Consider the following 60948-nt stretch of genomic DNA (forward strand, 5'->3'; position numbering starts at 1 on the left):
AGTTTTTTCAGAACAGGTGACTTAGGACCACAGTTTCTAAACAGTTTGGTGGTCATATGGGTGCACAACAGGCATACTTCTCAAGATGGCCAGAGTGGAAGAGACTAGACCCTGCTGGAGATGAGTGAGGCTTATACTCGTTATAATTATGTCCTGAAATTGGCAGGACAATGGCAATAATTTAATCTCAGTTAAGATATGAAAAATGTGGAAGGATGTCACACACACACACACACACACACACACTGGGCATGAACAGACAACTGAAGAAAAAACTAGCACAATTAAGAAAGTGAAGGAAGGAAGTCTTTCTAATCCTTGTATTATCCAGAGGCAGACAGAAATGGCAAGAACACTAATAGCACAGTGTGATAAATCTCTGTAGACAATTTGGCCCTAACAAAAGTTTATGAAATTTTTTGATTTAGTTGGAGCAAAGTTTTAAATGTGTTGTTGTGGTTCTGTATGACTGTCCTTGTTGCCAAGTCCAGAGATGGCAGTGAGTCAGGCCCCGCTTGAGTCTTTAGCTCTAGAGGATACACATTTTTTCAGCTTTGTTGAGCAAAATTGTTGTGGGAGTTTGCTAGCTGAGATACAGGACTCTTGAGGCAATTAGCAGGAAGGAAAGTTTTATTGTGTCAACACAGACTCAGTGGACTCATGTCCAAAGGCTGAGCCCTGAGAACAAAGGGGTCTCACCTTATATACCCAGGCAAGCAGGTTGCAGAAGCAAAAAGCAAGGTCTAATCCACATATGGTTATATTTAACTTTATTGGCTACTTTATTCTGGTGCTATGTGACTTTCCTCTCCCTGGTGCTTCGTAACCTTCCTCATGTCCAGATTTCTCAGGTTTTATCTCTCTGCTATGCAATCCTTACCTCCCTGCTACTTTATCAGGACTCAGGCCTAGTCTGTCTGTTTTCTTTTGATCCTCCTCTGTGCTACAGAATCTCTCCTCTCCTTGCCCCACCCCTGTCAGCATGATGTCCAGGCCTCCTTGGCCCAGCACTGTCCCCAACATCAGAAGTGCTGTGTCTGTAGTGGGCACTCTCCCCCATGTGCCAGCTAGACCTGAGCCCTCAAAGGTCCTGTCATCTCACGAGTTGTCTCACTTGGTCCTAAGGCAGTGGGAACTTGACCAACAGCTCAAGCCCGCTCTGGGCCTTCCGGGCAGTTCCATAGCTCTGCCTAGTTCCCTGGGTCTCTGCCTAGGTGAAACTGCCTGACCACAGGGTCCTCTACCGCAGGGCCACTGGACTGAGGGCATAGGGGCCACATGTGCCTGGCTCCCCATTAGTGAGGCTGCAAGTTAGTTTCTTTCCAGAAAAAGGGAGAAGAGGTTTCCACTGTGCTGGCTGTTGACTGCTGTGTGTAGAAACCATTACTGAGATGGTTGTATCAGTTTAATTACTCATTATTTCTATTCTGAAAGATTTTTAATGAAGGGAAAACCAACAACAATAACACTCATATCTGTGAGCAGCTAACTTGTACACATGATACCCTGGTTTTCATACAGAACTAGCCAATGTAAAAACAACTCACATGTAAATACTTGTTCATTTTACACCATTGTATTATATGTGTATATGGTGGTTCCTTTTTCAGAAACTTTTCTTACCTGATAGTTATATTGTTGTCTGGGTTGTTTTTAACTGAGGAACAGAAACTCATCTGCCAGAGAGGATGGAGCTGCCTTGTGGCAGTTTCCCACTTGGCGTCCTCCTCCAAGGCCCTGCCCGCTGGCCCCATCTTGGTGTCAGGTTGGTCCTCTGCACACCCTCACCTCCTGCCCACAGCCCAGGTCCAAGGGAGATGCATCTCTTCTTGCTTTAAGTCATTTTTTTTGGATTAAAGATGAAAGCCCCACCTCTAGCTTTATAACCAGCTGGAGCCCCTGCATCTTCCGTGTCCTACGCTGCTGCTAATGACAATCTGATGGCTTACTCTGCTATTGGAAAACTATTTTTATGTCATTAATGTATGCTTTCTTGTTTATAAATGCCCAATTTTAAAAAGGAAAAAAAGAAAAAGCTTGGCATATTTATCTAAAAAAGTTTACAAAATTTTTGTCACTAAATTAACAGTCTTGATCAGCTGGACTCAAAAGGGAAAGCTATCCTGATCCTGAAAAAAGCTACCCAGTTCTAGCTGCAAATGAATAGCAATCAGAAAGTCTGATGGAGCAGGACAGAAAAAAAGGAGTGAAAAAGACAATTACAAACTCCTGAGATCAGCACCTAAGAGATACTTTAAGTACAAGTTATTTGAACATGTATAGGAGATTACAACACTAGACCAAGGGCATACTATCTTAGAGGAGCATAAAGGTTTTAACCCCAGCAATATAGAAACTAAGGATCACCTTAGATTTCAATATTAGTGCTTACTGAAATAAGATGCATCTTGAGTAATTGACATAATGAGTCTATTATCTATTAGTGTTTTTGTGTGTGACCTCTATATTTGAAAATAACATTGCTTTCCCTCTTGTAGCCTTACACATTAAATTTTTTGTGTGCGTGTGGAACTGGGGTTAAAAGTCAGGGCTTCATGCTTGCAAGGCAGGCGCTCTACTGCTTGAGCCACACCTTCGGTCGGTCTTGTTCTGGCTATTTTGGGGATGGAGGTCTTGTGAACTATTTGCCTGGGCTGGCCTTGAACTCAGTCCTCCCAATCTCAGCCTCCCAAGTAGCTAGGATTATAGCCACCAGCACCTGGCTTAAACACTGCTATTGGTGGAGTTCATGTCTTTGGTCAGTCAGTTACAGATATCTTTGTTACCATGCAGAGTAATGTTTCCCTAGGAATCTCCTAAGGCAGTGTACTCACTGAGACCATTTTATGTTATGGACTCCACAAAAGGATCTATACTAGAGTACCAGGAGATCAGGCAAAGGTGAAAATTTAGAATGATACCATGCTATTCCAGGAAATACCTTTTGGCATGCTTTCTTAGAACATGTAAATGTTTTAGGAATTCTAAATAATAGTGAAAATGCCAATTGTAGGAGTTCATAGAACCTCTAAGTCATGTATTTGTTTAAAAATGATACATTGCTCATTATTTGTTTATTTACTTCTGCTTTTAATAGATAGTTACCTAGGGTTTTTTTCTTTCTTTTTTGGGAGTACTGGGGTTGATCTCAGGGCCTTATACTTGCTAGTCTAGTCCTTTGCTCTATAGTCTCCCTGCCTTCTCTTTTGCTTTAGTTTGTTTTTCAGATAGGATCTCATGCTTTTGCTCAGCCAACCTTGGACTGGAATTCTCCTACCTCTGCCTTCCAAGAATTTGGGATTATAGGTGTGTACCACTATGCCTAGCCTAGCTGAGAGGTTTTTTTAATGTGTCTGACACTATTAGAAACCAAACTAGGTATACTAATGAACAAAACGGACAAATTCTCATGTTTATTGAGCTTATAATCAATTGGGGGAAAGAGTAGATACCTATGTTAACAGAAGAACACACAGATAATTCCATAATGTCAAGTGCCAAGAAGGAAACAAATACATGCAATGATGTCTTGCTGGAGGCTGGGATGGAGAAAGATCCTGATTAAATAGGCCATTAGAGAAAACCCCTCTAAGGAGGAGATTTTTAAACTGAACTCTGAAGGATGAAAAGGAGCCAAACATATGTAAAAGAACTTAGAAGATAGCTAATATGGGTGAGTTAGAGTAGGAATTGAGGGGGAGAGTAGCATGAAATAGGGCCAAATGAGGTAGAAATTTGGAGGCCATAAAAATGAACTTGGATTTTATTAAAAGTGCAATGGGAATTTTTAAGTAGGGTGTAATGTGATATGAAGTGATTACTTTGTTGTGGAGAATAAACAAGTAGAGCCTGGTAAGACTATAAATGAGTAGGCCTACGTTTAGTTATCTGCATGAGAGTTAATGGAAGCTTGGATTGGGCTGGAAACATAAAATCTTCTGTCAACTTTTATTCCTGGCTGATCTATGAACCCAAGGTAGAATCAATATAGGAAGAATGAGTTAAGTTGTTGGCTAATGTATGTTGATAACTTTTTGGAGTGGGAAGTCAACAAAATGACAAGTGAACAAATAAAAGAGAGGAATGCAATAGTAAGGAAGTGGTTTTTATGTTTTGTTTTATTTTTAAAGGGAGCTTTTGTTGTGTGTTTCTTTTTGTGCTGGGATTTGAACCTAAGGCTTCACACATGATAAGCATACACTCCACTACTGAGCTATCCTGAGCCCTTTGTTAGACATGATGATGTACAATAAAGAATGTGATTCAAAGGGGAAAGCTAGATGTGGGCATTAGAGGTATAATTAAGTGACAAGTTACTATTGTGTAATGTTGGAGTCTCTGAGAGTCCTTGTCCTCTAATTAGCACCTCCTTCCTTGTCTGGATTCTGGATAACTTATGAGATAAAACAGAGTAAAGACAGAGTAAAGGATATTCATTTCATGACTGATATAGGTCAGTTTAGACTGCATGGGCTTAATAATTAAACCTCAGAATTAGGAGACTTCCTCATTATCCAGCCAAGTGTGTGCTCTCTGTGGGCAGAAAGACAGTGGAATCCATGGGGAGCAGTTATTCTCCCCAAATTTACCAGCCAGATAAATCACTGCACCTGTCCAGATACAGAATCAGTGTGAGTACAGGAATGGAGAGAGGCCTATGGCTGTATTCATTGAGGTCCTTTCATGGGAAGCATATACTAGGAGTGAGGAAGAAGTATATTTAGGGACCTATAGGATCCAGGTGAGAGAGAGAGATACATTTTACAGAAACAGCAGAGATCATATGGGCTGTCCCATTCTCTAATTACAAGCAAAGTGGTAGAGCACTTGCCTAGCATGTCTCAGGTCCTGGATTCAATCCCTGGCACTGCAAAGACAAACAATTATAAACAATATTATGAGTAGAGTCAACTACTTTGGACTCTGGAAAAGTCAGAGTTTATTCTTATTCTGTACTAGGAAGGTTAGAACTTTTGGAATACAAAGAAGTTACCTTCAATAAACATTGACCACTGTCTTCTGCTTCTGCTGACTTAGGAGGATTAATGACACATTCCACGTTCTCAGAGGTACAGGTTTTGAACTGCTGAGGAGCTCAAAGACTTGTCCCATACCTCTAGGTATGAGATCGTTCCCAGAATCTAATAAATCTGGCAGACTTTTAGAAGCTTTGTTGGCCTGGGGAAACTCAATTCAATTCCGTGAAATTCTGTTCGTTCATTTATTTATTTCTTTATTTGGGACAGGGTCTCACTATGTAGCCCAGGATGGGTAGGAGCTCATGATCCTCCTGCTTCTGCATTCTGAGTTCTGGGAGCACAGGCATGTGCCATCAAGCCCAGCACTGAACTGCTTTATTGAGTTGCCTTTTAGTCAGTCTACTTTCTATTCTCAACTTTGAAGATGCATAATTAGAAGAGATGTGAAGAAATAACCACAAGGAGACTTTCTTATCTATGGATTAATTATCTGAGTCTCTGAAGTTATAAGACTATGTAGTAAAAGCAAAATTGTCATAGTGCAAAATTACTAATGAATGTTTTCATATTGTTTATCATTTCCTTTTTTTGTTTGCCTTCCTCCATCTACTCTGTGAACTTCTTATGGGTTTTCTTTTTTTAATTGTGAAAGTGATAGTAAAGTTTATTAGGAAAAGGATACATTTCAGTAGACTGAAAGTGAGTCATCTCTAGGGTAAGAAGACAGTGTTAGCCTTTGGGATTTAGGTATTTATTAAGCTTTCCTGTGAGAAATTCCTATCCTTAGGTTTAGCCTACAGGGCTAAGGTCCTGGGTAAGCATTAGGGTAGATAAATAATTATTGGGTTCACTTCATCCCCAGGGTATGGCTTATGGTCTTTGTTAAGCAAAGATCTATTTTTCCAGGAACTGCTATTATAGACTCACCTTAGGATGAGTGGGAGATTCAAAAACATCTTGTGACATTCCATGACCTTGATGGGCTATTTCAATCTTTGAACAGTCATGTCTCAAGAACTAGAGACTCTGAAATCTTTAAGGGAGTGGGAAATCAAGTCAGTGTTTGGCTACTTCCTGCTGGTAAGGGGGATAGACTTATTAGGTCAGGATTCTCTCATCCTTGTTCTTTGTTGATGGGTACATCTGGGATCGTTTGGAGATCATAACCAGGGGTAGTTGTGTTCAAAGAGGAGGAGTCATGCTCAGAAGTTGGAAGAGTTAGCCTTTGGGTTGTATCATACACACTTTTAAAGCCTCTTGCAAAAACAGATGAAATTAGATCTGAGTCAACATGGATTAGATCTGAGTCATGGCACCAAAAAAGTGCTATACCAGTTTTGGGATATATCAGAAAGAGAATAAATCAACATACAAGAGAAATACCTTCACACTCATGTTTATTGCAGCTCTATGCACAATAGCCAAACTGAGGAATCAGCTGATGTGCCCAACAACTAATGAAGGGATAAAGAAAATGTGGTATATATACACAGTGGAGTATTATTTATCCACAAAGAGGAATGAAATAATGTTGTTTGCAGAAAAATGGATGGAACTGATGATCATCATTCTGAGAAAGATAAGCCAAGCTCAAAAAGCCAAATAGTGCCTGTGTAATCTAGACCTGAAATGCTAATAATAATAATAATAATATGGGTCATGTATGTAAAAGAGGGATGGGGGGACAATCAGTGGGAGGGAGAGGAGAGAAGGAGAGAGGGTTTTAGGGGTAAAGAGGATCAAAGTCTGTTACATATATATGTATGTATTACATATATATATGTCTCTCTAGATTATATATATATAAGGATAGCATAATGAAACCCACTAAATACTGTTTGAAAAAAGGGGAGAGGGAAGAGGGAGGCTAAGGAAGTAAAATAGAGGTGGTGAACTTCTTCAAAATACACTGCATGCATATATAGAAATACCACAATGAAACCCTCTTGTGCAATCAATAATTGCTAACAATTTTTTAGAAAGCTATTGAACCACCTGGAAGGATCTGTAGGACACACAGTCGCTCACTGTGGTCAAGGAACTGTGGACTTGTTGGTACAGTTGATATGATGGGTAAGTGTGATTCTGAAGGGAGTAGGGAGTGAGGAGGTAGACGTTTCTGTTGGGTGCCACTCCAGAAAGTGGCTTGGAATTTCTTTCTTCATGATTCTGTGCCTTTATGGTCAAGCTGCCTGAAGTACAAATGCTCTAATAAAGTGACTACCTTCTACTACTTAGATCTTAGCCATATTTTGAATTGCTTGATTTGAAAGTTTGATGGGACTTGAATCCATTCTCAGAACACAAAAACCATTCAATGTTAAATTTATTAATGAAAAAATATTTAAACTGCTGTGAATTTTTTGAGTGACTGTGAAATGGTTTTATCTTGTTTTTATACCAACTTGTATTAACTTAGATCATTATTAAAAATCTTAATAAAAATCTCTCTCACTTCTCTGAGTCTTTGACTTTCTTTTCTTTCTTTCTTCCTTCCTTCCTTTTTTCTTTCTTTCTTTCTTCTTTTCTTTCTCTTTCTTCCTTTCATTCTTTTCTTTCTCTCTCTCCCTTCCTCTCTCTTTCTTTCCCCTTCCTTCCTGCCTTCCTTCCCCTCTCTCTCTTTCTTTCTTTTGCTTTCTTTCTTTCACTTTATGTCTCTCTTTTCTTTTCTTTCTTGGCATTGGGGTTTGAACTTAGGGCTTCTCACTTGCTAGGCAGGCACTCTACCACTTGCACCACATACCCGGCCCTTTTTGCTTCAGTTATTTTTAAAAATAGGATCATGTATTTTTTCCCAGACTTGCCTGGACCATAATCCTTCTATTTATACCTCCCATGTAGTTGGGATGACAAGTGTGAGCCACCACGCCCAGCTTTATTGGTTGAACTGTGGAGTGGTTCTCACTAACTTCTAACCTGGTCTAGTCTTGAACTGCATCCTCCTGATCTCTACCTCCTGAATAGCTGGGAGTACAAGCATGAGACACTGTGAATGGCTTGAATTTTTTATTTATTTAAAAATTATACATAGGAAAAATAGCACATTATAGATCTAAGTTATTATGAACTAATAAAGAAATCTCAGTTGTGCTGTCTTCCCTAAGATAGCTTAAATATGCTCTATAAATACCTGACCATGTTGGTCAACTTTAGTTAGTTTTGAAGATTTGAAATTAGGTGCCCCTTGTTCTGAGGAGTTGTTGCCAGTAAAAACCTAGACACATTAACTAGTTACATCAGTAGGTCCACTTATGTTTATTTGAGAAAAGTTCCTCCTTTGCTAATGTTTACATGCTGCATTCTGGAGCATCCATCTGAGTGCTGGTGGTGGGGAACACAAGGACAAAAGGGTGATGCTTGCTGGAAAGTGATACGTGGAGAATCTATGAAGAGCAAAGGCCATATCTCCTGATTACATAATAGGGAACAGAGCCAAGGAGTAGTTTCAAATCCTTTAACTCAGACAATAGAAAATGTCCTGTAAGCAGTTAGTTTACTGTGTACCAAACACCCTGTCTTGTGTAACTCGTGTTTCATCTGAAGTGGAACTTACCATTAGCACCATTTTCCAGATGAGAGCACTGAGGCTTAGAGAGGTTAAATAACTTGACTAGGGCCTCACAGCTAACAACAGAGCTGAGTTTGAAATCTAGATCTCATTCTAGAGTTGTCATCTTAATCAGTATAGTTGGCTTCCAGTTACTGTGTAGTTATAGTTTTAATTGCCATGTGGATTATCTTTTACTATATAAAAAATTTGATATTAATGGACTGTCCTGTTCATTTGCAAGACTGAGTTAATTTGAGGTAATGGCAGAAGAAAAGAATGTGAGTAGAAGATGAGGAATGAGGAATGTCAGTGAGTGAAGGCACTGTTTATTTATCAAATGTTTTTTAAGCAATACTTTGTATCAGGCAGTGTTTGGAATTAACAAGATATGGTTTCTTTTAGGAAATCATTAGGAGACAGATAAAAACAAAAGAGCAATACCAGAACAGATCTGAGATGCAGTCATTACACAGAATGATCAACTGTGCTTTGGAATTTCAGGGAAGGCTGTGCAGAAAAAGATAACCATAGGAGGCTGATTTTCATGGACAACATTGATAGATATAATTGCCCTCTGACTTTTCGTTGGATTTTGCTACTAGGAAGCACTGGCAGGGGCTTGACCAGTGGCAGTGAAGTGGGTAAAGGTAACAATTTATTTCCTCAGATTTTTACTTTTCGGGTCACTGTGTGCTGCCTTTGTCATTCAGCTGAAAGTCATTGCTCTTGTTAGGTAGGCCTCTCCACATAGGTCTGTCATTATCTCTTTAGTAATTTCTTCCTTCCCTTGCCTCATCAGGTCTAGGGATCACAAAGTTATCTTGTTGTTACTAGTCTGTAGTATTTCATTATTCCTATGATTTCCCTCCACTACTCAACTTTAAAAATTATCCCTCTGTTGGGTTGGAGGCATGGCTCAAGTGGTAGAGCACCTGCCTAGCAAGTGCAAACCCCACTATCACAAAAAAAGTTTCAAAAAAAAATCTCTATATTAAAATTTCCACAAATTCCCCAATTTGAATGCTATTTTGTTGCTATGAGGACCTTAATGGAAATAATGATCATATTTCTTTAGAATAATTGCCTACGTAACAGTGTAGAATATGTCCTAGAAAGGAATACAAGAACAAGAGATCATGAGCTGGGTGCCACTGGCTCACGCCTATAATCCTAAGCCAGCCTGAGCAAATAGTTCCATGAGACCCTATCTCGAAAAACCCTTCACAAAAAATAGGACTGATGGAGTGGCTCCAGGTGAAGGCTATAAGTTCAGGCCCCAGTACCTCAAAAAAAGAGGTACTGAAACAAAACTAGAGACAATATAATAATTCTTTTGAGAGATGACTATATCCAAACTTGGAAGTCATTACAGGAAGGAAAGGAAAGATACACAAGATACTTGTTGATAGAATTATGAGTTGGTGCAACCCTCATAACCAATCAGATTCATCTTCACCAAACAGTAGGCATCTTAGTCCATTTCCCATTGCTATAATGGAAGAGATGAGAAGGGAAATTTATAAAGAAAAATGTTTATTTGGTTCACAGTTCTGTAGTCTGGAATTCAAGAGCACAGTGGCAGCTTCTGATAAGAGCTTTGTACTGTGTATCACAGCATGGTAGGTACAAGGGTACAATAGCAAGTAAATTCATGAGAAAGACACAAAACAAGGGGCAGCCTCACGTTATAACAACCTGTCATGGGTGACGGATCCAGTATTTGACTGCAGAATTAATCCATTCATGAAGTTCAAGACCCGAAGACCCAAACATCTTCTGTTAGGCCCCATCTTCCAACGTGGTCACACTGGAGACCAATTTGCCAATATTTGAATTATGGGGGACATACCCAAACCACAGCAGTAGGTAAGGGGAAATTCTGTCTTGTAGTTTCTCTCTCACCAATTTAAGAAAAAGTGAAGATTTACAGAAAAGGAGAAGAGAGGCAAGTAGGACAGGCGCACCCCAAGCTTTTATGTAATGTAACATGGAGGCAGGCTTGGAGGAATTAGAAGTGATTCGAGTTTTCAGAGGTTTCATGGTCCTATTCCATTGGGTCAGGATGGCATTTCTGGCTCCATCCCATGTTCCAGGGCCCACTAAGCGGTATTGGTAAGAGGTACATGGTCCAAAGAAAACTTCCCATGCTAGTCTGGGATCTGTGAGGAACAGAAGTGGGATGTTGGGCTTTGAGCCGATGCATGTAGCGAGCTCATCCATGTAGAGAATATAGTCCAATTTGTCTTGACTGGCATCCTTAATCACACCCCTATGAGGGAAAAAAGATGGATTATGTTTTACTAGTTGCTTCCTGCCCCACATTTTTCAAGTTATTAGATCTACCTCTCCTTCCACCATTTTTTTACTTTCTCTAGAATCAAACTATATTTTGGGAGTATTTTTTCTATGTTGGAAAGAAAAAGTAAAAGGCTTTTTGTCTACCAAGGGTATGTGTGAGGGTAAATTTGTTGAAGGAGGTGGCAAAGGGAGGCAATTTGGAGAGAAGCTTTTGATTCTTAAATTTAAAATGAGAATAAAGCCTGATCAGTCCAAAATGAAATAGTGGTTGATGAATGAACAGGATCAGAGAGATTCACATACATGGACATGTATGTACATTTATTTTCATTGATGTTAAAAGTGTGAGAGAGTCATACTTGGTATACCAGGGCTGAACTTGATGCAGATATGAGCATAGTGTATGAGAAGCCCTTATTCATACCTACTTTTGTTAGTAAACTTTCATGATGTTCTAATGCCATTAAATAAATAAAATAAATAAAATTTAAAAAATTCCAGGCTCCATTCTAGGTTCTGGGGATCCAACAGTGAACAAAACAAAATCTTTGCTATCAAAGCTTTCATTCTAATGGGGGACATCAACAAATTATATATAAAAAACCCCAGCCTAGCCAAATAGAGATGTAATATGTCAAGTAGGATTGGTATTAAGAAATAGATACAAAGGAGGGCAAAGTGAAGCCATGGGGTTGCCATTTTATATAGTGTTGTCAAGGAAGGCTTCTCTCTTATGAGGTGATATTTGAATAGTGTGAGCCATGCACGTGTCTGGGGAAAAGCATTTCAAGAAAAGAGAAGATTATATGCAAAGACTCTAAGGGAGGTAATGCTGGGCCTGTCTAAGGAACCGTGAAGAAGTTGGAGTGCCTGAAGCAGCATGGATGAGTGGGAAAAAATTGTCAATGTCAACTCTGGGTGCTCAGAGAGCCGGGCACCCAGAAGGGCTAGAGGCACTGTAAGGAGGCTTCTGGGAGAGAAAGGTTTTGAACAGGCAGCAGCGTGGTGTGGCTCACTCTTGTTGCCTTAGAATGGCCAGAGTGGAAGGTGGCAGCAAGTGTTCTGATAGCTTGGGCTGAGGTGGTAGCTTAGGGGTCTTGAGAATTGTCTGAATTCTAGATTCCACCTGGAAGGGAGGGGCTGATCTAGGTGTGAGTAGCAATTAACTGCAATGGGGAAGTCTCAGAGCAGCCCATTTTCAGTGTGGTGGGATTGGAAGAGGGCATTAAGAGTTTCTTTTTTAAGCCAGGCACAGGGTCTTGAGCTAGTAGTCCCAGCTATTTGGGAGGATGAGGCAGGAGGATTACTTGAACCCAGGAGTTCAAGGCCAGCTTGGGCAATATAACAAAACCCAGATTCAAAAAGAGAAAAAAAAATAGTTCATTTTCAAACATACCAAATTTGAGACAACTATTAAACATCTAAGAGGAGATATCTAGAGGGCATGGGAATCTGGAACTTTGAGGAAGATTGGGGTTAGAGCCCCAAGTGAAGGTATTTAAAGCCACAGGCCATGTAAGAGTGAGCGTAAATAGATCTGAGAACTAAGTTTGGGGCTCACCTAGATTTAGCAATGAGGAAGAGGTTATACCATGAAACCCAGAGAAAGAGAAGCCTGAGAAGTGGGAGGAAAACAAAGACAGAATGGACTCTGGGAGACAAGTGAAGATAGGTCCAGCTGCAGAGGATTAGCCTCTGTGTCCTGCATTGAAGACCTGGTGTCCCCTATAACATGTCTAAGGCCATATGTTTAATTAGTGGCAGAGTAAGCATTAAAAATATATTCTTCCGACTCATAAATACAATTATTTTTCAACCTTCATACTGCTTCTAACATTGAGAATCCTTATTTTTGTTAGTTTTTTTAAAAACAAAACTTATTATTTCCCCTCTAGAATACTGTATTTCATACCTTTTAATGAGCTGCTCCTTTTTAGTGGCCTCAGCCATCAATTTCTGGGATGGAGGTATCCTGCAGAGTCCTATGAGGAGAGTCAGTGATAACACTAAGTCACACATAGTTTTTTAAGTTCTCTTCCCTCTCATTTCTGGCCTCCCAGTGCTCCAACCTCAGAACATGTAAAAGCCAAAGCTGAAAATGGAATTGGAGTACATAGGTGATTTTCCAGAGGTAAAATCTCCCATCTAACTCACTAACCAGAGAACACTATTGCCAGATGTGAGACAACTGTCCCCATGGCCCAGCCCCCAGCCTGCACCACCTGCATCAGATATCAGCACCTGCTCCAGTTGCTGGCCTGCCTTGTCCCCTTCCATCTGCTGTCATGTTCTCTCTCTTATAATGTAACTCATATTGTACTGTGTACATATCTCCACATTGTATTTGTGTGTTTGTTAAAGCCATTAGTTGCTCAAATGAAAATGAAGCTCAGCTTTGCTGTGGAAGGGGTCTCATGTGTGGAAGGGGCTTGGTATTCCCGGTCTCACAGAGGCTCTGTCTGCTTGAGTTGTGGTGAGGACCCACTGGTTCTCAATATTCCATCTGGACAGACTTAGCACTTGGCCTTCTACTCCTGTTAGTCTAAATTCTTAACTTGCTCTTGCCCTAACAGCTTGGACTTCGGCCATTGTCTGCAGTAGCCCAGCTGCCCAGAGTCTAAAATCCTATTCTGTCCCTTGTTTTCCTGCCCTATCCCCTGCTTTTTTTTTTTCCCCCCTTTGGTGAGACTGGGGTTTGAACTCAGGGCTTTGTGCTTGCAAAGCAGGTGCTCTACCACTTGAGCCATGCCTCCACTCCATTTTTGCTCTTGTTATTTGGAGATAGAGTGTCTCAAACTACTTGCCTGGTCTGGCCTTGAACCATGATCATCCTGACCTTAGCCTCCCAAGTAGCTAGTATTATAGGCATGAACCAATAGTGTCTGGCTCTCCCTCTTTTATAATGTAAACCAACCCTCATTTCCCTTATGTGCTACTTGGGACCTTGTTAGTACAACCTGTCTTCCATCCCATTCTGGCTAGTCTTGCTCCTGCAGGTACCAAGTGCCAACTCCAGAGTGGGTGATTACTATCCACAAAAACAGTCTTGATGCAGCTCTGTGCTATACTTTCTACTGGGGTAGAAATCCTGTAATAAAGTAGTCATGCTGTTCTGTAAAAAAGTAGTAAGACTTGGTAGTTTCTGCAGTGCCTCTTGGAAGCTGTCTGGTAAAGCATGCAATTACCCATATGGTATGATCTAATAGAGTCCTATTTTGTCAGCTGTATCATTGTAATAAGCATTTTTGAGCTCACTATAAAAAAAAAACCAGATACATAAGAGTCTTCTGTGGTTTTAATATAATTGGATGATGCTGTGAAAGCATTTTAGCTGGTCTTCAAGAAATACAAATTTGTGATAATTTAATGAAGGGTTGAGAATTATGTTTCTGTATCATAGATAAAGTAAGGGCCTCCTAAACAGCTTATCTTCTCTCCCCCCATTCAAATAACATGTTTGCCAACATTGGAGAGCATGTATTTACTACATTTATAAAGTGGGGTAGAAGTCAGCGCTACTTAGTACTGTTATATGCTACTTCTAAATTATTGGTGACTATTTTCATTCATTAAAGACAATTGAGTGCTCCAAATGTAAATGCTGCTTATATTTAAACATACTATAACTGCATTTCTTTAAAATGCTTACTAATCTGAAACTTGCCCTACTTTAGGTGATTTGGTAAGAATAGCACTAGTAACAGCAGTAGCTCTTTATGGGTGTTTTTCTATGTGTCAAGTACTCTGTTAATTGTTTTCCAGGAATTACCCATTTTTTTTTAAAGATCATTGAGGGTGTTGTTGTACTCATTTTACAGATGAAGGGCTGAGATTTAAGGAGATCCTCACAAAGCTAATGAGTTTCCTCCTTGGGAGTGAACCCTACTAACTATGATTCCATCATTTCTAGCATCTGTGCTCTTGGACTGATAATGGACAGCAAGTAGAGTTCAGGGTCTCAGTAATTTTTATGAGTATTTCTTAAAGGTTACTCTCTCTTTATTCACAGCATGACTTATTCCAGTACCTTTCTTTGGAAGAAATACATAATTCTACTTCTAGTAATAAATGGGAAGACTTAAAAGTAAATAAACTGAACTAGAATAGAATAGGATCTTGAAACTTCCAACAAATTCAGTTAATTTGAAAAATTTGATTACATTTCATTGTTTAAATTTATCTCATCCACAGAGGAAAAATCTCTTATTCTACTCAATCAGATGGAATGATGTATGCATACCCATTATATTGTACATATAATATACATATGCATACACATGTATTTAACTCTAGCTCACATCTGTTTCATTTTAGCTAAATGTTAAATGGCAGGGCACTAATTTTTTTTTTTCTGGTGTTGGGAATGGAACCCAAGGCTTTGCATATGCTAGGCAGGTGCTTTACCACTGAGCCATACCCCAAGTGAGAGGGCACTAATTTTAAGATCCAGTCAATCTATATGGCTTTAAATAGAGTTAAGTACCTTTGAACACTCTTGTGGCCCATCGTGCTTGGAGCTCTGTGCTTGCTAAGATGGACCCTTTAAGGCCTATAAAGCCAATGAGGGCTAATGTTGCTCTCTCCAGGTTTGAGGGAAAGACATGCTTATATAGGAATATCTTCTTTGTACAAAAGCTTTTGAGAGGTTCTTCAAAAAAGGGAAAAGAAAATGTATATCCTGTAGTGAAGATCACAACATCAATGTTTGCTTCTATCGTTCCATCTTCAAAAACAGCAGAGGTCTCTGTAAAATCTTTTGTGCTGGTCTTCATGGTGACTGTCCCACAGAGAATACAGGTTGGCAGCTCATCATTCACAATAAACTTTGGTTTTTTCCTTTAACGCAGAGGAGAAAAATAGTCACTGCAGTCATATCTGTGAGAGACTTCAACAAATGATGTATTCGGTCAATTGAGGGAGATTGTCTGCCAAGCCAAGGAAATGAGTTGACCAGTGTCTAATTCAAGGCTGTCTCCCTGACTTGCTTATTTCTAACATGTTTTGTTTCCTTACTCTGCATAGAAAGCACATGAAATTCTTTCTCTTGGAATTCATTTTTGGAGCAATGCTTTTCTTTCCCTCCTTCCCTCCTATATTTTTTCCTTCCTTCCTTCCTTCCTCTTTCCCTCCCCTCTTCCTTTTTCTTTCCCCCTCCCTTCCTCCCTTTCTTTTCTTTCTTTAAATATCAGGATAGAATACAGTATACAACAAACCACTTGATGATCAATTCATAGTTTCATGTCACCTAGGCCTCAAGGAAGGGCATTAAACAAAGAAGAAATTAGCAAGAAACTATGAATAAAAATAAAAAGCTTTAAGCTGGGCACTGGTGGCTCACACTTATAATTGTAGCTATTGAGGAGATCAGGGGGCTCCCGATTCAAAGCCAGCCCAGAGAAATAGTTCATGAGACCCTATCTTGAAAATACACAAAAATGGACTGGCAGAGTGACTCAAGTGTAGAGTGCCTGCTTAGCAAGCATGAGGCCAAAGCCTGAATCTATTTATACTGGTAAATATTTTCATTGTGATCATCATTCTACCTAATCATATCAGACATACTATCTATAAAATTAATGTATCAAAGCATTCTTTGTCATTAGTTTTTCTTATAATTTGAAATGTATCTTGCTGAAGAATATTTGAGTCAAGTATAATAAATCACATTTAATGACACTGCCTGCAATTCAAAGTTTTTCTTTTCTTTGCCAATATGCAAGTTTATACAGAGGTATATTAAAATATATCATCTCAGGAATTCTTGTTACACATTCATACTTCTAACCACTCAGTCAGATCAGACCATTATTATTGTAGGTTAGTGAGAGCTGACCATCTGCATTTATTGGGGCTATAAACATGTTTCTAGACAGTAGCAGTTTCAAGAATCCTCAAAGCCAATGTAAATTTTCTGATTTTCAAACTGGAAATGAAAGTTATCAGCCTCCATTTTCTCCTAGCTTCATGAATTACTGTTTTTGTTAGTATACATGAACTGCTGTGGAACCTGATGGAGTTGTATTAGGGAAATATGTTTATAATAGGATAAACAAAAACAATGCCATAGTTACTGAACATTTTGATTCTCGATAATATAGGAGAAATATTGATTTAAAAAATATCCCATCAGAAATGCAAATTAAAACTGCAATGAAATACCATCTTGCCCCAGTTAGAATGGCTATAAAAAATAAAAAATGCTGGAAAGGATATGGAGAAAAGGAACTCATAATATTATTGATAGTAATATAAATTAGTATAGTATTTTTCCTAAAAAAAACTATGCATAGATCTACCATTTGATCCATCTATCCCACTTCTTGGTATACATCTAAAGGAAATCAGCACACCAAAGAGCTATCTGCATGCTTGTGTTAATTGAGGGACTATTCACAACAGCTAAGATCTAGAATCAGCCTAGGTGCTTATCAACAGATGAATGGATAAAGAAAATGTGATGTATATACATAATGGAATATTATTCAGCCACAAAGAAGAATGAAATCTTGTCATTTGCAGCAAAAAAAGATAGATCTGGAGGACATGTTAAGTGCAATAAGACAGACACAGAAAGACAAGTACTGCATGTTCTCTTTTGTAAGTGGAGGCTAAAAGTAGAATAGTGATTGTTAGAGATTAGGAAGGATGTGGGGGAGAGGAAGAGTGAGAAAAAGGTTGGATTTGACCAGTGCATGTTATATGCATGCATGGAACCCCGTTAATATACAAATTAACAGATGCTTATAAAAAATGAATTGGGCTGATAAGTGAAGTTCAGTGGTAGAGCACTTGCCTACAAGACCCTGGGCTCCATCCCCAGTATCACAAAGAAATAAAATTTCCCATGAAATAAAAAAAAATAAGTACCCTTTTGTAATACTTAATCCATAATCCTCATGGTTAAATCTTTTATTCATATGCCTTTCTTGAATCCAGTTTAGGAAGCATGCAGGCAGAAGTTGTGTTTGAAAACTATGCCATCTTCGTATACTCATCATATTTGAAGGGTAGCCACCATCTGAAGCACGGCTGACAACCCAGCTACCAGTTCTAGTACTGAGAAATACCTAAAAAGTAAGCCAAGAAAGATAAATACATGTCCAGCAATTTTTAGTATTTTTCTTCCATATGTTTCAAATTATCTTGTAACATTCTGGTCTTTGAACAATAGAGAATTATGAATTTGTATATAGGTCTACATATAACTCTATGTTCCCATTGCTGTCATTGTTCTAGGGAAACACTTTGCCTGATTTATGTATGTTAGGTATTTTCATTATATTTATAGTATTGTAAAATAGAATTATAACATTTGTAGGTTTATGATATTAATTTGGCAATATTTACATATAAATAATACGTAATTTAAAGTGAAGGTTTGGAAAAGAAATTTTTTTTCAGAGAAGTTTTTTCTTTTATTTTTTTTCCTACATTGTATATTTTCAAGAACATGCAGCACAAATAAAATTATTTACATGCAATAAAAAGGATAGATGGCTTTATACATTCATTTCCAAGCAAATGCACACTGTTTACCAAACATTGCTCTTGATACTAAAGGTATAAACAAGACTTGGTTCAATTTCACTTCATTTGTCTTCAGTTCAAACAGAATTTGTTATGGCATATCTTATAATTCTGTGAAAGTTGTTAGTTATTTACAAAAAAATAGTTTGAAAGAATTTATCTAGGCAGGGTTACCAGAATGGGGAAAAATGAAAGCCAAATATTTCAATTCTGTCTCTCTTGCTCTACTGTGGATGGTACCCAGGACCTTGTCATGCCAGGCAAGTGCTCTACTGGGCAGGTCACTTACAGCATTTTTGCTTTTGTGTTCTGTTTGAGACAAAGCCTCATGACTACCTTTGCCTCAGCAAACTTTGAACTGACATGCTGGGATTATAGAGTGGCATTCCAATGCCGGCTTCAGTTCAATCTGAAATGCAGACTGTGGCATTGGTTAAGAAAAATCTTTTCTAATCCTGATTTCTGGAGTATTTTCATCCTTTGTTCTTCATCTGTTGATGGCCACATGTCTTTCTTCTGTAGCGTGATCATAACCAACTATACACTCTTTACTTTTTAATGCTGAAGCATTCCTGCTTGCACATGATTTCTTATTTTTTTAATTCATTTATTCACATGTGTGCACATTGTTTGGGTCATTTCTCCCCCCGTCCCCCTCCCTGGAAAAAAATTTTAACCGAATTAAATGCAAATCTGTTCTTTATAGATTTAATCATTTTCCTGTGATTTATGCTCAAGTGGAATAGATTTCTAATTTGTGGGTGTATGTTTGGTTTTCTGAAATCATTATGGGCACATTATAGGTTGCTTTATTTTAAAATAAGATACAAATCCAGTTTCTAATAGAAAACTTGGAGACATTTGGAAAACAACTTCTCCTTTCTATTCTTAAACAGGATTTTTCCAGAATTGCAGTATAAAAGAAAAATGGCTGGGTGTGGTGGAATACACCGTCATTGTAGCACTTGGGAGGCTGAGGCAAGAAGGCCTTCTGTTTGAGGCCAGCCTAGGCTACGCTGCAAACCTGAGAGAGAAAGACAGAGAGACAGAGAGACAGACAGAATTACCCAATGTGGTACACTGTAATCATTTGATTTTGTTTTCGAAAGAGCTCCTCTGAAAAATGCCTCAAGTTTGGCAGTTTTCCTAGCCTCTTTTTGATAGTTCAGTTCCATAACGTGTGGCTTCTTAAATAGTTCAGTGACCAAGAGCGGCTTTGAGGTTTTTCAGGATTTTTTTTTTCATTTACCCCATGTCAACGTAATTTAGCAATTGACCAATGTGATTTATAGTCTTGAATAGTTCTCTCTAGCCACTGTGCATAAGGATGGGAGTGGAGACAACAGGAATGGGAAATGGTGTACCTGAGATGCTATTCGACTGAGCTCCACTGCAATGTCTCCTCCACTGTTCCCAAGACCAATCAGTAAGACGCGTTTGCCCTGAAAGGCATCTGGGGTCCTGTAGTCTTGACTGTGTAGGATCTGGCCTTTAAACTTATGGATTCCTGAGGAAGAAAAGATCAAACAATCTGAAACATCTAAATTTATAATTTCCCAATATGCAACAATAGGGTCTGTGGAAAAAGGGAAGTCCCAGAAATATGGCAGTTCTTGGCTTCCACCACTCATTGCAGGTAATAGAAGAAACATATGGTGCTGCCCTTTCCTGGGAGGCAGTAAGCCCAGATACAGATGTAGTAGAACCTGCCATCTTAAAAATATAAACCATTTATTCCATGTGATTGTTCTCTTTAGAGCAAATCAAACATTGCAGATAATAAGAAATATTATATGCACTGTCCTGAACATCTTATGCAAGAAGTAGATTATTTCTAGTTCTGTGTTATGATGCTCCATCTATATTAACTATGATTTCTCTCATGTCTCCTGCACTCTTATAACCAAATATGTGTTTGGCATCTTCTCTTGGATAATGAATAATTATTTCAAACTAAAAAAAAAGGTTGGCACATGTTTTACTCAATGTATATATTTTATAGCTAGATGCTATAAGAATGTGATTTGAAATACTGTACCCAGAAAAGCCATACTTTAAAAATGAAAGAGATAAAGACAAAAATTGAGAAAATTATCATTAACAGATATTTCCCACAAGAAATGCTAAAGGGAGTTCTTCCACTGAAAGAAATGCTAATGAGTAAGAAGAAAATATCAGGTGGTATAAAATTCACTGGTAAGAGTAATTATGCAAGCAAATTTGGAATGCTGTAATATTGTTAACATGGTCCACAAACCATTCCTCTCTCCCTCTCCCCTCCTTCTAAGAACATTTTCAATGGTTTCATTGTTCTATTTTCATGCATGTATACAGAGTACATTGATCATGATCATATTTGTCCTCTTTTACCCTCTCTGTTAACCCTCCCCACCACTTTTATTTAACATAGTTCTGAAATCCTAGTCATAGCAATCAGATGATGTAAAGAATAGGACATCCAATTTGGAAAGAAGTCAAATTGTCACTGTTTGTAGATGAAATAATCTTATATATAGAAAATTCCAAAGATTCCACCAAAAACCATAGGAACCAATTAATGAATTCAGCAAAGTTGCAGGATATAAAATCAACATACAAAAATCAGTAGCCTTGCTATATGCCAAGAAAAAATTATCTGAAATATAAACCAAGAAAGCAATCTCATATACAATAGCTACATTAAATTATCTAGGAATATGTTTAAACAAATAGATCTCTACCATGAAATCGATAAAAACACTGATGAGAGAAATTGAAGAAGACATAAAAATGGAAAGATATCCTGTGTTTATGGATTGATAGAATCAATATTTTTGAACTATTCATATTACTCAAAGCAACCTACAGATTTAGTGTACTCCCTATCAAAATACCAATGCCATTCTTCACAGAACTAGAAAAAAACCCTAAAATTTATATGGAACCTCAAAATAGCCAAAGTAATCTTGAGAAAAAAAAGACAGGCATAATTGCAGTACTTGACTTCAAAATACACTAGAAAGGTGGCCAGTCATCAAAACAGCATAGTGTTGGCATGAAAAACAGACACAGACCAAAGGAACACAATAGAGTCTGGAAGTAGACTCACACATCTGTAGCCTTTGACCTTCAACAAAAGTGCTGCGAACACACACTGGGGAAAGGACAGCCTCTTCAAAGATTGGTGTGGGGAAAATTGAATATTCATATGCAGAAGAATGAAACTATATCCATATTTCTCACCATACACAAAACAAATCAGAATAAAAACTTAAATAGAAGAACTGAAACTATGAAGTGCTTGAAGATTTCAAAAGCACAGGCAACAAAAGGAAATGGAATTACATTAAAGTTCTGCACAGCGAACAAGAGTGAAAGGCAGCCTACAAAGAAGGAGAAAATATTTACAAACTATACATCTGACAAGCAGCTATTACCAGAATATATAAGGTACTGAACTTAATAGAAAAACAACAACAACAAAACCCAACTGATCTAATTCTTTTTAAAAAAGGGCAATACACTTAAATAGACATCTCTCAGATGAAGACATTCAAATGGCTTACAGGAATATGAAAAAAATGCTTTAAAATTACTAATCACCAGGGAAATTCATATCAAATCACAGTCTGATATCATTTCACTGCAGTTAGAATGGCTATTATAAAAAAACAACAAAAGATAACTAGTGCTGATGAGGGTTTAAAGAAAACAACCTTTACACACTACTGGTAGGAATGTAAATTTGTAAAGCTATTATTTACAACAGCATGAAGATTCTTCAGAAAACTAAAATAGATCTACCATATGATCTAGCAATTATATTACTGGATGTGTATCAAAGGAAATGAAATCAGTATGTTGAGGAGACATATGCACTCTCATGTTTACAGCACTGCTCACAATATCGAAGAAATAGAGACAACCTAAGTGTTCATCGATTGATGCATGATAAAGTAAATTTGGTATACGGATATACACAGTGGAATACCACTCAACCATAAAAGAGGATGAAATCTTGTCATTTGAGAAAACATGGATGGAACTGGAAGTCCTTATGTTACATGAAATAAGCTAGGCACAAAAAGAAATGCTACTTTATGTTATTCATATGTGGAATCTAAAAAAAGTTATCACATAGAATTTGAAAGCAGAATAGTGGTTACCAGAGGAGGGGGAGGAAGAAGGAGGGATGGGGAAAGGTTGTACAATATGCACTAGGTAATAGACAAGAAAAATGAGAATGATGTGCTCTATAGTTCAAAAAAGTTATAAGAAAGGATTTGTTAATATTTTAGCATGGAGAAATGGTAAATATTTGAGGCGATAGATATGTTTACCCTGATTGAGCATTACACAATGCATCAAGACATCACATAGTACCCTGTAAATATGGACAATTTTAGGTCAATTAAAAATAAATAAATGTTAAGCTGGTGGTGAAACATGTCTGTAATTCTGGCACGTGGGAGGCTGAGGAAGGATGATCACAGTTTTATCCCAGCCTGTGCTGTATAGGGAGACCTTGTTTCAAAACTAACTAACTAACTAACTAAATTTTAAAAGAATGTGATTATGGACATAATATGTTTACAAATGGAATTTTAATTCAGTTAATTTTTCATAAAAACTTGATGGCAAGTTCTTTTGTAAATAATTGTGATTTATACTTATACTTACACTTTGTGCTTATTTTACTTTATACTTCATTATATGTTTATTTTTATTTTATTTTCAGGTTGTTTATACTTATTTGTACTCATTCTTAACATTCTTTCAATAGAAGCATGGCTATGGCTATTATAATATACACACATATATATGTATATATATGAATAAAGGTGTTTTCCTTTTAATTTATTTTTGGTAATTATCTTCTTGCAGATACAATAGACATAAATCCTGAATTCACATAAACTAAGATTGATCATAACAGTGGAAGTAGGGTTACTTATAGTGAAGGCAGCAATGGAAATTCTGAGCAGTGACAGGAAACATTGGTGATGAGGCCAGTGACCACCAGAGGCCAGTGACCATCAGCCCAACTGACAGGTGTGATGAAGCATGGCCAAAGCATCAGAAAGGGAAGCTCAGCAGTTTAGAGGACTAGATAGCCTCCCACCCCAATGCTTAAATTACTCTTAAAATTTTAATGTATAAAGACTGAACTTTCTTCTAGATTATATCATGCTCCTACCATTTAGCCATGGATTCATTTATTTACTATATAACAATCATCAATGAGCTACAATATATAATGAAATATATACAAAATGTTTTAATAGTAGTTTAATGTTGCCTGTTCAAGCCCCTAAACCTTGAAACTAAGCAGTAATTACTGCATTACAAGTGAGGTGCTAAACTAACTATGCAGAATTTGCAAAGAATGTGTATGGAGAGCAGTGATCCTTGGCTTCAGATTCACTTTGAAGCTCTACAATGCTTGGAACTGAAGTGGCTGGGAGTTGGAAATTGGACAGTCTGATGAAAGGAGTTGTTAATGTGTCATGATATTGTCTGGCCCATGGACATGGAGCCAGGTGTGAGTAACTTCAAGGAGACCACTCTGAGACCTTGACCCTTGGAGCCTATGGGAGACTGGTGTTTGACTCATGCTACAAAGTGTGTGTGTAGAACTTCCTGTAAGGGATGTGGCTGCACTGCAGCAACAGTTTCCTGCACTGCTGACAGTGTGAGGCACTGATTTCATGTAGATCAGATGATGGTCATGTGGCAGACAGCTGGTCTGATGCCTGCTGAAAAGGACTATGCACCACAGGACATCTGAATAGGCAATGAGACTCTAACAGGTAGCCTATTTAGCACTTGTAACATATTTTCCCATAGACACATGGTTATAAGAGTTGGTTATATATTCCTTCAGTCCCCAGCATAGCAGCAAGCATGAAGCCCAACCATCATTTACAGCATTCCTTCTTGGGAAATTATGAATTGAATTCTCACTTGATTTCTGAATATTGTTTTGAATTGTGTAGTCTGGTTGTCTTTTTTATTTAGGAGGATTTTATTTTACTTCATCTATAGTATTTTATTTCATTTATCTAAAGAAAAGACTTGAACCAAATATGGTAGTGTTTTAACACTTTTTACTTCTTAGTGGTGCACATGTGTCTTATTCTCTCTTTTTTCTTTCATTTATTAGCATCTTATAGTTTTACCCAGGGTACATTGTGACATTTACAAAAGTGCTTACAATATATCTTAGCTAGTTTCACCCCCCCCTTCTTTCTCCTTTATTCCTCTTCCCCCACTTAGAACAGTTTCAACAGTTCTCATTGTTCTATTTTCATACATGAGTATACAGTACCTCCACCATGTTCACCTTCCTTCACCCTTTCCTCATGCCCTCCCTCTTCCTACTGGTACTAGCCCTCAGACAGGCTTGTCAAGATTTATATTTCATTTTTTTCCTACCAAGGTCTGCAAGTTTTATTCTTCACATTCTTCTTATAAGTTCTTAAAATTTCTCAAAACATTTTCAAAACTTTACTTACTAGTTGCCTTCCAGGTAACTAAGAAGTGATAGAAAAATAGCTTCACTAAATTTTAGCAATCTTTATTTAATTAATTTTATTTTTCAGACCTGAATTTGAATAAATTTCAGCTTCCCAAATCATCCGTTTTGACCTCAGAAGTGGAGATTTGCAGTCATGAGTATATTAAAAAAAGATGCTGGTGTCGGAAGCATTTCTAGAAGGGAATTTCTAAAACTCCTTTCTGTGGATAGCTATGATCTAAGAGTTGTAATGGATTATTACTATGGTGTCTCTTCTGAAGAGTGAATTTATTCATTTGCATGTATAATTTCTGGCTTGTTTCCTTTTAAAATAATCTATCAAATTTCCTTATACCCTCACTTTCTTTAAGTTCTTGAATTACAGGCCCAGTCATGATTTGAATGACCTTACAGGCCTATCTTGATTTGTATTACTTGTAAATCAGTCCTAAAAATCAACATCTACTTTTAATGACAGATCTGATAGTTTTAAGCCTTATTTAATCACTGCATTTGAAGTGAATATGAACGATAAAGCTTAAATCATAGCATTTATATTAATAATTTAATAATAAGACCTGACAGCTGCATAGTCCTTTGTGTCTTTCAAAGTAATTAGTGAGTATTATTTTCAAGAGTAACTATAAAGTTGTCTATAATCATGGGGAAGTATTTCTAATTACAAATCAGTAGTTTTTCTTCTTAAAAAAAGAAAACCCAAGAGAATAGTTATGGTCTCAGGTAGAAATGACTCACCAGGAAAGGACTCCAAAGGTAAATGAGGGTTCAGGAAACGTCCAGTGCAAACCATGACCGCATCAAAGACAGCTCTATCCTGCTTGCCCTCAGTCTCTGTGACAACGTCCCACTGACCAGTTTCAGAGAAGTCTGGACGTTTTGTTACGCTGCACACAGTGGTCTATGAGCAAAAGACAGACACTTCCTACCAAAATATTTGAATCTCATACAATGACTGATAAGGTACCCCTGTCTGTTATTTTAAGCAGACCAAGTCTTATAATAGGTCCATATATATTGGTGGATCTTAAAAAACACATTGTATAGTATTTTTCATAAGATATGAATGTATTTGGGTAATAAAAATATGTGTGAGGGAAATGAATGTGAAGGGGAGTAAACAGCAGAAATAGTTTTGGAAATGTAAAGGAACACATGGCAAAAGTAACTTTGTCTTAGATAAAGGAGATGGGAAGGCATCTTTAAAAGTAAACCTCTAAGGAGAGTGAGGAGCCGGCTTCTCACCTAGATAATAACGTACAGCAGTTTTTGTCCTAGATAAGAGAGACAAAGTAGCATTCTTAAAGACAAACATCTAAAAAGATGAAATATAGACCCCTTAGGGAAAGTGATACAGCAAACTTTCCCAAGATAGTGAAATGGAGGTGGGGGTTCTCACTAAAATAATAAGCGGTAGTCATAAAATGTATATGTCAGGTCTCAAGGACAGGATGGACTAACAAGACCTTCTTGGAATGTCCAGTTGGCAGAGGATGGAGGACAGCCAGATGGTTGGGTTCAGCAAGAAGTTAGTTATATGGCTAATTATAGAAGCAGCTTCAAAGTAAAGAAGGGGGTGTCTAAGTCAGACACAGCCCTTTATTACCCCTTAGACTCCAGCTATTCTACAACTTGGCTCTTTTACTAAGTCCCACCTGTCAGGGTGCTTTGCTATCCTTTCAATAAACCTGTGCTTGCTTTAACTCATAACTCCTGGTCCAGCGTCTTCAATCACTGACTGTGCCAGGACACTAACTTGGGAGCAACAACCCAGTATCATATGTATGCACATAAATGTGTCTAGAAGAAAACGTACCAAATCTTAATGGCACTTATCTGCAGGGATTGGATTGTGGTGAAATTTGTATTTTTAAAAATATTTATTTTTGTACTGTTAGGAAATTTTATACAAAATGTAGACATTATAATTTGAAGAAAGTAATAAAGATTTGTTTAATTTCCCTAAAAATTTGGTTTGTCTTGTTCTCTGAGAAGTTAAGTAACTTATGCAAACTCTCAAAGGTGGAAATATATAGACCAGGATTCAAGACATTTGATCCTTTCATTGGAAGGATAAAACAGTCAATTTTTAATTCCTGATGAGAAGGAAATGAATTATAATTCTTGATGCATTGGAAAAAATTAGGAAAATTGAATTTTTCCTTATTAAAACTTCTATAGTTAAGACTTCTGGTCATTTCTTCCCAATGGGTTTCATGAACAGAATTGCTTTTCCTTTCCTTTCAAAAAAATTCTAAATTTCATCCTAAATGAGACTTTGACATCTAGAGGAAGAATCAGGAAATTCAGTATTTTATTTGAGTAAAATATAAGCAGAAGGAGGAGTGAGGAGACTAATATCTGTCTTTTCATTTATAGATAAAAATCAAGGAAAAAATTACTTATATTTCTATTAGATTGCTGAATAGGCCAGTTCCCATTCATTCACTTTGCATAACCCAAAGTGTCTCACCTTAAACTGAATATATTTCAAGAGGCCAAAGTGCTCGACAAACTCTTGGAGATAGTTCCAAAATTTCTCTTGGCTCATAAAATTGGGATAATCTTCATTGTAAGGGAAGTCACTGTAACATGACATTTCCTTACAGACATTTGTCAGTAATGACCGGTAGACTCTGGTCATCCCATCTTTGGTTTCCTGTGGTGAAAGCATAGTTAGCATGATAGAATGGAGGAAAAAGGAGGAAGAAAACAGAGATCTTGGTGGCTTATGCCAGCCCAGCTGAAAGAGGCTCATAGCAGTTAGTGTTCTACTTGCAATTTTAATGAGTTACAAGAAACTCAGCATTGGGTCCCCATGCTATAATGATAAGACATCAGTAATGGGATTGGAATCATTAAATGCAATATTTTTCCTAAACCATATGCAGCTGAGGAAATTTAAAAGGGCTCCCCAAGACGAACATCATCCTTAAATTATTCCTTGAATGTAGGGTTCATGGTCTGTCCTGGCTTTCTCTTCCTTCTTCAATTACAGCTGCTCTCTCCTGTCATGCTCTGGATGTCTTCCTCTTTGTTTTTCCTCAGGAAACCCCTTGCTGTTTTTTCCTCATTATTGTCTATGTATATTTTCAGTCACCATGTCTTTATTGGCTCCTTCCCATTGGAACTTAAAACACTGAAGACTCTTAATTTTAAGAACAAAACAGCCCACCCCCTTAACCTATATTCCCTTGTATCTCTGTCACTTTCCATTCTATCTCAGTTTTTAGGAAAGAATCTTCATATATTGGTAGCCTCTGTTTTCTTCTGTACTACTCAACTTGTTGCCTGGTCTTGATCTCCATCACTTAAAAACAAAAAGATCCACATTAAAAGCACCAATGAACTTGTGGCTAAGCTAATTTCCATTTCTCCTGCAAGTCTCTTCCTTATTTGTCACTCTCCTTTTTTTTTTAAAAAAAATTTTATTTTATTCATATGTGCATACAATGTTTGGGTCATTTCTCCTCTCTTCCCTTCACCCCTTCCCTTACCCCCTCAGCCCCCCACTCCCTCCCTTACCCCCCCTTACTCCTCGCTACCTAGCAGAAACTATTCTGCCCTTATCTCTAATTTTGTTGGAGAGGAAAGACCAAGGGTTTTTGCTAGTTGAGATAAGGATTTGTCACTCTCCTTAAGAAGACTTCCCTCACCTATGGATCTGCATAAGGTTGTTACGGCCCCACAGCATCATGGACTTCTACCACAGAGATGATCATACTCCATTGCAATTATCTTTTTACTGTTTCTATTCCCCATTAGACTGTAAGAGGGCAGAGCCCTTATCTGTCACATGTTTTAGTGTGTCCTGGTAGAAGGAAGTGATAAGTACATGTTGAATGAATAAAAATTACCATCCTATTTTTTTTTGAAAAAATAGCATCTATATGACTGCAAGAAATTAAATCAAAATTTTAAAAGTTCTGACCTGTGGATATTGTTACTATATTTAATTTATATTTTTCCTTTTATTTAACTCAATATTATTTCTAAAATTAATCTGTATTACTTTAGAATAGAAGAAAGAAATCAAACCAACTATAGGGTCAAATAGCAGAAGCTACACAAACCGGACCCAGTACTTTCTTTCCACATTGACATTTGGTGGCCTGCTGAGGCTCACAATATACCAGAAAAAGGTTTTATCCCCCTACTATACTCCTAGGGCTGTGACTATCCCTGGCTGCATATATTTGCTTATTCTGTTTTCTTGGTCATTGTTCAAAGATTCAGTAAATTCCATCTCTTCCATGAAGGCTTGCCTGGTTCATAACAGTTGAATGGATGTTGCTCTTCTTTTCCCCCAAGTATGTTTGATATTTGGCCCTGTCTGGATTCCAACTTCTGATTCCTTCTTACATCCCACCACTGGGGAAGATTCCTCAATCCCCACAGAATACCTTGCTATTTTGTAATCAGGACCAATCCTGGCCAGAGGCAAGTGTCAGTTAACTACTTCCAGACTCACTTTCTGATGCTTACGTACCCAAACAGCTGCCTGGGCCCTGAGCATAGCTTCTAAGCTGCATATTCTACTACTTTAAAGGACTGGTCTGCTCCTGGGTTCTTTCTATTCTGATAATGTGAAAGTTACTCCCTCCTGTACCCCACCAGATCTTCTAAGACTGGAGTTCTGCCTCCCTCTTGCCAGTTCTGTTCCCTAGGGGTTGTATCTCTACTGCTGATGCCAACTTCCATCCTCCCTAGAGTGAAACCTACTCCTTATTTACCAGTGCTGCTCAGTTTATCTGATGTGATACTTTGCTACTTTGTTTTAGAATTTCCATGGTCCATAAATCATCATAAACCTCCAAACTATGTTATCTATCAAATTTGACTCTTTCCTCCTTTCTCCTGTATATTCCTGACCATGCCCTGTCTATTCTTAAGGCTTCTCATGTATTATACTACATCCTGCATAGTATTTCTCATGGCACCATGAACACATTTGGGATGTTGGAGTGAATTACTCCCTTCCCTGACCACCAAGGCAAGTTAAAGCCACCATGTGTAAGCAGAAACAAAGCAAATGCCAGATTATGATTGATGGAAATAGGAGAATGTGAACCACGCACAGAAAACTTCCATAGTCCCCCGAAGTCATTACTTCTTTCAAAGCAGGTGGGCTCAAGGTCCTCATCCAAGCAGCATTTGATGGAGGACAGGCCACTCACACCAGCTCCAATCACTGCAACCCTCTTGGCCATGGTGGGCTGTTAGAAGAAGGTCAAACAGAGCTTCTTTGTATGATGATGTTGGAAGGGAGACCCTGATACAGGATGCGGTTTTTATTGCATAAAAATATACTCTTGTCATCTTTGAGTGGAAGCAGAACCATATTTTGGTTGAAAAATTCAGACTCTGAAATCACACTGCTTTGTTTTACATACTGGCTTCACTATGTGTTAGTTGTATGTTGTTGGACTATCTTCTTTGTGCCTTGTTTTTCTCATGGGTAAGATGGGAATGTTGATGATGATGATGACATTGATAATAATAATAATTACTTTAAAGATTTGTTGTAAAGATTAAATGACTGATAAATGTTGGAAGGGTTATAGAATTGCTCTTGTTAATAGTAAGTGCTCCATGATAAAAGCAAGAGCACACAAGGGAGGGGTGAGGATAGGTAAGACACCTAAAAAATTAGCTAGCATTTGTTGCCCTTAACGCAGAGAAACTAAAGCAGATACCTTAAAAGCAACAGAGGCCAATAGGAAAAGGGGACCAGGAACTAGAGAAAAGGTGAGATCAAAAAGACTTAACCTAGAAGGTAACACACATGCACAGGAAATTAATGTGAGTCAACTCCCTGTATAGCTATCCTTATCTCAACTAGCAAAAACCCTCGTTCCTTCCTATTATTACTTATACTCTCTCTACAACAAAATTAGAAATAAGGGCAAAATAGTTTCTGCTGGGTATTGAGGGGGTGGGGGGGAGAGGGAGGGGGTGGAGTGGGTGGTAAGGGAGGGGGTGGGGGCAGGGGGGAGAAATGACCCAAGCCTTGTATGCACATATGAATAATAAAATCAATAAAATAAAATAGTGGGAAAAATAGTAAGTGCTCAATTAATTCAGCTATTATTATTGTCATCGTTGTTGTTTTCATTATTATCTAATGTAGCCAGTACCTTAACCCCCTGGGGATCCTAGATTCTCTCAGTATTAAAGAACTTTTCCTGTCATCTTGCCTCTCTGAATTCTAGGACTTGCAGGCGTTAGGAATGCTACTTTTAATCAAAGCATCAAGCCCTGAAGAACATTACAGCCATGTCCCGCCACACAACAAGGATATTATGTGCATTAAGGGGGTGGAGGTTCTTAACCTTGTAGAGACACAAGATTCACTGACCATAATAGAGAGTCCCCAAGGAAAGTCATATGGAACATTCTGGAATTCAAGATGAGGGCGAGTGGAAATGAGAATGCTCATGCTAGTCAGGAGACACAGGAGCAAGTATATCATGGGGATTAAGAGCCAGCTTTTTGTTTCATAGGCAAATGTGCTGTTATTTATTTTATTCAGCCTCAATAGTGACAATATAAGATGTTTCTACTATTCAGTCATGGAAAGCAACGCTATGATGACCATCCTAGCATCCAAATCTTGGCACAGATATATGGTTATTTCCTGAGACTATATTTCAAGAACTACAACTGTAGGGTGGAAAAGTACATAAAATAATGAGCTGTAAACATGTTACTAAATTATCAGGTTGCTCTCCTGCAGTGCTTGTATATCTTTCTCTGAATCTGACCTCATTCTCTGAACTTCATATTTGATAGGTAGAAGATATTATCTCAGATTTGGGATTACAAATGAGATTAAACAGGTTTTCATATGCTTTTTTACCAATGGTATTTCTCTTTTGCAGATTGCACAGTTAGGTCATTTTTCCCAATTAGGGAGTTTCTCCTTTCTTTATTCCTAATTTATAGGTATATTTTACAAAATAAGCACACAAGCATTGTCTTTGATACATTGCAAAATATTTCTTTAGGTTGTAATTTGCAGGATGTTGTATTTTTAGTGGTTTCTAACTTCGTGGTGGGGGAGCTTACTAAAGTAATTTATTTTCATGTATTCCTCTGAGACCTAGTTCTTCATTTTATAAAATGGGCTTCCAAAACTTCAGAATAGCTTTTGTCTTGATCAGCAGGCATAATCACTTTATTCCAGTAAATCAGGTTCACAACATTGGTGAGTCTGTCCACATGTCAAGTGGACTTAGTTGCACATCCTACTTTTCCCAGAAACCCCTTGCGCATTCCAGAAAACACAAACAGTATTTGAAACCTAAGGGTATTTGTTTTATAAACCATATCTAATTCATTTGATTTTGCCATTGACCATTCAATGCTATTTGAGGCAAGATCTAGCTATAAAACCCCTATGTCATTTTCACTGTCAAATGGCACTTATAATGATATTTGCTGTGGGGAACCAAGAGAGCAAAAATGTAATGAGCCCCCAGGGCTAGCAAATGGAAAACACAGCATCATCATTCCACATCACTGGAGGATGCACTGCTAATGAGAGGCAGAATTTGCCTTGAATGTGGATCTCTGGCTCTGAAGCCCAGATGTGAACATGTTGTAGTTTGAGGGCCTAGAGTGTCATGTGACTTCTGTCATGAAGTCTCTTCCTTCATCTTGGCTCAGGTTTGCTGCCGCACATTTGGAGTGGGCTTGGGGGAGTTTATACCCATGGCTTTGCATTTTGCCTCTCAATCTAATCAGAATGCCCAGGCACAGAAGCAAAATGGATTTACTGACTCTAGGGAGCAGGGGAGACTTCTGAGCTTTCAGACCTCTCATACTCAACTCGTCTGGGGGCAATTACGTGGGTTTACAGTACAAATCAGAGGGATTTCCTAGGGTTGCCTGCTCCAAATTTTCCTGCTATCCTGCTAATTTTCTATTACATTTTTTTTTTACTTCTTCCTTTTAAATTCTTAGTTGATTTAGTCTCTTTGTTAGGGTTAACAGTGAGGACAGCCATGTTAGGACCAGACCCCCTTCCCCCTTGCAGGTTGCTGACTAGAAACTCCCCAACCAACCCCAAAGACTGACAAAGGGACAGTTGTTAATCTTTATCACCCTGGATGGATGCCAAAGACAGTTGAGCAGACAGTAACCTAACTACAACTTATCTTTTTTGATTGCCCAGCAACGGCATCCCTTAGTTACCTCCCTGGTACTTTTCCACTAGCCTCCTATATCTAGCCCAAGCCTGTGTGTGGCAGTGGGCTCTAGCTCTCTTGCTAGGGTCCCCTTCCACAGGGCTTCTGCCTGAACAGTAAACCCTGTGCTGGTGTTTGAGCTGTCTCTGCTTCTTCCATACCTCTTCTTTTCTAACACTCTTTATTTTGGGAGCTAAGTAGGCTACAAGGAGAATGGGCTTTGGAGGCAGCAGAACTGGCTTTGAACTTTCTCTCTGCTACAGACTAATCACATGACTGAGAAAACTACTGAAACACTCAGATACAGTATTTGTAAAATAAGAAAAATGCCTACATTAAAGGATTATGTGTATATTAAACAAGGTGATATTACACAGAAATGCCTAGCACAAAATATTTATGCATGATTCATTCTCTACCTCCTTCCTCATCTCTTTTCTCCCTAGAAAAGCAGCTCATACAGATAAAATTTACCAAAAAATTTGGAAACACTTTGCAAATATACCTGTGGATTCCTTTGAGTTGAGGAGCAGGCGGTCTAGATGGCTTCTAACCAGAAATAATGGCCTCCACCAATACGAACACTTGAATTTCTAGGCCAGTAGATAAAGGTCTGAGGTTGGCAGATCTCTGCTGTCCTCTGTATTTGCAGTGACACAAAAGAAATGGTTGTTAATTGAATTGGTAAAGTGAAAAATATGCTGAACTGAATACACTGGCAGCAAAGGAATTCAACATCTATGCCCTGGGTACTCCATAGTATAGGTACTGAGCCATGTGTGGTGCCCCAAAGATGACATTTGTGATGAAGAAAGAATAGTGAACTCGAAGAAATAAAAAGACACAGTGATGCCCTCAGGTTACAAGGAGAGAGGGTGACATATAAACAATACACATGAAAGGTCTTATGAAGGCAGCAAACCTGGTACAAATGATTGCAGACTTTTTTGGCCCTGTCTAGAATGGACTGTTTGATGAAAGAGGAGTTGGTAAAAACATCTGTCTTATAAAGACTGATTAGAGACTAAACTCTCAATAGAAACAAATTTGAGAATTTGTACCTTTAAACATTCATGTTTTCAAACTATGAATTTCTGAATGGGGCAGTCATTTTAAAACATGCTTTAGATCAGTAAGGATGGTCATGAGCAAACTGGAAATTGAGAGTCCTGTTTCTTTCTCTAACCAGCTGACCTTGGGCAAAATTCTTCATCTCTCTTTGCCATTGTTTCCACATTTGTAAGACAGAATCAAAACAGTTTTCTCTTTCCTTCCAGCTTGAAAGGATTATTTTTGTCTCTGAAACTCATTAACTGATGCCTCCCAAGCCCAAACCAAACCAAACAAAACCCCTGTGAATTTAAAGGTGAGAGGTAGTACTGCAGGTTTGAAGGGTTGGGAGAATCTAAGGTGTGTGCTATCTCCGTGTCAATTACAAGGGTACAAAGGTTTCTTATATGTAGTCTGTTGGCCCAAAGGAGCCTTAATCTATTGAGTTGGACCTTTGTACAGCAACAAAACTGCATCCCATTCCTGACCATTTATGAAACATGGAGTGACATGAGTCTTAGCATAGAGCAGAGAGAAATTATCTCTCAAAGCTGAGAAGCCAAAGATAGTATTTTCCTGTTTTAAAAAAAGTTTGAAAGCCAAATTCCTTATTCTTGAAAATCATATAATGGATCCTGATTTCTTATAGTCTGGATTTTAATCAGTTAACATTTCTTATCATCCATCACCCTATATTATGCTCTTACTTTGTTGTAGTATTTCCTGTCATAGCACCTGTGGAGTGTTTTGGGTTTCTCAAAGCCTGGTGCTTCTGTCAACTCATTCATAAGAGGAAATTCTAAGTGGACCTAGAATCACTGAGAGACCCAAGAATGTTATTCTCATGGACATCTTCCTTTTGGGTGGTTCCCCCCACAAGGTAACTTTGTTTCTTTACAATTTGTCTTTGCTTCTCCAGTCTCTTCTTAATTCTGTTGCTTTAACCCTACTCAAGAGGCTCCAGAAGAGAATCACCTACCTTCTTAAGAAATGCACTCTCCAAGGAGAACATTCATCCTTTGCAAAAGCAGTTTTTGGAAACATTTCCATTTGAAAGTTAAAAAAAAATAATTCAGGACACTTACCTTGTTAGCACACAGTAGATAGTGGACTTAAATTATTTCTCAAAGCTGAAAAGCCATTTGTCTTTTCAAAAAAAGGCTGGGAACCCAAATTCTTTGTTCTAAAAGAAAAACAAAGAGAATACTGACTTTGACCAAGGTGATCCCAGTTTAAAACAAAAGCTGGTTGTTTCTTCTGTTATGCTGGTGACAGGATACCTCCTTGGTCTCAGGGGAGAGTTAATGACAAGCTAGGACACAGCTTTTGGATTAGAAAGAAATGAAAGACTCTTGCCCTTCTCCTCTCCCTCCCCCCCGGAAAGGTCAGAGTTCAGGCAAAGCCCTGAAACTTATTCAAAGCAGTGCTGTTGTCATTGTTGCCTTTAGAGGGCACCAAATCACAGCCTTCTCAGTGACAGGCCATCTGCTTCCAGAAACAAACTTCTAAACTCTCACTCCTACATTACTTTCTTGAACTGTCATAGGAACTTGTCAGAAAAGGAGACAGCCATTTGTGTCATCAACTCCAGATTGATGTTTCTAACTCCAGAAGCACGAAGGATTCTAACTCCAGAATTCTTTAAATTTCAGAATTTACAAGGAATTCAAGCAGTTAGCAAGGGAGCTGGAAAATTGTGTTTGAGAAAGCGTAAAATGACTTTTAGAAATTCACCTAGGCACAAGAAGAGTATTTGGAAGTAGTAGTAATAAAATAATATTAAGTAACTATAATTTTTATTTTCTCTTTTCAGTGCTTAGAAGCTACCATTGCAGGACATCTGAGGCTTTGTCTTTAGGGATATTTTTTTTTAACAGTTTCTGAAGCAGGAGTCAGAAATACAGACACCTACAGGAATCAGAAGGTAATACAGATGAAGAAAGAGGGTCAGATAAGATCAGATCAGCAAGCCCAGCCCCTACCTATTCAGTTTAGGTTAATGTCACCATTTGAGAACAAGTGTCCAATATTGCAAGGCTTTACGTTCTTTACTTTTTATTTTATTTTGAGACAGAGTATCACTATATGCTGACTGTCAACTTGTGATCATTCTGCTTCAACTTCCCTAATGTTGGGATTACAGGCCTGAACCTCCATGCTAGCTTGAAGATATGACAGATTTTGAGGCAAGCTAGCTGTAAAACCCCTATGTGATTTCCATAGTAACATTCTACTTAATCATAGTGGTATTTGCCATGGGAAAACGAGAGCAAATATGTATTGAGCCCCCCAGGGCCAGCAAATGAAAAACACAGAATCATCATTCCACGTCACTTGAGGATGCACTGCTAATGAGAGGCAGAATTTGCCTTGAATGTGGGTCTCTGGTTCTGAAGCCCAGATGTGCACATTGTGATCTGAAGCCCTAAAGTGTCCTGTGGCTTCTGTCATGAAGTCTCTTCCTTCATCTTGGCTCAAGTCGGCTGCTGCACATTTAGGGTGGGCTTGGGGGAGTTTATACCCATGGTTTTGCATCTTGCCTCCTAATTTAATCAGAATGCCCAGGCATAGAAGCAAAATGGACTTACTGACTCTAGGGAGCAGGGGAGACGTCTGAACTCTCAGATCCCTCAGAGCATCCTTGCTTCTGGGGCAGATTAATGAACTTGCAGTACAAATCAGAGGGATTTCCTTGGCTGCCTGCTCCAGATTTTCCTGCTAACCCACCCTTTGTAATGTAGCAGTTCCATAACATAGATCAGCCCCATGACATCTTAGGAATGTGAAGCCCTGGTGACCTGGGAGAAGCAGAGGAACCAGCTCGGCCAGAGGACCAGGAGGTACAGGAGGCCTGTGTGTGCCAAGAATGGAACCATAGGATTCCACTATGAACTGTTCTTTAGGTTAGGGTGGAAGCCTTACATAAATATATATTCTCCCACTCTAGCACTCCGGAGGCACCTGGTTTCCAGACCCCGCTGTGCGTCTCTCCACTCAGCCTTTCTCTATCAATAGTTTCCTTCCTGCCTGTAATTCTGATGCTCCAACCTCTCATTCTTGAGAGTGTTCTGAGAGCAAGAACCTTTTAGCACGTCTGTGGATTCCCCTGTGACATCTCACGCTTGCGACAGTAAGATTGAGATCTCCATACTTGGCTCATTTTCTATTGTAAAATTTTATCTCTTCCTTTTAAACTCCTAGTTGATTTGGGAGTCTTCTTATTTTGTATGCTTGGTAGGCTACACAGATAATGGGCCTTGGTGGCAGCAGAACTGGGTTGAACTTTGTCTCTGCTACTGACTAATTACATGACTGAGAAAACTATTAAACACTCAGATGCAGTATTTGTACAATAAAAAATTCTACATTAAAGGATTGTGTGGATTATGTGTGGATTAAACAAGATGATATTGCTTACACAAAAATGCCTAGCACAAAATATTTATGCATTGTTCATTCTCTACCTTCCTCCTCATCTCCCTTCTTCCCTCTCTTCTCCCTAGAAAAAAGCTCATGCAGATAAAATTTACCAAAAATTTGGAAACGCTTCATAAATATACTTGTGGATTCCTTTGAGTTGAGGAGCAGGAGGTGTAGATGGCTTCTAACCAGAAATAATGGCCTCCACAAATAAGAAAACTTGAATTTCTAGGCTACTAGGTGAAGATCTGAAGGTGGCAGATCTCTGCTGTGCTCTCTATTTGCAATGACACAAAAGAGATGGTTGTCAATTGAGTTTGTAAAGTGGAAAAGATGCGGAACTGAATTCATTGGCAGTAAAGGAATTCAGTCCACATCTGTGACCCGAGGACCTGCAAGTGCAGGTGGAGAACCAAGTGTGGTCCCAATGATTCAGACTTAGTGACCAAATCAGAGTGCTTGCAACTAAGTGAGGCAGGTGCCCTTTGGGGCAAACTCTCATATTATCACATGCAAAATGTCCTTTCCCTTGTCTGCAGCTAAATCTTTTCTGGGAAAAGACACTAAGCATGTACAGAAGTTTTCCATCTTTATAATGTATGTTAAACGTGCTCAGAAGTGTTCCTGGACACCTTTTCTTTCATGACCTATGACCTTAATTGAGCATGCTCTGTTATGTACATCTTGAACTGAGCATGCTCAGGAAAGTGCTCACACCAAAATGCTTTCTCATACAAATACTGTAAGCCCACCTTATTTGTGGATTTATTACACACTGTTTTAATCAAGCATGGTCAAAAAAGTCAAAAGAAATTTCAAAGGCAAAAATATAAATTTCTAGGTAGGTATTACCTAGCTCAGTTGATGTGGCAAAGCTCTCAGTCAGTCCTGTGTTCTTGTCAGTTGTATTTAAATCATTGTATGATCTGCTGAGTGTTGCCCTGCCCTACATTTTATGAAAATCTGCCTCCCAAAAGGCAAATGGTACCCCCAAAGCTAGGTAAAAGTGCATCTGCTTAATTTAAGCGATAAAGTGAAAATTTTAGATTTGTTGAAAGGCATGTCTTTAGAAGAAGTTGGAAAGGACTTATGGGAAAAATGAATAATGCATCCACATTTCAGCATTGAACTCTGTGTTCCTGTGCATTCTCCATTTTCCTTAGTGGTGGTCTCCTTGTAATCATAGACTCATAGATATCAGGGCTCTACTGTATGTGCCAGCTCCCTAAATAAAACTCCCACACTTCCTTTGTTGGATGAGGGCATTGCTTTGGAAATAATGCCCATGTTCTCTTTACCTTCTGCAGATAATCTTTCTCTGTTCCTTTCTTGCTTGGACATCCTTATTTTTGCATTATACTCATCAAGATGTGAACCCATTTCATTTTGTTAAAAGAGTAATAAAGTCTGGAGAAATAATGCACAGTGACAGCACTCAAGGAGATGCTACTATAAGAGACATACAAACAATACCATGTGGTATGTCCTGTAACAGCAGCATGCACTGAATACAAATGCTAGCAGACTCTCTTTATCCCTGTCTAGTGTGGATTGTGGGATAAAATGGGACTGGTCAAAAATATGTTGTCTTTTAATTTTGTCTTTTGCAATCTTGGGGATTGCACCCAGGGCCTTGTACATGCTAGGCAACTGTTCTATCACTGAGCTACATCCATAACCCTTTTTCAGATTTTATTTTGAGACAGGATTTCACTAAGTTTCCCAGGCTAGCCTAGAACTTTTGATCTTCTTGCCTTAGCCTCCCAAATAGCTGGGATTATAGATGTGTACTACCATGCCTGCTCACCTTGTTTTTAAAGATTGAATAGAAATTAATAGGGAAAAACAGGGAATTTTCATCTTTTAAAATTAATCCGTATTTACAGATGATGAATTTGTGAATGAGGGAAATCATTTTAAAATATGCTTTCAGCTGTTGAAAAATGGGGGGGGGTGAGAAGTAAAGGGGTAAGGGAGAGTAGTGAAAAGGGTTGAATGGACCAAAGTAAGTATACCCACAGTGGACATACATTGAGACACCCCTTAGAACATCAACTTAAATATTATTAGTGAAAAACAGGACTGTAAAATAGGTACAGTGTGTGTGGGGGGGAGGGTAAGTGAAGGAGATTAAAGTGACAGTATATGGTAGATGGACTTCATATACCTATATGAGACAGAACTAAGAAGCCTCTTGCAATTGCTTTAAGTGGGGGGGGAAGGGGTTGAAGGGGAGAGATGATGAGGACAATGTATTTAATGTACAATATAAGTCTAATCAGAATTGTCACTATGAGTGCCCCCCTCTATAACAAATATATTCTAATAAACATTTATAAAAAATATGCTTTCAGTTAGTAAGGGAAGATCATGAGAGCACTGGAAATTGAGACCTCTGGGTTGTACTTCTCCTTATGTCTCCATCTGAGACAATTAGAGGGACCACCCATCCCTGGGTCACTGAGGCACGAGTTAAGCATTGTTAGAACATTGTTCAGTACTGTTAAATTACTGAAATGATAAGTCATTATTGTGATGCTTATTTTCCCTTTAAATAAGCTAAGATGTTGTGGACCAGGATGATTTGATCCCAATTGACAGCTGTTAGACCCTTTCCTGATTCTCTGGCTGCCTTGAGTGAAGGAGTATCAGTCAAGCAGCCAACAGGCTCATCTTCCTGCCAGCCCAGCAGTTTTGAACACTCCATGGATTCCTTGAGGAAGCTACAGTGAAGTCATGCCTGTTTCACATAGTTTTATGCCAGACTTTTTGCCATCACAAGCCTTGGTGAATCCTAGAAAACCCTACAGCCATTTTTACCCAGGCCAGAGGGGAGCACTTCCTCTGGTGCCTCAGCAGAAGGTCTATGATTGCTGTAAACATGGTTCTCCATTTGCATGAGAGAATGTGCTGTGATTGGTGTAAACTCAGTCTTTAATTTGCATGAGCAATGATTGGTGCAAACAGTATTTCATTTGTATGAAGGTCTGTTAGGATCAGTGGAAATACCCTGCCAGACCCCCTTTCTGGCTTTGTAAGCAAGCTTTCCAGTTAGAGTTTTTGAGTCAGTTGGGAGATATCCTACTGTGCTGCAACACCCTGGTGGTATAACATTAGGCCCAATTAAAGGCTTCTCCTAAAGGTTCTTTTCATGCCTGCTTTTGACCTTTATCATTAATTGAGTGGGCTGAGCTGGGAACACAAAGAAAACATACAGAAGTGACATCAGAGCAGTAGTAGTAGTGAGGCAGAGGCAGCAGCAGCCACTGCCCTGGTGGCAGCAGCAGCAACAGTGGCAGTAGTGACAAGGGGCAGCTGAAGTATTTTAGAGAACAGCTAGGACAGAAATGACCAGGAATAGAGGTGGCAGAGACAATGATGGATGACAGAGATAGAGAGAAGGTAAGATGGAGTAGAGAGCCAAGGCTGCAGAAAGAAGGCTGTGAAGAGCCAGAGAAGAGTAACAGCAGGTCCCAGATAATGGTAGAGTTCTAGGAAACTGCCAGCCTTAAGGGCTAAGGACTCAGACACTCTAGGCCCAAGTGCTGTAACATTAGCAGCTGCCATGAACTGGGGGTACCAATACTCTATGCCTGGAGCTGTGACATTAGTTGCCTAAGATCTGTAACATTTGTCACCATAGGGCGAGGGTCTCAGTACCTGAGGCCTGTCTGAGAGCTATAATAGTAGAAGGCATCACCTGCTACTGCTTGGTGCTGTCTGCTGCTGCCACTTACTGCTGCCAGGAGCCAAGGATTACAATAGCTGCTGAATGCTGGGGCCAGTAGTGGTTAAAGCCCAGACAAAGCCCAGTGCCCAGGCACTCTTACCTGAGTGCCTATAGCTACAGGTCTCTGGCTTCTGAAGCCTGGAACAGTAGGCCCTAGCTCTGGGTTTGGAACTGTAAGCCTCTGGATCTGACATTTCAGCTGTCAGGGCTTAGGGACTCAAGAGTCTGAGACTGCCAGTTCTGAAAGAGTTCTCACTTACTTATGATTCCTATCAGGGTACAGCAAAAGAATCACACCCAGCTGACTGGTAACATAACTATTACTTGATTTTCCCATGCCATTTGTTTCCACATTGGTAAGGCACAGAGTTAAAACAGTTTTCTTTCCAGCCTGAAAGGATTGCTGTTGTGTCTGAAAACCAAGTAATTGGTACCCTCAAAACCCAAACTGTAGCAGAAAACATGTGAATTCAAAGGTGGTAGATAATAGTGCAGGTTTGAATGGTTGAGAGAATGGATAAGGTGTTTGTCAATTATCAAATATGCTACAAAATGATAAACACTTTGTTTTTCAAAGGTTTCTTTTCTCTAGTCTGTGCACTGGACCTTTGTACAACAGTAAAACCATACCCCATTCATGACCAACTAGCAATCATGTTTGAGTCATGGAACAACATTGGTGTTAGTATAGAGAAGATAGTTGGACTTAAAATTATTTCTCAAGGCTAAAAAGCCAAAGTCAGATTTGTCTTTTTAGAAAAGTTTGAGCCAGGCAATAGTGGCTCATACCTGTCATCCTATCTACCTGGGAGGCTGAGATCAGGAGGATCTCAGTTTGAGGCCAGCCTCAGCCAGTAGTTCACAAGTCCCCATCTCTACCAATGGCTGAGTGCAGTGGCACACACCTGTCATCCCAAACTACACAGGAGGCTAAGATCAGGGGATTACAGTTCCAGGATAGCCCAGGCAAAAAGTTTGCAAGACCCCATCTTGATGGGAAAAAGCTGGTTGTGGTGGCATGTACCTGTCATCCCAGACACAGTAGAAAGTCTAAGATAGGAGGACTGCAGTCTTGGACAGCCTGAGCAAAAAGCAAGATCACAGCATAACCAGAGCAAAAAGGGCTGGAGGTGTAGCTCAAGCAGTACAGTGCCTGCCTAGAAAGTGCAAAGCCATGAGTTCAAACCCTAATTCTACCAAAAAAAAAAAAAAGTTCAAACCCCAAGTTCCCTATTCTTGCAAATCATATAATGGATCCTGATTTCTTGTACTCTGGATTTTAATCAGTTAACACTTCTTCTCATCACTGGATTGTAGTATTTCCTGTCATACCACCTGTGGAGTGTTTTGTGTTTCTCAAGGCCTGGAGCTCCTATCAACTCATTCATAAGAGGAATCACTGAGCGACCTGAGTCTGTTCTCCTCATGGACACCTTTCTTTTGGATGGTTGCCCCCCACAAAGTAACTTTCTTTATAACTTCTCTTTGCTTCCTGACTCTCTCCTTAATTCCATTGTTTTAACCCTACTCCAGAGGCTCCAGAAGAGAATCACCTTGTTATTATTATTATTGTTATTGGTAGTACCGGGGCTTGAACTCAGGGCCTTGTGCTTTCTTGGCAGGGGCTCTACTATTCAGCCATGCCCCCAGCTTTTTTTTTTTACTTTAGCTATTTTTTGGGTAGGGTTGTGCATATTTTCCAGGAATGAGTCTCGGACCTTGGTCCTCCTACCTGTGTTTCCTGCACAGCTGGGATTATAGCTGTGAGCCACATGCTTGGTTTATTGGTTACAATGGAAACTTGCTGACTCTTTTTTTTTTGGTCTGGGATGGCTTCAAACTATGATTCTCCCAATTTCTGCCTCCCCAATAGCTGGATTATAGGTATATGCCACCACACCAAGAATCACATTCTTTTTTAATTTTATTTCTTCTTTTTCTTTTTTTTCTTGTCTTTTCTTTTTTGGTGCTGGGATCGAACCCAGGGCCTCACGCATGCTAGGCAAGCGCTATACCACCAAGCTACATACCAGCCCTCTCTTCTTTTTCTTTTTTATTCATTTATTTTTACTGTTGTGCTAGGTGGGGGTACATTGTAGCATTTGCAAAAGTTCTTACAATATATCAAATATATAAGTTGAATTCATCCCCTCCATCATTCTCTTTTATCTTCCCTCCCCCCTTTTCTGGAATAGTTTCAGCAGTTCTCATTTTCCATTTGCATACATGTGTACATAGTATTTGCACCATATTCACCCTCCTACACCCTTTCCTCACATCCTCCCCCTCACACTGGTACCAACCAACCCCCCCCCCAGGCAGGACCTGTTCTGTCCTCCTGTTCTCCCATTTTGTAAAAGAAAAACAATGACATATTTATTAGTTTAAGATAGCTACACAGGGAGTTTTCTTGTGACATTTCCATGTATATGTGCATTATAAGGAGTGCCCACTCCAGGGACAGTATTCATCCTCTGCAAGAACAGTTTGTAGAAATATTTTCTCCTGAAGGTAAAAAAAATCATGACACTTACCTTGTCAGTCCACAGCATGAACTTGGACTTAAATTATTCGCAAAGCCGAAAAGCCAAAGATGGCATTTGAATTAAAAAAAATTTTCAAACCCAGATTACTTGTTCTAAAAGGAAAATAAACAGAGTGCAGACGCTGATCTCCGCGCTCTCGGTTTAAAACAACTATCAGTTGTTTCTTCTGTTATTTCTTCTGTTATGCTAGTGACAGCAGGCAGTATTCTCACTAAGAAAAAAGTTGTGTATCAACGTGAACTTGTCACTTCCGTGGTTTCGGGGGAGGGCTTTGATGACGAGCTAGAACACAGCTTTTGGATTGGAAAGAAATGAAAGTCTCCTGCCCTTCACCCCACCCCCCCTAAACGTCAGCATTCAGGCAAAGCCCTGGAACTTACTCAAAGCACATGGTAAGCAGTGCTGTTGTCATTGTTGCCTTTAGAGGGCACCAAATCACAGCCTTCTCAGTGACAGGCCATCTGCTTCCAGAAACAAACTTCTAAACCCTCACTCCTACATTACTTTCTTGAACTATCATAGGAGCTTGTCAGAAAAGGAGACAGTCATTTGTATCATCAACTCCAGATTGATGTTTCTAACTCCAGAAGCGTGATTTTAAATTTCAGGATTTACAAGGAATTCAAGTAGCTAGCAAGGGAGCTGGAAAACTGTGTTTGAGAAAGCATAAAATCATTTTTTAGATATTCACCTAGGGCACAAGATCAGCATTTGGAAGTAGTAATAATAAAACAATATTAAGTATCTATCATTTTTATTTTCTCTGCTCAGTGCTTAGAAGCTACCATAGCAGGACACTTTAAGCTTTGTCTTTAGGCACATTTTTTAGCATGATTCATTGAACAGCTCTAACATTAAGAGTTAGAAATACAGATACCTAGGGAATAGGTATCCAGTATTACAAGGTTTTAGACTCCTTCCTTCCTTTCTTCCTTCCTTCCTTTCTTCCTTTCTTCCTTCCCTCCTTCCCTCCCTCCCTCTCTCCCTCTTCCCTTCCGCCCTTCCTCCCTCCTTCCTTCCTTCTCAGTACAGGCCAGACAATGTGTATCAACATGAACTTGTCACTTCCCCGTGGTTTCGGGGGAGGGCTTGATGACCAGCTAGAGCACAGCTTTTGGACTGGGAAGAAACGAAAGTCTCCTGCCCTTCCCCCCACCCCCCTAAACATCAGCATTCAGGCAAAGCCCTGAATAGTTTTCATTAATGAATTCCAATGTGTCTCTCACCTACATTCTTAATACTATCATAATAATAGAGGTTACATCTATTAACCTCTCTCTCTTTCTTTCTTTCTTTTTCTCTCTGTGTCTTTCTCACTGTCTCTGTCTCTCTTTCATTTATTTATTTATTTATTTTTTTGAGATAGTTTCTCATTATGTAGCCCAGGCTGATCTCAAACTTATGATCCTCCTGCCTCAGCCTCCAGAGTGCTGGGATTGCATGAATCTACCACCACACCCTGCCCTATTGACCTCTTGATACATTTTCTCTTCTTCTTCTCCCCCTTTGCCCCAGAGCTCCTTTTGCTAAACCATCTGATAATAACCTGGATGCCATCCGAATATTTCCCCAAGTTCCTCAGGAGAAAGGGCACGCACTCACTCAAACACATTACCATTGTCACATATAGGGAAGTCTATATAAATTATAATATAATCCAATACATTGTCTAATTCCAGATTTCTCCAGTATTTGCCAAAATGTCCTAGTGGTGTGTTGTTGCTGAGTTGTATGGAGAGAACTTGTGCATGTCTCCCAACTCTGAGTTCAATATCCCAAGATACTGATTATGATGGGAAAATTTGCACAAAGGAAATTGGCAAGCAGTGCAATTCCCCCACTCTGGACCACTTGTTAAACATTTACCAAGATACTGCATTTTTTTTTTTGCAAAAAATAGTTTTATTAAAGTATAAACGGTAAACAAAAAAAACTGAACACACTTAGTGTATACAATTTGATGTGTCTGGACATAGGACAAAACCATTGCCACAGTGAAGGTAATAAGCATTCACCACTTGCAACAGTTTTCTCATCCTGCATTGGTTTTGTGTGTGTGTGTTTGTGTGTGTGGGGGGGTGGTGGTAAGAACATGCAACATGAGATTTACTATCTTAAAGTTTTTAAGTGCACAGTGCAGTTTTAGTAACATAGACACTGTGTTTTGCAGAAGATCTCTAGAGCTTTTTCATCTTGCATAATTGAAACTCTCTGTCTGTTGTATGACAGCTCCCTATTCCCTCCTACTCTCTACCTCTACAAATTTGACTATCCTAGATGTGTGAATAGAAGCATGCAGTATTTATCCTTCTCTTAGGCAGGCACATTTACCCCTTGAGCCACTCCACCAGTTATCCTTCTGTGATTGGTTTATTTCCCTTAGCATAATTTCTTCCTGGTTCAGCCAGGATTTCCTTTCTTTATTAAAATCTGAATAAAATTCATTATGTGACCGTACCACATCTTTATGGTTGTTACCATATCTTGGCTGTTGTGAATAATATCCCTTTGAAACCGTGATTTCACTTCCTTTGGGGGAGAAGTTTTTTTTTTTTTTTTTTTGTCTTTTCTTTTTTGGTGCTGGGATTGAACCCAGGGCCTCACGCATGCTAGGCAAGCGCTGTACTACCAAGCTACATCCCAGCCCTCATTTCCTTTGGATAAACCCTCAGAAGTAGGACTTCTTGATCATATGGTCATTCCATTTTTAGTTTTTTAAGGATGTTTTATACTGCTTTCCATAAGAGTGGCACCATTTTACATTCCCACCCACAGTGTATAAAAAGATCCAGTTCCTTCATATTCTTGCCAATACTTGTTACCTTTTGTTTTGTTTTTGATAATAGTCAACATGTGTGAGGCGATATATACTTGTGGTTTTGATTATATTTCCTTGATTATTAGTGATGGTGAGCATGGTCACCTCTTGATATTTTTGTTTTCTTTGGAGAAATGTCAGTTCAGGACCCTTGCCACATTTATTTATTTATTTATGAGGTGGGGACTGCTACACAGCACAGGTTGGCCTCAGTCTCTTGATCCTCCTGCTTCCACCTTCCTAGTGCTGGGATTACAGGCATATATTACTGCGACCAGCTCACCTTCGTACATTTAAGAATCAGATCTTTTTTTTTTTTTGTGTGATATTTTTCTCCCATCTCGTAGATGACTTTTCACTCTGTTGTTTTCTTTGCTTCACTTGTCTATTTTTGCTTTTGCTGCCTGTACTTTTGGTGTTATAGCTAAAAAATCATTGTAAAGATGAATGTCAAGAAACTTTTCCCCTATGTTTTCTTCTAGGAGTTTTAAGTGTTTATTTATTTATTTATTTTTCACTTCTAAATAATCCACAGCTTGAGAAGTCTCAAGGGATTTTTTTTTCTTTTCTTTTTTTTTTTCATTTTTCTTTTATTATTCATATGTGCATACAAGGCTTGGTTCATTTCTCCCCGCTACCCCCACCCCCTCCCTTACCACCCACTCCGCCCCCTCCCGCTCCCCCCCCTCAATACCCAGCAGAAACTATTTTGCCCTTATCTCTAATTTTGTTGTAGAGAGAGTATAAGCAATAACAGGAAGAAACAAGTGTTTTTGCTGGTTGAGATAAGGATAGCTATACAGGGCATTGACTCACATTGATTTCCTATGCGTGGGTGTTACCTTCTAGGTTAATTCTTTTTGATCTAACCTTTTCTCTAGTACCTGTTCCCCTTTTCCTATTGGCCTCAGTTGCTTTAAGGTATCTGGTTTAGTTTCTCTGCGTTAAGGGCAACAAATGCTAGCTAGTTTCTTAGGTGTCTTACCTATCCTCATCCCTCCCTTGTGTGCTCTCGCTTTTATCATGTGCTCATAGTCCAATCCCATTGTTGTGTTTGCCCTTGATCTAATGTCCACATATGAGGGAGAACATATGATTTTTGGTTTTTTGAGCCAGGCTAACCTCACTCAGAATGATGATCTGCAATTCCATCCATTTACCAGCGAATGATAACATTTCGTTCTTCTTCATGGCTGCATAAAATTCCATTGTGTATAGATACCACATTTTCTTAATCCATTCGTCAGTGCTGGGGCATCTTGGCTGTTTCCATAACTTGGCTATTGTGAATAGTGCCGCAATAAACATGGATGTGCAGGTGCCTCTGGAGTAACAGTCTTTTGGGTATATCCCCAAGAGTGGTATTGCTGGATCAAATGGTAGATTGATGTCCAGCTTTTTAAGTAGCCTCCAAATTTTTTTCCAGAGTGGTTGTACTGGTCTACATTCCCACCAACAGTGTAAGAGGGTTCCTTTTTCCCCGCATCCTCGCCAACACCTGTTGTTGGTGGTGTTGCTGATGATGGCTATTCTAACAGGGGTGAGGTGGAATCTTAGTGTGGTTTTAATTTGCATTTCCTTTATTGCTAGAGATGGTGAGCATTTTTTCATGTGTTTTCTGGCCATTTGAATTTCTTCTTTTGAGAAAGTTCTGTTTAATTCACATGCCCATTTCTTTATTGGTTCATTAGTTTTGGGAGAATTTAGTTCCCTGTATATTCTGGTTATCAGTCCTTTGTCTGATGTATAATTGGCAAATATTTTCTCCCACTCTGTGGGTGTTCTCTTCAGTTTAGAGACCATTTCTTTTGATGAACAGAAGCTTTATAGTTTTATGAGGTCCCATTTATCTATGCCATCTCTTAGTTGCTGTGCTGCTGGGGTTTCATTGAGAAAGTTCTTACCTATACCTACTAACTCCAGAGTATTTCCTACTCTTTCTTGTATCAACTTAAGAGTTTGGGGTCTGATATTAAGATCCTTGATCCATTTTGAGTTAATCTTGGTATAGGGTGATATACATGGATCTAGTTTCAGTTTTTTGCAGACTGCTAACCAGTTTTCCCAGCAGTTTTTGTTGAAGAGGCCGCTATTTCTCCATCGTATATTTTTAGCTCCTTTGTCAAAGATAAGTTGCTCATAGTTGTGTGGCTTCATATCTGGATCCTCTATTTTGTTCCACTGGTCTTCATGTCTGTTTTTGTGCCAGTACCATGCTGTTTTTATTGTTATTGCTTTGTAATATAGTTTGAAGTCAGGTATTGTGATACCTCCTGCATTGTTCTTTTGACTGAGTATTGCCTTGGCTATTCGTGGCCTCTTGTGTTTCCATATAAATTTAACAGTAGATTTTTCAATCTCTTTAATGAATGTCATTAGAATTTTGATGGGAATTGCATTAAGCATGTAGATTACTTTTGGGAGTATAGACATTTTTACTATGTTGATTCTACCAATCCATGAGCATGGGAGATCTCTCCACTTTCTATAGTCTTCCTCAATCTCTTTCTTCAGAAGTGTGTAGTTTTCCTTATAGAGGTCTTTCACATCTTTTGTTAGGTTTACACCTAGGTATTTCATTTTGTTTGAGGCTATTGTAAATGGAATTGTTTTCATACATTCTTTTTCCATTTGCTCATTGTTAGTGTATAGAAATGCTAATGATTTTTCTATGTTGATTTTATATCCTGCTACCTTGCTATAGCTATTGATGATGTCTAGAAGCTTCTGAGTAGAGTTTTTTGGGTCTTTAAGGTATAGGATCATGTCATCTGCAAAAAGGGATATTTTGACAGTTTCTTTACCTATTTGTATTCCTTTTATTCCTTCTTCTTGCCTAATTGCTCTGGCTAGGAATTCCAGTACTATGTTGAATAGGAGTGGAGATAGTGGGCATCCTTGTCTAGTTCCTGATTTTAGAGGGAATGGTTTTAATTTTTCTCCGTTAAGTATAATGCTGGCTGTAGGTTTGTCATATATAGCTTTTATAATGTTGAGGAACTTTCCTTCTATTCCTAGTTTTCTTAGAGCTTTTATCATGAAATGATGTTGGATCTTATCAAAGGCTTTTTCTGCATCTATTGAGATGATCAAGTGGTTTTTGTCTTTGCTTCTGTTAATGTGGTTTATTACGTTTATTGATTTTCGTATGTTGAACCACCCCTGCATCCCTGGGATGAAGCCTACCTGGTCGTGGTGAATAATCTTTTTGATGTGTCGCTGAATTCGATTTGCCATTATTTTGTTGAGGATTTTTGCATCAATGTTCATTAAGGAGATTGGCCTATAGTTCTCCTTTTTGGAGGTGTCTTTGCCTGGTTTTGGGATAAGTGTAATACTGGCTTCATAAAATGTGTTTGGCAGTTTTCCTTCCCTTTCTATTTCATGGAACAGTTTAAGGAGGGTTGGTATCAGTTCTTCTTTAAAGGTCTGATAGAATTCAGCAGAGAATCCATCAGGTCCTGGACTTTTCTTTTTGGAGAGACTCTTGATTGCTGCTTCAATTTCATTTTGTGTTATAGGTCTATTCAGGTGATTAATTTCCTCTTGGTTCAGTTTTGGATGATCATATGTATCTAGAAATCTGTCCATTTCTTTTAGATTTTCAAATTTATTTGAATATAGGTTCTCAAAGTAGTCTCTGATGATTTCCTGGACTTCCATGGTGTTTGTTGTTATCTCCCCTTTTGCATTCCTAATTCTACTAATTTGGGTTTTTTCTCTCCTCATTTTAGTCAGGTTTGCCAGGGGTCTATCGATCTTGTTTATTTTTTCAAAGAACCAACTTTTTGTTTCCTTAATTCTTTGTATGGTTTTTTTGGTTTCTATTTCATTGATTTCAGCTCTTATTTTTATTATTTCTCTCCTTCTATTTGTTTTGGGATTTGCTTGTTCTTGTTTTTCTAGGAGTTTGAGATGTATCATTAGGTCATTGATTTGGGATCTTTCAATCTTTTTAATATATGCACTCATGGCTATAAACTTTCCTCTCAAGACTGCCTTAGCTGTGTCCCATAGGTTCCGGTAGGTTGTGTTTTCATTTTCATTGACTTCCAGGAACTTTTTAATTTCCTCTTTTATTGCATTGATGATCCATTGTTCATTAAGTAATGAGTTATTTAGTTTCCAGCTATTTGCATGTTTTTTGTCTTTACTTTTGTTGTTGAGTTCTACTTTTACTGCATTGTGGTCAGATAGTATGCACGGTATTATTTCTATTTTCTTATATTTGCTGAGGCTTGCTTTGTGCCCTAGGATATGATCTATTTTGGAGAAGGTTCCATGGGCTGCTGAGAAGAATGTATATTGTGTAGAGGTTGGATGAAATGTTTTGTGGACATCTACTAGGTCCACTTGATCTATTGCATATTTTAGGTCTTGGATTTCTTTATTGAGTTTTTGTTTGGATGACCTATCTATTGATGATAATGGAGTGTTAAAGTCTCCCACAACCACTGTGTTGGCATTTATATATGCTTTTAGGTCTTTCAGGGTATGTTTGATGAAATTGGGTGCATTGACATTGGGTGCATACAGATTGATGATTATTATTTCCTTTTGGTTTATTTCCCCTTTTATTAGTATGGAATGTCCTTCTTTATCTCGTTTGATCAAAGTAGGTTTGAAGTCTACTTTGTCAGAGATAAGTATTGCTACTCCTGCTTGTTTTCAGGGGCCATTGGCTTGGTAAATCTTCTTCCAGCCTTTTATCCTAAGCCTATGCTTATTTCTGTCGGTGAGATGAGTCTCCTGTAAGCAACAAATTGTTGGATCTTGTTTTTTAATCCATTTGATCAAACGGTGTCTTTTGATGGGTGAATTAAGTCCGTTAACATTAAGCGTTAGTACTGATAGGTATGTGGTGATTCCTGCCGTTTAGTTATCTTAGTTGTTTGAAGGTTTGATTGTGTGTACCTAACTTGATGTTACTCTCTACTTTCTTGCTTTTTCTTATCCTATGGTTTGGTGCTGCCTGCCTTTTCATGGTTAAGTTGGGTGTCACTTTCTGTGTGCAGGATCCCTTGCAGAATCTTTTGTAATGGTGGCTTTGTGGTCACATATTGTTTTCATTTCTGCTTATCATGGAAGACTTTTATTGCTCCATCTATTTTGAATGATAGCTTTGCTGGGTAGAGTATCCTGGGGTTGAAGTTATTTTCATTCAGTGCCCGGAAGATCTCACCCCACGCTCTTCTTGCTTTTAATGTTTCTGTTGAGAAGTCCGCTGTGATTTTGATGGGTTTACCTTTGTATGTTACTTGTTTTTTCTCTCTTACAGCCTTCAATATTCTTTCCTTAGTTTCTGAACTTGTTGTTTTAATGATGATATGTCGTGGAGTAGTTCTATTTTGATCTGGTCTGTTTGGTGTCCTGGAGGCCTCTTGCATCTGTATGGGAATAGCTTTCTCTAGATTTGGGAAATTTTCCATTATTATTTTGTTGAATATATTATGCATTCCCTTCGCTTGCACCTCTTCTCCTTCTTCGATGCCCATGATTCTCAAGTTTGGTCTTTTGATGGAGTCAGTGAGTTCTTGCATTTTCTTTTCACAGGTCTTGAGTTGTTTAATTAATAGTTCTTCGGTTTTTCTTTTAATTACCATTTCATCTTCAAGTTCTGAGATTCTGTCTTCTGTTTGTTCTATTCTGCTGGATTGGCCTTCCATTTTGTTTTGCAGTTCTGTTTCATTCTTTTTTCTGAGGTTTTCCATATCCTGGCAGTTTTCTTCTTTATTGTTGTCTATTTTTGTCCTGAGTTCACTTATCCATTTATTCATTGTGTTCTCTCTTTCACTTTGGTGTTTATACAGTGCTTCTATGGTTTCCTTTATTTCTTCTTTTGCTTTTTCAAATTCTCTATTTTTATTGTCTTGGAATTTCTTGAGTGTCTCCTGTACATTTTGGTTGACCCTATCCAGTATCATCTCTATAAAATTTTCATTGAGTACTTGTAGTATGTCTTCTTTTAAATTATTCTTATGGGCTTCATTGGGTCCTTTGGCATAGTTTATCTTCATTTTCTTGGAGTCTGGATCTGAGTTTCTGTTCTCTTCATTCCCCTCTGGTTCCTGTACTAATTTTTTGCTGTGGGGAAACTGGTTTCCCTGTTTTTTCTGCCTTCCCGTCATTGTCCTTGGTGTTGTTACTGTCCCTGTACTGTGTGTAATTAAGTATTTTCTAGCTTGTAATAATAACAATGGTAATATTGAGAATGGAAGAGTGAGCTGAGATGGAAAGCAAGAAGTTAAAGAAAAGGGGAAAACAAATATACAGACAAGAGGGAGAAAGCAGAACATGGTATCAGACAAGAGAGTTTCAAAGGTATAAACAGGGAGTGTTAGTGTGCTAATCGACAGTAAGGTGAACAGACAATAGAGAGACAGAGAGAGGATTGAAAAATCAAAGATAAAAAAATAAAAAATAAGTAAATGAAAGTAATATCTATATATAAAAATGAATTAAAATAAAATGGAAAATAGAAAATTAAAAAAAAAAAAAACCAAAAAACTTCCAAGTTTATATGCAATGCAATTTCAGTCTTAATAATTTGGGTGTCCGTCTCAATCTCCAGTCCTGGAGTTGGTGCCTCAGATGTTCTGTAGTTGTCTCATCAAAGGGGATGCATAAAGTAGAACAAAACTACACACTCACACACACAAACACACACACACACACACACGCACACGAAAAAAAAAAAAAAAGCCCCACCAAGTGTCCCCAGTTCAAATGCAATACAGTTTCAGTAAGTTTTTCAGCTTGCAGGTGTAATTTGGTTGTTCTCTCATCAAAGGTAGGGAGAAAAAGAAAAAAAAGCGTCTGGAGGCAGTTCTGAGAGTGGTATCTGCAACTGTGGCTCGCCTGCCTGCTGCTCTCAACCTGTAGCTGGCGGCATTATTTATGCAGATCTCTGGGGTGAGCTAGCACTCACCTGGTCCCACAGGCTTTGTTTGCTCAGAGTCCTCCTGTGCGGGAGCCTCTGCTACAGGCTTTCCCCTTTCCAAGCACTGGGAAAGGTGACACTGCCCCCGCATTGTCAGGCCTGCGTGTTTATTTACAGTTCATGTGGGAGGTGGGCCTTGCCCCCTCTCCTCTGAAGTTTTCCTCCCACTGCCACTTTCAGAAGCTTTCCTGCTCCTGCTTACTGGGCGGTGCTGCTGCTCCTGCCGGCCGCCATGTTTGTTTACAGTTCATGTGGGAAGTGGGTCTTCCCTTCTCTCACAAGCTTTCCTGCTCCTGGTTGCTGGGCGCACGCCCCGCTCCCGCCAGAGGCTCTCTGGCCCACCTGGCTTGTTTATTTACAGTCCCGGGAAGGATTCCCTTCCCCCAATCTTCAGCGTTCAGGGCGCCCCACCCTCTTTCCAGCGTGTCTTAACTGTTCTTATTGGTTATTACTCAGTTTCTCCTTTTTTTTTCCCGGGTGGAGGTCAGTCTGTCCAGGGGGCTAGGCTGCTCTGGCACAGGCTTGTCTGTGGGGGAACTGCGGTACCGCGAAGCTCACCTGGTCCACGTCTTCCCAAGCTGTATGGGCGCCGGCCACTGGTGGCCCCGGGGGCCCTCCTCGGTTCTCCGTTTAACGTGAGGTGGAGATTCTCTGAACCGGCTGGAGATCTGGAGGGGTCAAAGTTGTGCCTTTTCTCAGTGATTATGCCTGCAAAGTGTGTCTCCAGCGTCTCTGCAAGATTTCACTATAGGAGGGTCACTTTCTGCTTCCTACCTCTAGCCGCCATCTTTGTTTAGTTTTAAGTGTTTAATCTATATTAGTTGGTTTTTGCATGTGGATATCAACTTTCTTAGCACCATTTATTGAAGAGCCTTCTTTCCTCACTGTAAATTCTTGACATCTGTATATAGCTTTGCAAGGAAGTGTGATGTCTCCAGTTTTGTTATTTCTCAGGATTATTTTGGGTATTTGGGGTCTTTTATTATTTCATATGAATTTTAGATTTGTTCTTCCTGTTTTTGTAGGAAAGGTGTATTATGGGTTGCATGTATGCAGCCCCTTCTAAATTCATATGTTGGAACGCTAAGTCTGAATGGAATGGCATTGGAAAGTGAGGCTTTAGGAGGTAATTAGGTTTAGTTGAGATCATGAGGATGGAGTTCTCTTTTTATAAGAAGAGAAGGATTTTAGAACTCACTTTTTCTGTCATGTGAGGATACAATGAAAAGACAACCATCTATAAATCAGGAGGAGGGCCATCCCCAGACACTGAATCTGCCATTGCCTTGATCTTGGACTTGTAAGCTTCTAGATCTGAGATAAAATAAATGTTTGCTTATGAGTCACCCAGTCTATGGTATTTTCTTATACTAGTCTGAACTGAATAAAACAATACCATTTTAGTGCAGGGGTTTGAACTCAGGGATTTGCATTTGATAGGCTTTCTGAGCCACACCTCCAGCCTTTTTGCTTTGGTAGTTTTTCAAATAGGGTCTTGCTTTTAAGCCCAGGCTTGCTTGGACTGACATCCTCCTTTTTGCACTTCCTGCATAGCTGGGATGACAGGCACACACCACCACATCGAGCTTTTTATTGGTTGAGATGGAGTCTTACCAACTCTTTGCTGGGGCTGGCATGAACTTTTATCTACCCCTTCTCTCTACCTCCAAGTGTCTAGCATTAGAAGGATGAGCCACAGTGCCTGGATTGCCTCTTTCTTTCTCTCTTTCTTTCTTTCTTTCTTTCTTTCTTTCTTTCTTTCTTTCTTTCTTTCTTTCTTTCTCTCTTTCTCTTTCTCTATTTTTCCCCTCCCTCCCCCTCTCCCTTCCTTCCTTCCTTCCACAGGATCAACAGGATTTCAATATTGGTCTAGGCTGGCCTTGAACTCTAAATCCTCCTCTCCCCGCAGAGTGCAGAGATTACAGGTGTGAACCACCATGATAGCTCTGGTGATTTCTGTATTAAAATATGCCAGTTTTTCTAAGTAAAAAATTTGATTCTTCCTTTCTGGTTTGGATACATTTTGTTTCATTTTCTAGTTTATCTTACTGGATTTCCCATTATTGTGCTGAATAGAAGTGGCAAGAGTAGGCATCCTTGTTTTTTCCTTATTTTAGAAGAAAAGCTTTCAGCTTTTCACCATTAAGTATGTTGACTTTTCACAAGGGAGGTATGAAGATAGGTAAGACACCCAAAAAGCTAGATAGCATTTGTTGCCCTCAACGCAGAGAAACTAATGCAGATACTTTAAAGCGACTGAGGCCAATAGGAGAAGGGGACCAGGAACTAGAGAAAAGGTTAGTTCGAGAAGAATTAGTTTAGAAGGTAACACACATGTACAGGAAAGCAATGCGAGTCAACTCCCTGTATAGCTATCCTTACCTCAACTAGCAAAAACCCTTGGTCCTTCCTAGTATTGCTTATACTCTCTCTTCAACAAAATTAGAGATAAGGGCAAAATAGTTTCTGCCTGGAAGTGAGGGGGGTGGGGGGGAGAAGAAGGGGGTGGAGGGATTAAAGGAGGGGGTGGGGGAAGGGGGGAGAAATGACTCAAATGTATGCACATATGAATAAAAAAAAGTATGTTGACTTTGGGCTTTTCATATATGACCTTTGTATGTGAAATGCCTTATATACCTATTTTGTTGAGAGTTTTCTTTTAACCCAGGAAGGGTGTTGAATTTTTACCCTTTCCTACATCTGTTGACATGATCATATGAGTTTTATCTTCTACTTTGTTCATGTAGTGTGTCACATTAATTGATTTTAATATGTTGAACCACATACCACTCTTACATTTTTCCTGATAATAGAGGCAAAATTTACAAATTGTTTCTAGCTCTGAGGTCTCTTTAGTCTTCCCTATTCTATAGCAGTTCTCCTGCTTCTAGAGAGTCCAATCTAAATGGATCAATAATATCTAGTTTGCACTATTGGAATTATTCTCCTGAAGTAGCCTTTTAGTTAGTCTATTTTGTTCCATTTGTGCCCTAGTAATTCATTCTCCAGAATGAGCTTTCTAAATTGTAAATTAGATCACTTCACTGTGATGTATAAATGTTCACTGAAGGGAATGTGTGCTCAGGGACAGTTTTCCAAAAACAGGAAATATTATAGCATATTTATACAATATAGAGAACAATCCAGTAGAAAGGGAAAAACCAATCACCTGATAGGGAAGTTATACAAATGATGGTCTTGGATATGGAAAGGATGTGATCCAGACCTCTAGTGCCAGAATTGACCTTAGGAGCACAGGTAGCTTATCTGTAGTGATAGGAGAGTATGTGGGCACAGCAGCAGAAAGATTGGGAGATGTGGTGGAAATCTGTTAAAGCTCTCTACTAATTGTTACAATATTGTACTCTGAGAATGAGGTAGGGAGAAAGTGGTAGAACTTCTGATGAAAGGAGATAATATAAAATAGTTCTCTAGGCCATCAGATCATGGAGTGAAGGGAGTAGGGAAATCTAGCAGAATTTGAGGACAATAGGAAAATCATGAGTTGAGGAGTGATCAGTTAGGGTACTGAGTGTTCCTCCTGTACTCAAGGTCAAGTGCTAAGTTGAAGGTTTGAAGGAGGTGGAGAAGTGAATTTTGGCCAGAGTTGGAGTTCTGACATATAATTATGAATGAATGAAAGGACATAATGGCATTGGGAATGTGGGTGATTTTGCTATTATATAATTGTAGACTTGAGTTTGAAGGAAATGAAAAGTGTGGGGGAGGTGGGACAATGAAAGATGGTAAAGTGTTTGGATTGGAAGTTCAAAGGATTTGAAAGAATTTAATATTAGGAGTTAGCTGGATGACTGTGATCTGGTAGGTAATAGTTTTTTTGCTATTTTGGGATAAAGATAGCTATACAGAGAGATTGCTAGTATTGTTTTCATGCACATGTGTATTACAACCCACATTGGTTCATCTCTTCCATACCTCTTCACTATCTACTGGGCCCCTTCCCTTAGTGGCCTCAGCCAGTTTAAGATTACTTTATTTGCTCCTCTATTTTTTTTTTCATTTTTCTTTTATTAGTCATATGTGCATACAAGGCTTGGTTCATTTCTCCCCCTTGCCCCCACCCCCTCCCTTACCACCCACTCCACCCCCTCCCGCTCCCCCCCTCAATACCCAGCAGAAACTATTTTGCCCTTATCTCTAATTTTGTTGTAGAGAGAGTATAAGCAATAATAGGAAGGAACAAGGGGTTTTGCTGGTTGAGATAAGGATAGCTATACAGGGCATTGACTCACATTGATTTCCTGTGCATGGGTGTTACTATTTGCTCCTCTATAGTGAGCACATTAACCACATTCAGGTTTTTCCTTCTTTTTCCCTCTTCCTCCCATGGGTGTTCTCCCCTTAGTGAGAACACCCATGATATCCAATAATATTACTGCATTTGTTTTAGGTCTACATATGAGGGAGGACATGCGACTTTTGGCCTTCTGAGCCCAGCTAACTTTGCTTAAGATGATATTCTGCAGTTCCATCCATTTACTTGTGAATGACAAAATTTCATTCTTCTTTGTGCCTGAATAAAATTCCATTGTGTATAAATACCACATTTTCTTAATCCGTTTGTTGGTAGTGGGGCATCTTGGCTGTTTTCCTAACTTGGCTATTGTGAATAGTGCTGCAATAAACATGGGTGTGCAGGTGCCTTTGGAATAATCTGAGTTGCATTCCTTCAAATATATCCCTAAGAGTGGTATTGCTGGATCATATGTCAGATCTATGTTTAGTTTTTTAAAGAAACCTCCATATTGTTTTCCAAAGTGGTTGTACTAGCTTATATTCCCACCAGCAGTGTATGAGGGTTCCTTTTCCCCCACATCCTCATCAACATTTTTTGGTGGTGGTGTTCTTGATGATAGCTATCCTAACAGGAGTGAGGTGGAATCTTAGTGTGGCTTTGATTTGCGTTTCCTTTATGGCCAGGGATGGTGAGCATTTTTTTCATGTGATTTTTGGCCATTTGGACTTCTTCCTTTGAAAAAGTTCTGTTTAGTTCAGTTCCCCACTTCTTTATTGGTTCATTGATTTTTGGGGAGTTTAGTTTTTTGAGATGCCTGTATATTCTGGTTATCAGTTCTTTGTTTGATGTATAGCTAGCAAAGATTTCTCCCATTCTGTGGATGGTCTCTTCAGTTTACAGACCATTTCTTTTGTTGTGCAGAAGCTTTTTAATTTCATGTAGTCCCATTTATCCATTCTTTCCCTTAGTTGCTGGGCCATTTGAGTTCTATTGAGGAAGTCCTTGCCTATACCTATTGCTTCCGAAGTATTTCCTGCTCTTTGGTTTCAGGTCTGATATTAAAGCTTCTAATACAATTTGAGTTATACTAGTACAGGGTGATATTCATGGATCTAGTTTCACTTTTCTGCAGGCAGATAACCACTTTTCCCAGCAACATTTGTTAAAGAGCCTGTCTTTTCTCTACCATATGTTTTTGGTGTCTTTGTCAAAAATAAAGTGGGTATAGCTGTGTGGATTCATATCTGGGTCCTCAATTCTGTTCCACTGGTCTTCATATCTGTTTTTGTGCCAGTACCATGCTGTTTTTATTGCTATGGCTCTATAGTATACTTTGAAGTCGGGTATTATGATATCTCCAGCATTGTTCTTTTTGCTCAGTATTGCCTTGGCTTTTCATGGTCTTTTGTGTTTCCAAATGAAATTTAGGGTAGAGTTTTCAATCTTTGTGATGAATGTCACTGGGATGTTGATGGGAATTGTGTTGAACATGTAGATTGCTTTTGGTAGTATAGCCATTTTTACTATGCTGATTCTGCCAATCCATGAGCATGGGAGATCTTTCCATCTTCTGTAGTTTTCTTCAATCTCTTTCTTCAGTGGTTTGTAGTTCTCCTTATAGAGGTCATTTATATCCTTTGTTAAGTTTACTCCTAGGTATTTGATTTTTTTTGAGGCTATTGTAAATGGAATTGTTTTCCTATATTCTTTCTCAATTTGTTCATTTTTTGGTATATAGAAAGGCTACTGATATTTGTAAGTTGATTTTGTATCCTGCTACATTGCTTAAGCTGTTTATGGTGTCTAGGAGTTTTTGGGAAGAGATTTTTTGTCTCTGGGTATGGGATCATGTCATCTCCAAACAGGGGTATTTTGACTGTTTCTTTACCTATTTGTATTCCTTTTATTTCTTCTTCTTGCCTTATTGCTCTGGCTAGGAATTACAGGATTATGTTGAATAGGAGTGGGGAGAGTGGGCATCCTTGTCTCATTCCTGACTTCAGGGAAAATGGTTTGTTTTTCCCCACTAATTATGATGGTGGCTATAGGTTTGTCATATATAGCCTTTATAATGTTAAGGTACATTCCTTCTATTCCTAGTTTTCTTAGTGCTTTTATCATGAAATGGTGTTGAATCTTACCAAAGACTTTTTCTGCATCTATTGAGATGATCAAGTGGTTTTTGTCTTTGCTTCTATTAATGTGCTGTATTATATTTATTGATTACTGTATATTGAACCATCCCTGCATTCCTGGGATGAAGCCAACTTGGTCATGGTGAATGATATTTCTGATATGTTGTTGGATTTAGTTTGCCATTATTTTATTGAGGGTTTTTGCATCAATGTTCATTAAAGAGATTGGCCTGTAGTTCTCCTTTTTGGATGTACCTTTGTCTGGTTTTGGGATAAGTGTAATACTGACTTCATAGAATGAGTTAGGCAGTATTTCTTCCCTTTCCATTTCATGGAAAAGTTTAAGGAGTGTGGCTATCAATAGGAAAAGGGAAACAGGAGCTAGAGAAAAGGTTAGATCAAAAAGAATTAACCTAGAAGGTAACACACATGCACAGGAAATCAATGTGAGTCAATGCCCTGTATAGCTATCCTTATCTCAACCAGCAAAAACCCTTGTTCCTTCCTATTATTGCTTATACTCTCTCTACAACAAAATTAGAAATAAGGGCAAAATAGTTTCTGCTGGGTATTGAGGGGGTGGGGGGGGAGAGGGAGGGGGCAGAGTGGGTGGTAAGGGAGGGGGTGGGGGCAGGGGGGAGAAATGACCCAAGCCTTGTATGCACATATGAATAATAAAAGGAAAAAAAAAAGGAGTGTGGCTGTTAGTTCTTCTTTAAAGGTCTGATAGAATTCACAGAGAATCTATCAGGTCTTGGACTTTTCTTTTTTGGGAGACTCTTTATTGCTGCTTCAGTTTCATTTCATGTTATAGATCTGTTTAGGTGGTGAATATCCTCTTGGTTCAGTTTTGTATGGTCATAAGTATCTAGAAATTTGTCCATTTTTTAAAAGAGTTTCCAAGGTATTGGAATATAGGTTTTCAAAGTAGTCTCTGATGATTCCCCGGATTTCCTTGGTGTTTGTTGTTATCTCCCCTTTTTCACTTCTAATT

The 60948-nt window shown here is 38.8% G+C and overlaps 1 protein-coding gene across 3 annotated transcripts; it reads right to left on the minus strand.

Annotated features, from left to right (window-relative positions):
- Positions 1-10037: 10037 nt before the first annotated feature.
- Positions 10038-44046, minus strand: Fmo4 (flavin containing dimethylaniline monoxygenase 4). 3 transcript variants are annotated; one of them, XM_020170038.2, is made up of 11 exons: positions 43792-44046; positions 35193-35290; positions 33563-33697; positions 29947-30084; positions 27342-27527; positions 25607-25769; positions 19719-19861; positions 17695-17894; positions 15311-15663; positions 12740-12809; positions 10038-10798 (listed from the first exon to the last, which is right to left on the minus strand). In XM_020170038.2, exons 4-11 carry the CDS (start codon positions 30076-30078, stop codon positions 10309-10311), a joined length of 1737 nt encoding a protein of 578 aa, XP_020025627.2. In that variant the 5' UTR covers positions 30079-30084; positions 33563-33697; positions 35193-35290; positions 43792-44046; the 3' UTR covers positions 10038-10308. The 3 variants fall into 3 exon arrangements, with proteins under 3 accessions (XP_020025627.2, XP_073903605.1, XP_073903606.1); XM_074047504.1 differs by lacking the exons at positions 29947-30084; positions 43792-44046 and having other exon boundaries at positions 35193-35430; XM_074047505.1 differs by lacking the exons at positions 10038-10798; positions 12740-12809; positions 43792-44046 and having other exon boundaries at positions 15577-15712; positions 35193-35427.
- Between the last annotated feature and the right edge of the window lie 16902 nt (positions 44047-60948).

The sequence above is a fragment of the Castor canadensis genome, chromosome 11 (genome assembly GCF_047511655.1).
Source record: "Castor canadensis chromosome 11, mCasCan1.hap1v2, whole genome shotgun sequence".
NCBI lineage: Eukaryota > Metazoa > Chordata > Mammalia > Rodentia > Castoridae > Castor > Castor canadensis.

Bases quoted from the DNA above. Each gene is read 5' to 3' on its own strand.
- Fmo4 (XM_020170038.2), bottom strand. From the start codon at position 30,078: ATGGCCAAGAGGGTTGCAGTGATTGGAGCTGGTGTGAGTGGCCTGTCC. The intron at 27,528-29,946 runs GTGCGTGGTTCA...CTTTCACCACAG, and splicing joins GGGGACTATGGAAGTTTTCT to GAAACCAAAGATGGGATGAC. The intron at 19,862-25,606 runs GTGAGTCATTTC...TTTCTTCCTCAG, and splicing joins ACCTTTGGAGTCCTTTCCTG to GAATCCATAAGTTTAAAGGC.